Source organism: Benincasa hispida, chromosome 9 (assembly GCF_027475165.1).
Source record: "Benincasa hispida cultivar pf3 chromosome 9, pf3_genome.v1.1, whole genome shotgun sequence".
NCBI classification, from domain to species: domain Eukaryota; kingdom Viridiplantae; phylum Streptophyta; class Magnoliopsida; order Cucurbitales; family Cucurbitaceae; genus Benincasa; species Benincasa hispida.
In genome coordinates, this window is record NC_143486.1 from 96,137,216 (window position 1) to 96,204,068 (window position 66,853).

Below are 66,853 nucleotides of genomic sequence, written 5' to 3' on the forward strand. Positions count from 1 at the left end.
CGCCAAGTAAATACAGATTTACTAAACGACGGCTGGGCGAGCTAAGCGATCATGCAGGTGCAAGCTAAACGATTGTGCAGTGTTTACTAAATGATCGAATAGCTTTGTTAGACGATCGCTGGCCCAAGGTAAACGATCATGTAGAGTCTGTAGGCGACAGACCGAGCTAAACTATCGCATAGCTTTTGCTAGACGATCGCATAACTTTATCTAAACGATTGGGCATCGACCTATACGATAGGTCTCCACCATCTCCCACTTGCCCAGTCGTGTATACGATCTGTGTTTCCTTCGCTCGTCTGCCTCATACCAAGTTTGAACAGAGCCCACCCTCTGGATTCTCACATCGAGAATACCAAGGTTGCCTTGTTGGTGGTGTCAGACTCAATTCGACACTGTCGAGGTGTTCTGGAGGCCGTTCGTGGTACTTTGGAGGAGTCGTTCGTGTTGCGGAGGAGTTCGTGACTAAGGAGATCGTTGAGGACGAGCGCGAAGTGTTTGTGCTGTGTTGCGGTTGTGTAGATCGAGTGTTCGTGGTCGCTATTGTTCGAGCGGTCACGCAACGGAGTGTGGAGACGCTTCTGCCTATGTGCTTAGAGTTTTACTCTCTGTTCCTTTGTATTTTACATGTTGTAATTTCTGTATGAATTGCATAATTGTTTGTTTTGAAGTCGACTGTAAATATATGTTGATTCATGATTGTAATTTGAAATAGTCTTATTCTGCTGCTCATGAAAATCTCAATTTCGATTTCCTTCAGCACATAGACTGCAACAGTGACAGGATGGCCGACAATTTCCCTTTCATGTCCGTCATGTTTTCCTCCATACTGGATTCACGACTATCTAAACCCGATATATGGTTATCCAACCTTGATAGTGAGCTGTCAATGGTCCGCAGGTACGAATAAATAGACTTGTCGGGATTGGCTCCTTCTCTGCAGCGGGCAGCACACTCAGGACACTCCTCATCCACAGGTCGCTCTCTATGGGAATCCGCAAGTTAGGCATCAAGTTGGTTCAACTCGTCCTCATCGCGTACGTCCCTCATCACATCATGGAACGTATCATCACTAGGTGTGTATGTCCCTCCTTCCACCCTTCCATATTCAGCATCCTTGTACTTAGAATGCTCGTTCATCCCCTCCCTCCACCCTGACAACTTCATCATTGTCATCTCCACGATGATCATCATCGTCACTTTCACTTTCAGGACTACCCTCATCACTAGTCGATCTATTGCCACTTTTAGAACTATCATCATCCGCACTTAGATCAAATATAGGTCAGTCATCCACTGGGATATCCCTAAACTCCTTCTCAGTATCTGACATGACAGTACCCTCTTTAACCTTTATCTGCATTAACAACTTGGTAAACTGGTTAGTTTCAATTTAACAACTAGATAAACATATTATGCATAGAGTAAACGGATATTGCTAGACTCGAATATCTCTCTCTCGAGTACTTTGAAGGACACTGAGTGAGAGCATGACCATTGTAATATACGGGGCAAAGCCACCTTGCTCCTTCACTCCGCAATGTTCCTAGTTATCGATGAAGTTAGGATCTCGTACGTCTATAACTAAATAAAATTTAAAATATATTAAGAACAATAGTAATGTTAAATCAAACAACACGATTATTATGTTAAGCAAATTTACCTGGAACGCTTGTGGAAATCCACGTAAAGAGTACTTCACCACGTAATTTTTATTTCCTTTGACCCTCGTCTTGTATAGACTGCTCTTATCACTCAACGCATTCTTTAGGGCATCCAATGTCCTCTCCCAAAGAATGGTACCCCAATCAAGATTGTTGTAGTACTCTAAGTTTTGAACGTCCTTAAAACGTTTGAGGTCCACTGCATTTTTTTGTTTGTTTTTCCCCATCATTGCGACCTCAGTATAGTAAACTGTGATCTTCACAGCATCATCATCATTTTCAAACTCCAAGTCCTTGTATTTTTCTTCAAGTTGATAGAGATGTAAGGTGTCCTTTGTCACTCGATTACCAAAATACTTGATAGCAAGTTCATACGAGGACCACTGGTTCTGATCAACTTGTGTTGGGGATTGCCACTAACTAGTCATCAACAAAAAAATCACCCTTCGAAAAAGTGACAATCTTTCCACAAACAGAGAATGACATTGAGTCTGATCTCGTCCTCTTCACTCTCACAACAACATGTGATGGATAATTGGGCTGTTAAACACCATGTCAACGTCTATAAAGTGCCAAAAAACTGTTCTCTTGAACATGTCCAACTGCCTTAGCGTAAGCTTCTCTTTCACAATCTTGTTTGCATTAGTAATGTGGGTCAAGCTAGTTACTTGACCGGGAAATCGATCGGCTTCGAGTATTATGAAATGTGTTGCCATCTTAAATCACTCCTGCATGAAATAAAGATTCAATCAGTAAACTCCTTCAGGAAAAAAAAATTGTAAAATAACATTCTGTTTAAATCTCGCTGGATTTGCTCTCGCTAGACTCGCTCTTGCTAGTGTCGCTCTTTCCGATATCGCTCTCTCCGATGTCGCTCTCACTTATCTCACTCACATTCTCTCTTTTTACTCGTCTTCAACCACATAACACATCGAAAACTAGAAAAACAAACAAAAAAAATCATAGGTTCACTTATCTCGCTCACATTCGCTCTCTCCAGTGTCGCTCTACCGATTTCGCTCTCACTTATCTTGCTCCCAAACTCTTTTTACACGTCTTCAACCACATAACACATCAAAAACCAATAAAACAAACAAAAAAACCATATCAGTGTATTTTTAAACCCAGAACGACCCACAAAGTCCCATTACCAATCATAAGACATTTTCAAGCACATATTTACCGATCAGATTCGATTTTTCAGCAGCAGTAGAATCGTTTGCAAGTCGAAATGATGGATTCTAAAGAGTTTTTTAGTTTATGAGCGATATGAAGCCGTTAGCCTTGGAAATTTTGAATGAAGAGTATTTAGTTTTGGTGGGTCCTCAGTAAAAAGGTAAGAAGACGAAGAAGTAAGGGCAATTTACGTAATTTGGTATGGTGATGATGTTAGCAGAGGGTCAATTGACATTTTGGACCCAAAAATTAGGTCTTCCGTACAAATTTTCTTAGCAAGAGGTGGAACAAGGAATTTGAGAAATTGTAAGATGTAATCTGGGCAAGGGTTATCATTGAAATATAATAAACACCTCTTGCTATAGTAAAAACTATTTCAGAACCTCCAATTAACTACAGTCAATATTATTTCAAAACCCATATTTGTTACAGTGTTTACTATTTACTATAGTTTTTACTATTTTACATTATCATTTTTTTAGATTTTCTATTATAACCCAAACTAAAATAATTACACCCCAAACACAAACTATCATAACCCAACTATAATAACATAAGATTATAATAATTAACTCATTGCCCCAAACGCCTCCTAAATCTTTTGCAATAGCACACTTTTCAAATAATTCAATTAAATAATTTTTCTCGTCCTTCCCGATCAAGATTGACCACATTTTCATCTTTTTTTGAAATTGTTTTTAAGCTTAACTAATTTAAAATAATCAACCTTAAAACTTAATTAATTATCATTCTTTTAGATTTTTAAATTAATCATTTAGTTTTTTAGTTTTTTTTTTTTAAAAAAAAAAATCTAGACTACAAATCTAAATCTTGAAACCAAAGAATCAAATTCAATAAAACTCAAATGTAACATCACACTTACCGATCCATAACTAAAATTAGTGTGATTTCAATGAGATTCTATTGATAAATCAATTATATAATATTTCACGCAAACGCAATTGTGAACTAAGATCACTTTTACCAACATGTAATCATCCTCTGTTTCTTGATATGTGTTTTGGTTATAGCTTTGGAGGTGGGCCTACAATTCATTATGAATATAAAATACACTAAGGCCATGTTTACTAAACCGTAATGAAAATTGGTATAATGGTAATGGAATTCCATTGGTGGATCGATTATAATGAGCCTGAATCGTAAATATAATTGGATTGTTTTTATCAAGTTTACTTAGAATTACGAATTTTGTCACATTTACTGTTGCTATTATCGTTGCCTCTGAGGGCCAAACGGTAATAGTAACAGTAAGGACGTCGATAACAATAATGGTAATAGTAACGATACAACGTAATTTCCATATGCAATTGAACTGAGCACTCTTCACTTGTCAATCAGCTTGTATTTTTTTTTATTACAAATTTAGAAATGGGTCCCATATGTCATTTGGAACACAAGTAAACAACACTAATCAAATGCGACCCACTTTCCACATTACCATTGATTTATTATGTTTTCTATTAGGCACACGACCTAAAAAACAAACGTAGACGTAATCATTGAACCAACTAATAACTTAGAGTCTGTTTGGTAGAGAATCTAGAAACAAGAACTTAAAAACAATGAGTTCAATGAAAATAATGGTGTATTTCATGTTTTCATATATGTGTCAGGTAGACGATTCTTTGAATTATAATTTAAATAATTGTTTAAAATGTGTTTGATATTATATTTGTAAATCATAAAACTATTTGTAGTTATCACTAATGTTTAATTGACAATAAACTATTATTAATTTATTTATGAATATGATTTATGATATAAAAAATTTATGTAATTATTATTTTGTAGCATTATATAATTTACAATACATTGAATAATGCATCTCTTTTTTAAAAATGAATTTAATTTATAACATTAACATACTCTATTTCAAAATATTTTTATCTTTATTTAACATCATTATGCATTTTAAAGTTTAAAATTCAATATCCGAATATAATGAAAATATAAAAACGTTATTTGTAGAATTTACACTATTTGAATCAATCTAAAAACATAAAATATAATCTAGATTTTTTGTCAAACAAAACCTTAAGGGGGGTGTGTTTGGCTCACCAACATGAGTTGACTTGGTATAATATACCAACTTAATGTTTCGCCCACTAATTTTAAATGTTGGTAGAGTTGAGTTGGTATATTTTATCAACTCACCCGAACTTTCTATTTTTCCAATGTTTTCAATGGCTCAACCCATTGACCACTATCGACGACTATCGTTGTCACACTTCAGGCTCCAACAACCACCTCTAGTGATAACTATGCGTGACCAACTTTAGGTTATGACAACCACATTTGATGACAACTTTGGCAGCCAACTTCCGACCCCAACAACCACTTTCGGTGACTAACTCTAAGCCCCGACAACCTTTGCATGACCAATTTCGGCTCCCGCAATTACCTCTAATGACAAACTCCAACGACTACCTTCACACGACTAACTCCGATGACCAATTTTAGGCTCTAGCAAACCACCTCCGATAACAAACTCCAATAACCAACTTCAAAAACTGCCTTCTAGGCTCTGACAAGTACCTTCGACTACAAATTCCGATGAAAATCACTTTTGACGATCAACTTTGATGACCACCTTAAAGCAAGTAACTCCAACGACCAACTCGAGGCTTCAACAACCACTTTCAATGACAAATTTCGACAACCAACTCTAATACCATCTTCTGAAACCAACTTCAAGCTCCGACAACAAAGTCCGATAAAAATCATATTCAATGACCACCTTTATGTAACCAACTCTAGGCTCCAAAATCCACATCCGATGACAAAACTCCGACGATCAACTCCAATACCACCTTCATGCAACCAACTTCAGACTCCGACAACCACCTTCGATTATAAACATCAACAAAAATCAACTTCGACAACCACGTCGGTCTATTATAAGATTGATGACTGTTAAAGTATGTTGTAAATGAAGGAATTGAATTCCTGAAGAGGAAGCGTATGAACACATTTGTGTCTCAGTTTTCGTTTTACAAAACTTAAGAAAACAGAGGACAGAAACAAGGATAAACAAGTTAAGTCCTAAGCATGTATACTACTGAATTAATAGAGAGGAAAATGGATGACGATATGCATACCCTTGAAGAACCATTTTTTTCACTTCCTCTTCGATGAGTGTTCACAAACAAAAGGTGTGGGCTTTGCAAAATTTTGGAAAAGGGAGAGAGTTTGAGAGGAGAGGCATTTTTCTTAGGAGAAAAAAAATTACACAAGATTCTCTCACTTTTTTTTTCTAGTCTTTCTTCTATGATGGGATGACTGAAAAGAAAACTTTTGCGTGAATATATATATATATCTCCCCATTTCCACGTTAATTGAGAGAGTTAAGGGAAGGAAATTATAATCCCTCCCTTTACTTTGAAATTTTAATTTTAAAAAAAATTAAATAATAATTATATATATATAACTTATTATATGTAAATATAACTATATGTTATACCAAATAATACACATAACCTATAGTTTTTATATTGTATCAAATACAGTATAACCTATAGTTTTAATTCTCTCATTAATTTGTGGTATTTAATATAAATCACATTTATACTAAATTTAATTATATGAATACAATCTATATAATTAATATTTGAATCATATTCAAATATTTATTTTCTCTCAAATAAATTTTATATTATAATGTATCAAATACATTATATTAGTTATATCACATATAATTAATTCCCTCAATTATTAAACAATTCAAATTAATTCTCAATAATCCATATTGAGCTAAAAGGGGACCTTATGGACCTATAGATTGAAGCTCCAATGGTACTCGAATAATTGATTAAACTCTTTAATTAAATTACTCAACATATTAACTGCAAATCACTCCACCAAAAACCAACATATGCACTCTTCGCACTATAGATATATTTTTGTGTTCATTGATTAAGCTACATATGATAACTTTAGATGTTAGTTTATTGGTTTATGGGTTAATGCTACTAAATATTAAATAAAACATCTCATAGTTTATTAAATAAATAAAATGTTTGTATATTACAATTACAAACTACCAAACCCACGAGATTTAGGGCATCGACCCCAACAATAAATGCATGCAATCATATAATATAACAATTATATTTAATATGATGCATGGACATGCTTAATTAAATAATGCAACTATATAATATAACACTTATATTAAAATGATACATGATTTTATATATATTATATAGTGGAATTTTTATACTATGTGACATACATTATGCAATATAATAAATAAATCATACATTACATGTATAAAATAATAAAATAGCAACATTGGACCAAAACTTGGCAACCTAATTAATTAAATCAATATAACTTTTATATTAATTTAATCAATTAAATTACTAAGTTAATTCAAAAATACAAAAAAGTGCATCAAACTGTCGCAACCACGCTTGAACCCACGATTAGGAAGTTTTCTGCCTGCATGCGTCCCACTTGGAGCGTAACAACGCTCGACGATAGCGTCATTAAGTTGGATTTCACTTTGTCGCAGCATAGCGTTACACTCCACACAACGTTGCTATGCTCCACATCATTGTTGCAATGTTGCTGCCAAGTGTAGCTACGCTGAGCATTCTGCCTTACAACATAAGGCACAATGTCGCAACGTTGTGTGTTACGCTCCAAGGCAGATTGTTATCCTCTGCTTCGATCTCCAACCTGTTCTTGCTCCAATAGCCACCAAACTCTTCAATAACCCAAGCAAATAGATAGACACGAACTTAAAGACTTGATAGTGAAAAATAAATGCCCAAAATACCATGCCCTTACAACTTTAAACTCTTTAAAGTAGTAAATCTAATGCCAATTTTTTTAAACATCCAAGTGCAAACCGAAATATACATTCACAATGCAATACTGAAAACCCACCAAAATTCTGAACTCAAGTTAGAAAACAAAATTCAGAGACACTACCTGGCTCTTATACCAACTGAAGAAATTGAATTCCCAAAGCGGAAGCATATGAATGCATTTGTGTCTTAGTTTTTCGTTTTACATAACTTAAGAAAACAAAGGACGGAAGTAAGGATAAACAAATTAAATCCTAAACATACACACTACTGAATTGAAATAGAGAAAAAAGGATGACAATATACACCATTGAAGAATCCTTCTTCTCGCTTCCTCTCTGGTGAATGTTCACGAACAGATTTCCTATGCTTCCCACAAACTCAACAACACAACAAAATCTCAAACACCACAATGAGGATACCATCACAATGTTACCTTGTTATTCTCAAGGTGAGAATCAAGGAAAGTCTGGTGAGCTTCCTTTATTAATTTGATGAAGGAGAGATAGATTGTTCTTGAGAGAACTTGGTAAAGGAAGAAGATGAAGAGGTAGAGAGACTCTATAATAAATTCATAAAATGTGAAAAGTAATCTTCCAAAAACCAAACTCCTCTGCACATCATGAGAGATAGGAGGGATAACTCCCCACGTAGTGAAAATATCCCTAGGAGTTATTTAATTTGAATTTTGAAAAGTCAAATTTAATTTAATTATATTAACCAATTAGTATAACTAAAAGATAAATTATATCTTAAATAATATATAACCTATAGTTTATTATATCACATAATATAACATATAGTTTATATTTTCTCACATAATCTATAGTATTAGTATGAATTATCTTCATATTGATTTTAACTTAAAGGTTTTATATGGAGCATATTCATATAAATAATATGTGAATTACATTCAAATATTTATTTCTTTCATTTAAACTCTATATTATAATGTATTAGCATACATTATATCAATTGTATCACATGCAATTAATTTTTTATAATTAATTTGAACAATTCAAATTAATCCAAAATTAATTTGATTCTTATTAATCTTTAATTAGCTAACACGAGACCTTATGAACATACAGATTGAAGCTCTAATGATACGAGATCAATTAATTAAACTTTTTAATTAAATTAATCAACCTTCATTAGCTGTCGGTAACTTCACTAAAGACTGATAGCTATAGTACTTATATTTTTGTGTTCATTGGATATAACCAATCAATAGTGTGTTGACGACTCTTCACAAATTGCTCGTAAGTACAACTGGATCAAAATCACCGTTTTACTCATGTAGTTATATCCAACTTCTTAAATACCACTGATTCCTCTACTGAATAATTAGTCATAATTAGTCATAATCTAACTATAATTGAACCCCTCTCGAGTAGGCTGTGACGCCACAGTATTCAAGACCCAGAATCAACCAGAGCAATTTATTTACTTGCCCTAACATCTCATATTAATGCAACTAAATGTCAAATAAAATAACAACTCATTTTATTAAATAAATAATTTGTTTATGCAAATACATTACAAACTACAAGACCACGGGATTTAAGGCATCAACCCCAATAGTAAGGTTGTTAATTATATAATGATAACAATTTGTCTACGCTAAGTGCAATATTTATACGTAAAAATTTGTTAATAATATTTAGACGAAAAGTATGTATATAATTAGAAAGTATGTAACATATAAACAGAAAAACCATAAAATGAAGATTTTTTTCCCAAAATATTTTTTAGCCAGAATTAGTGAAAAATAGAGATTTGTTATCCTCTAGATTTGGAGACATTGAAAGTGAAACTGTTGAAGAAATGTGGTGACATTCCATTACATGCTATTCTGCTAAGATCTGAGGGAGATTCAACTAAAAAAATTCATGACAGAGTAAGAATGTAGAGTGACATCAGGAAGAAGAAAAAGAAGAAGATGATAATAAGATTTATGGAGAAAAATTAAGAATCAAAAGTTTTGATTTATCTTTGGTTTCTCATTTATTGATTTAACCATATTTTGCAATAAATGTAATATGTTAATTTTTGTTCATCACAAAAAAAAAAAAAAGAAAGACAGAGAGAAAAAAAAAGAAAGAAACAAAGAAACAAAGAAATTAAAGCTTTAAAAATTAGAAGAAAAAAAATTACAATTAATATTTTATTCAAACAAAGCTTGGCAAAATTATTGAATGTAAGAGTTTTAAAACAACATAATAATAATAATAAAAAAAAACATATTATTTAAGTCCCGTTTGGTAACCATTTTGTTTTTTGTTGTTATTTTTAGAACTAAACTTATGGACACTACCCCAGCTCCAAATTTCCTCCTTTGTTATTACTTTTTCACCAGGGGTTTAAAAAAGCAAGCCATATTTTGAAAACTAAAAAAATGTAGCTTTCAAAAAATTGTTTTTATTTTTTAAATTTGACCAAGAATTCAACAATTGTACTTAAAAATGATGCAAATCATAGTAAGAAATGTGGGTGTTATAGGCTTAATTTTCAAAAACAAAACAAAAAATAAAATGATTATCAAACGGAGCCTTAGATTTCAAAAATCTATCCTAGATACCCTAGACATATGAACCCAAACCTTTCAACCTAAATACATAAAATAAATATGAACTTCTGAGATTCTATCTCAATTCAACTCTCCAGACCTAACTACTTCTAGATTTATAAATCGACTAAAATGGACCCGAACATTTAGAGGGAGTTTGGCGCACAAGTTTGAAATTTTAAACCTGGGAATGTTAAACTTGGGAATTAGGTTGGGAGGTTTAAGTAGCCCGAGTTTAAGAAAATTGTATTTGGAGTGCATGTTTTGGAAGTCTAAGTTTAAGAAGGCCGTGTTTGGAGTGCAGTCTTAAGTAGCTAGAGAATGAAGTGCAGATTTATAAATGTTTTGTTTGTGAAATATTTTATTGTATTTAATCACTAGTTAGATTTTAGATTAGTTTAGATTTGTCATCTTAATTATTTTAATATAGTTAAGTTAAAAATAAACTAAAAAAATTTAGAAGAATATTTTTTAAAAAAATTTGAAATAGAGATTTTGACTAAAATTATAATTTTATTTAATCTATTGTTTTAATAATTTAATATTTTAATCTTACTAGATTTTGAAATAAAATTTCATAGATTTTTGTCACTTTAATTAATTTGAAAATGATCATTTTTTTTACTATAATACACGGACTTAAAATTGAAATAAACTAGTATTTTAATATTAAATTCAATGATTGGGAAACTATACATTTTTTCTTATCAAATTACATTTGTGGAATAAAAAATTATAAATTTTGAGTTTTAATTTTTATTTGGTCAGTAAGTTATTTTAAACATTTTAAATCCTTACGTTTAGAAAATGATTCTAAGTCTTCGAACTAATTAAATTGACCAACAAAAAAAATTTAAATATTATTAAATTAAGAGTTTTCAAACATATATAGTTCCACACATATAACCTAAATAAATATAACTATACAATTGCAGTCTATTGGCATGTTTGAAATGACCTAGAAAAAAAACATCTTTTAAAAATTCATTTTTAATTAAATACTTTTGATAAAAACTCATTAAAATAATAAAAAAAAACATACATGTATTGCAATTCTTTGTTTTTATATACAAATTTGTCTAATTTGTTATATATTAAGAGTATTTTTTATTATTTTTTTTCAAGGTTGGTTGGTGGCAATTGTTGGAGGTGCCAGTCGAAGGGTGGCTGGAATTTTGCCAAGGGTTGCTAGAGGTTGATTAATTGTGATTGGAGTTGGCTAATGTTGACTGGAAGTTGGCCGACGATGGGCGCCACCGGAAGTTGCTCGGTGGTGGTTGGAGTTGGCCAATGACAGTCACAGGAGGTGGCGACCAGAGTTGGTCCACGGCGGCTGTCGGTTGTCGGAGGTGGTGCCGAAGTTGGCCAATGACGTTCACCGGTGGTGGCTATTGGAGTTGACTGTGATGGTCATTGAAGGTGGTGTCCAGAGGTTGACCGACGTATTTTCTATATTAAATTAGAAGAAAGAAAGAGGGATAACCCATGGTTTGAATACTGTTAAAAAAATGATAGACTTCCTAAATCCATGTCCCACACAAGAGTTGGACTCAGGATGCTTAACCCATCTAATCCCAACCCTATCAACCAAACCGAAATTTTTCAAGGAAAAAAATAATAAAGAAAGGAAGAAATGCTCGTGCGTTGGAGTTGGGAATGGAGACGATGATACGGAAGCGATTGACACCAAACCTCCACTACACTGTCTCTTGATTACGCCATTTTTCCACCCATGGATCCCTACTCCGAGGAAAGACTCACCGAAGAGGTCCTCCATCTTCACACTCTCTGGCGCCGAGGCCCGCCGAGGAATCCTAAACCCATTCACAACCATTCATCCACCGTCGTCGCCGCTGCCGCCAATCGTAACCCCTCCAACAAGAGACCCACAGATCCAAAGAATCGAAACAACAAGAAGAAGAAACCACGCCTCGAGCCACGGCAGGACTCCGGCCCGGAGTGGCCCTGTCCAGAGCCGGTTCAAAACCAGCCCTCGACGTCATCTGGGTGGCCACCAATTGAGCCCGTTGCCACTCCGGCGGCCCATCCCGTGTCGTCCGAAGAGCGAGCAAATCTTGCTGCGTTGCAATTGCAGTACAAGGGTTCCGATGCTTGCCGGGGTTTTTTCGCTAGAAATGCCGATTCGGGGAGTGACGAAGAAGGGGAGGAGGAGGAAGCTAATGGGGAAATGATGGAGAGTGAAGAGTATAAGTTCTTTTTGAAGCTGTTTGTGGAGAATGACGAACTTAGGGGTTATTACGAGAAGAATTGTGAAAGTGGGTTGTTTTGTTGTTTGGTTTGTGGTGGAATGAGGAAAAGGAAATTTGGGAAAAAGTTTAAGAACTGTGTTGGGCTTGTTCAACATTCGATTTCGATATCGAGGACGAAGAAGAAACGGGCTCATAGGGCTTTTGGACAGGTTGTATGCAGGGTTTTTGGGTGGGATATTGATCGACTTCCGACGATTGTGTTGAAGGGCGAGCCTCTTAGTCGATCATTAGCCGATTCTGGAAACTTGAAGGTACTTTACTGGCCTGACCATGTATTTGAGAAGTTGAATTATTTTATAATGGGATTCAGTACAAAATTGCTTTCGATTATAACATAATTGTAGGTTCAGCCAGAGGAAAATCATGTGGCTAAAGAGCATGATTCTGGGGTTCAAAATGAAAATGTAGCTATTTCAATCGATGACATTAATAAGAAGAATGAAGTGGTTTATTTGGATGGGAAGAAACAAAAATTGGAGGAAGAAAGGACAGCTGAAGATCCTACTTCTAATTCTAAAGATTTGATTTCTGGCAAGGTTAGTTTTCATGTAATAATTGGATTAACTTGTATTTGATCTGTGTGGTTGCTTATGTGAAATACCCATTTTGATTGCTTTTCATTATAGAATGATGATGCCTGCAAAGTTAACGATGTCAAACTGCAAGCGGAAAATACAGATAATTCAGTTTTAGGAATGGAAGAAAGCAATGCAGAAATGGATAATTTGCCTGTAAGATGATCTTATAGCATTTACTCTTTTCAAATTTGCAAGGTCTTAAAGTTAGTCAATGGAGAAAACAATCTAATGCAGTTTTGAACTGTCATATTCGTGATGGTTTTCTTGAAGTGACATTTACTAATTTTATGTGATCCTTTCCCTAGTATATTTGCACAGACAGCATAGAATCTATGGTTCAGTTCAGGTGTTCTTTATGAGCGTGCAATTGATTTGTCTTGTGTTCATTAGAAAAAGAAAAACGTTGATTTTTTTTTTTTTTAATTTAAAGAAAGTGTTTTACGGCGTTGTGAAAACATGGATTATGGTTTCTTGGCAGCAGTAACGAACTTACTTGAACAGATCTGTTCCATAGTTTGTACATCTGTGTCCTTGAGTTCTAAGGTTTCTTTGGCAGCAGTAACTGAATGCCTTGTCCAAAATTTGTAGTTTCTGCTGATGGGTATTTAAGTCGAATGTGTTGCAGGTACCAGAGTCGATTTTGAAAGCATGTAAAGAATTTTGTGCAGCCTTCTTTACATCTATGAGCGACAATGATGTTAGTGAAAACAACTTAATCGACGGAGAGGGAGTTGAGGAACGCGAAGAGTTCAAATTCTTTTTAAAGTTGTTCACCGAAAATGAAAGCTTGAGAAGATATTACGAGAACAACTATGATGATGGAGAATTTTTCTGTTTAGCTTGTGGAGGGGCAGGAAAGAAAATGTTAAAGAGTTTTAAGACATGTGGCCGCCTTCTCCAGCATACAACTTCTCTAGGGAAGAACAAAATAGTGAAAAAACCGGTTCAGAAGCCTCACATCGCTAAAATGTTGAAAATGAAGATGGTGGCTCATAGGGCATGTAGTTTTGTTATATGCAAGGTTCTTGGTTGGGACATTGAAAAGCTTCCTGCAGTTGTATTAAAAGGCGAACCTCTTGGTCGTTCCTTAACGAAGACAGACGGGGCGAAGGTATGCTAGTTCATCCAATCAATCTCTTACTACACCGTAACTTCATGTTCATGTTATTTATTTCTATTAACAACTTCGTTGCTTCACTGAAGTTGCAGGATGAATCTGTTGGCAATTCAGTTGATAATACGAAGGAAGACGACTCTACAAAGATTAACAAAATGCAGGAAGAATCTGTTGGCAATGCAGTTGATAATATGGATGATATCGTCGAAGATGACTCGACAAAGGTTAACCAATTACAGGGTAAATCCGCTGGCAATGCAATGGGTAATATGAATGATTTAGATGGTGTCAAAGAAACTGATTCGATGAAGGTTGATAGCAATGGTGAAGCAACTGATTCTGTAAATTGAGGTGTTGATGGCAGTTAACCAAGTATAGAATATAGATAGGACTTTATCAGGCGGCAGGCTTAATGGTAAAATCTGCCTTCAACAAAGTTCTCAATTATTTTTCTTGTTATTTCTTTATCTCAGACTGTTAGATGAAGGTTTTGTGAGATTTTGACTGTTTATGAGATATGGGATAAGGCTTTTTCAAAAGAAAACCAGTTTACAATTTTTATGCTTCTTCCTTTCATTCTATCTTTTGCTTCTGATGCATAAATAATATGAAGTTTTAATTTTTTTTTTTAAGAAAAAAATATAAATCAAGTTAAATATCCTATATTGGTGAAATGTGAATTGATATTTCCTTTTATAGTGTAACCGAAAACAAAATATCACAATATAATATAAATAAAGTTAAAAATCTCTTTTAATCTAAAAGTAATAATTTTTTAGTCTTCGAATTTTGGTTTGTAATGATTTAATTCCTAAATTTTATTATATAATAATTTAATCTTGTTAAGATTTCATGAGAATTCTTGCATAAATAAATAGCGATTAAATTATTATAATTTTGAAAGCATAGGGATTAAATTATTACAAACAAACTTAAAGACTAAATTGTTATGAAATTGGAAATAAAATGAAATTATTACTTTATTTTTTAACCTATAAATAATAAGTGTTTTAACTCATCGATAAATCAAAAAATATGTATTCATTAATCTAACTAATTTTGAATTTGTTGTTTAATAGTTTTTTAAAATCTATTGAAATTGATATTTTAATGGACATTTTAAATTTACAATCAATTTAATTAAGAATATGCTACAAATTAAAATTTTCTTTTTTTAATTACATAATTTATCCATATATTTTATTATTATTTTTTATATCTAATTTTTTTTTTAAAAAAGCGTGATAAAATAAATCGTAATTGTATTAAATTTCACCCATTGAAAAGTAAAATCTTTTTCTAAAGATTTGATTGAAGTAGATATGATTCAGAAAAACAGAAAATCTTATTAAACATCAAATTTGTTATCTCGTAACAAATCTAAAGATTCAATTTAAAATAAATAATAATAAAATAATAGAAAATATACATTTTTGACCCTTACATTTTGGGTCTAGTTTCCTTTTAGATCATAGGTTTCAAAATGTTATAATTTTATCTTGACATTTGAGTTTTGCTTTAATTAGTCCTATATTTCAAAGATTACGCTTCTAACTTTGATTTTTTCAAAAATTACACTTCTAACCTTGAATTTTCACAAAATATCCACTTATCTTTAGAGTTAAGTTGTGTTAATAAATTAAAAATCACTAAAATAATTATAATTAATTAAGTTTTATTATTTTTATCACTTCTAAAATTAAATTTAAAATTTTACTTCATAATTAAATTTAATTAATGAATAGGAATTGATGTTAATGATTGAAAGTAAATATTTAATGAAAAATTGAGATAAAAAATGTAAAATCTTGAAACCGATAGGAATCAAATTGAAATAAAATAAATCCCAAAAGTAAAATTATAATCTTTTAAAAATTATGGACTAAAATGAAACAAACTCTTTTAAGGAAAAATAAATTACGATTCTGCTTCTGCACACACAACCCGTCCAACAATTACTGTAATGTCATCGATTTTCCCTCCGGTTTGCATCCGACCGGCGGCCCGAACCGCCACCGAAAACGGGCTAACAAAATTTTCATCGTACGAGTTATACATCGCCGCCATCGCCAATTGAGAGGCCAAACTCTCTGGCGTCGCCGTCTCTGCCACCGCCTCCAAAACCCTTTCTATCTCCTCCACGAACAAGTTGTCCATCAACCCGTCAGTTCCGACGACCACTATATCTCCGGCCATTACAGTAATAGACGGACATAATGCAACCCCCGGTTCATCCGAACCCGGTTCTCTCCCCAGCTGATTCGGACAGTTAAACTCTTGTTGTTGAACCGGCGATTTGTAAATGCACTCGTATCTCCTAAACACCATGAACCCACTGTCTCCGACGTACACCGACCGGAGCTCATCGCCGTCGAGCCGGACAATGCAGACCGTCGACGTCCCACGTGCGACGGTGGTCATGTGGAAGGCCGTGTGGAGCACTGTCTGGAGGAAGTCGCCGGCGGGTGCTTCAGTGGAGGCGTCGACGGCGACGGCGCAGTTGGAGATTAGCTCTCTGGCATACTCTCCAGCGTCGATGCCTTTCGTGACCCACCCGCCGACACCGTCGGCCACGCCGGCGGTCTGTTTATCGGCGGAGATAAAATGGGCGTCTTCTCCGAGGGGCTTTGAAGGGTTGTCTTTGGGAATGTAGAAAGAACCCATCTCCAATTTCAGTGTCGGCGCCGACGGAAGGTTGCTCATTGTGAAAGGAAATAAAAAAAATTGGAAAAGAAAAAAATAGAAGATTATGGAGGTGAAAGAGGAGGCGTTGGAGTTTATATATTAAAGGATTCCAAGTGGGAAATGGAGAAAATAGGGAAAAAATTGCTCAATATGATTCCAGAAAGTCTTCATTTGATTTATATATAATAATAATATCACTGAAGTATTTAGTTGGGCAGTTATTTTAGATCACACAATTCTTTACTATATTTGTAAATAGATTCATTATTTTTTGATTTTATTTTTCAATATAGGAATATCACTAGCTAGCTCATTCAATATTTAGCGTACAATTTTTAAAAGTTTAGTTTAGTTTAGTTTTTTGTTTTTGTTTTTGTTTTTTTTTTCTTTCTTCTTCTTCTTCTTTTTTAAATCACTTTCTTGATATATGGTTAATTTTAATAATACTCGGTAAGCTTTACATGTATTTTGTTAACAATGTTGAAAGACATTATGTATATACGTTAATCTCGAGATTAGAAGTTCGATCATCATTTTTTAAGTTCGATCATCATTTTTTTTATTTGAGTTATTGTCTATTAGAGGTGTACATGAGATGGATTGGATTGGGTTGAGAGAATTTTTTAGACCAACCAAAAAATTCGGATTAGTTGTGTTTGTTACCCCAATAACTACTTAAAATTCGGATTAACTTGGGATGGGTTGTCCGATTATTTATTTTTCTTTTCTTTTTTAATATATTTTTTTATTAACTTAAAATACTTAAATTTGTCACCAACACATATTAATAATTACAATTTCATCAAACTCAAATGTTAAATATTTATTACGAACTTCGAACAAACGTCATAAAGATGTATATGAATTACAATATTTATACGTTATTATATATATATATATATTTATTTATTTATTTATTTCCAATAACATTAGAAATTTCAGTTTGATATTGGATCAATCCGAATTTTTAAAAGTATAACCCGAATCTAGTCCTACTCGAAAGAAAACATAAAAAATTCACTCAATTCAACCAAAGATTAAAATAAACCTCACTCAAGTTTTATAATTTAGGTTAGATAGTTCAAATGGTTTGGATGATGAGTTATTTGAACACCCGTATTGACTATTCAATTATGATAATTCTTTCCCTCGATTATTATGTCAGGACCTTAGTTTTAAACTAGAGGTTTCAATATCTCTGTGAACGTTTTCTTTATTTCCTTTCTTTTTTACATTTAAACTTTTCAAATTCGATTTCCTCTCTTTTTTTGTTCCTTTGTAATTTCAATATCATACATCGAGGATTTTTTTTAAAAATTTTTTTTACCATATTTTAAATTTAGTACTAAATGCTAGTTTATTATTCATTTTTAGAAACATTTTGATGTATTAGAGTTTTCACTATAATTTTTAAAAATATAATAACATATTATATTTCTTTTCATGAAAATTATTATTATTATTTAACTAATTTCAATAATATTTCATTTTAGGGATTAAATTTAAGATTTATTAAAAATATTGGACCTAAAATTCAATTGAAAATATAGTATTAAAATTGAACAAAATTCAAAATATAGAGATGATAGTCTAACTTTTTTTTTAATTAAAATTAAGAGCAATCTATGGACTTTTATTGACTTTCTGCATATTAATTTTCTCCAATTTTCACTTATTTATTTTCTATAAATTAATTTTCTAAATTCTTTCAGACTTTGGGTTTTATTAGTGTTTTAGCACACGCAAATTCACGGTGAAAAAATTTATTGGAATTCTTTGTAAAGGAATAAATAAAACTTTTTGTGGCTCATCCTTTTAATTTTTAATAATTACAACTTTTTTATTTTTTAATACATGGTCGACAATTAATTTACTCTTTATAATTGATTAAAAAAGTTTAGACACGAGGTTACATAGTTTTTTTTTCAACGAAAGGAACATACACGTATAATAGATTGATCTATTGTGTTTTCAAAAATCATTTTAAATAAAATAATAATATACAAATTATTAAAAAAACGCAAAAAAATAACAAAGAAAATTTAAGACCTTAGATATACACATTCCCCATTGATTCTTTTTATTTTTTCAACAAATATTTAAACAATCTAATGATTATAAAACAATAAATAAAAATAATCAACAAATAAATAAAAAAAACATTAGTTATACAGTCATTTCACCATCACAATAGGTATGCAAACACTCTTTATTCAACTTCATCAAAATTGAGATATCACTTCATAATCTTAAGATTCAAGATATAGATGTGAGACATGTTTTTTTTGCTACTTGAATGGAACAACATCTTGAGATATTTTGAAAATTGAAGAGACGGGAAAGCATCGAAACAAAAAATAGATAGAAAGAAGCTTTAGGTGTCGTCGAAAAATGGTGATCAAGATGTTGAGGTTGATGCCCTAAATCTCGAAGGATCCTATAATTTGTAAACCTTGTATAAACAAATATTTCAGTGATTTATATATTTGATATTTTATTCACTCTGTCTATGAAATATATGATATTTTAGTTACATTAACCACAAACCAATAAACGAACATCCATGGTCATCGTTGTAACTCGTTGTAACTTAAACATGTATGTGGAGACATACAAGTAGATCGTGTTTTAAGTGATAACCTAAATGATCTATAGTATATGGATAAGGAGGGATACCTTATTCTGGTGACATTACGAGTATGGCCCGCTTTGTGGGTGTTATAAATGTTGTAAAGTGCTACAAATGATCTGATTCTGATCATCCATGTATTAGATATGTGAACGGGAATATTCTATACAAAGGAGTTTGTATAAGATCGGACCACAAAATGTTCAGTCTCGTTATATAACGTTGTTCATAATTGAGACTTTCATTTCCTAGGCCTTAATTCTGAGTGAGTTGTGAACTTCTGTCTATGAGGGCGGTCCTTTGATTTGCATGGGTGAGAGTGACCAGATCGCCGATTCAATAAGCCTACCATTTTGGGGATTCGTCTGATTTGGGAGCTGGGAACTCAGCTACACAAGATAGAATTCATTCCTTCATCGAAGTAGGGGTAAGTAGATAAATTGTTCCCTTAAGGGCTCGAGAGGGATTTAGTCATAGTGGGACTATGATCTATTGTTCATTAGAGGAATTAGTGGTACTTAAGGAATTAGATGTAACTACAAGGGCAAAACGGTAATTTGGCCTAGCTGTACTTACGAGCAATTTGTAAAGGGTTATCGTACTATTGATTAGTTATATTCAATGGACACAGAAATATATATCTATAGTGCGAAAATTGATTAGTTCTATAGTGCGAAAAGTGCATCTGTCGGACACAGAAATAACTATGGTTTATATATATTGTATATGATGCAATATTAAAACTATAGGTTGTAAATATAATATGATAAGTTAATTATCATATTTATTTATAATTTATTAATTATTTGATAATTATCCTTTTTCTCTCTAACCATCCTTAGTGGATAGTTATTTAGTTTTATGGAAAATGTGGGATAAATAAAAATGTGATTTGATTATTCCAGAGATCAATTTTTAACCGTCGAGTAAAAGAAAGTCTTCTACACGATTTCTTGAGAGGCCAAACGATCGAATAATATAGTCTATGCGATAGACTTGATCGTCTACACAACAACCTCGTTCCTTCTCAATTGTCTTCCTCCTCTAACTCAAAACTTTCCTCTAACCAAAATTAGCCAGAGCCCACCACTCATGGATTCTCATATTGAGAATACCAAGGTCACCAAGTGGTAGTGTCCTCCTTTTGGTTCGAGTTCGCGTTGTTGTTTGATGCTGTTCGAGGGAGTTTGTGACTTGTTTGACGCGTTCGTGAACGAGTATGGACAAGGGATTAACTTGAAGAACGGTTCTTCAAAGGTATAATCTCTAAACTTTGTTTTTATTTTAAAAGCATGCTGTAATTTAAGTTTTATGCATATTCTGTTCTTGTATGACTGTAAATTAATGCATTCAATCGAAATGGGATTTGGACGATCCACTTCCGCTCAAAGTCCTCTGTAAATAGAGTTCCTTCATAAGAAACTCATTTGTATAGTAGTTGTGACATTTCAAATTAGTTCGTCATTTAAACTCAACATTTTGTGGTAATTGCGAATTTTTTAAATTTCGGAGGATAAATTGAATTGTTGTAAGGGATGATTCGATTTAATTATTTGCTCAGAGAGGAATTTTGGAATTTAAATTTGATTAAAGGACAATTTGGGACTCATGTCTAATTGTATCAATTTTTAATTTAATTTAGAAAATTGAATTAAAATTTGAAATTTCGAGTTCTTTTTGTATTTTATGGAGAAGATAATTAAATTAAATCGAGTAATTGTGATAATTGGTTTAGAGTATTCTTCCCAAAAAGGATTTGAGATTCTAAATCCAAAAGGGATTTGGATATTTTTTTTAGAAGGTTGGAAGGGTTTAAGTTGCTTTTTCATTTATGGGTTGAAAGAAAAAAAGAGAGAGAGAAAAAAAAGAAGTGTTATTATTTTCTCTTTCTTTCTCTCTCTCTTTTCACGCACACGCCAGAGCTTCTTTCCCCCCTTTCGTTTTTCCTTCTTTCTGGTATGCGAGCCCTAGCTGTTTGAAGCCACCGCCACCAAGACTTCCAGCCGCCGTCGCGTCCCAGACCGCCACAGACCCTCGTGTCGAGCATCGATTAGCTTCGCCGCACGCCCTCGTCCGTGCCAAGCCCCAGCCATCCGTTCCTGTCGCCGCACCGTCGCTCACCACACCCAGCGTCGATCTCCGTCCTATCCGTCAACCTCCATCAGTGGTAAGTCGCATGACCCCGCCAGTCGCCGATCGGTGTTGTCACCACTGCCCTAATTCTTGCCAGAATCTTGAAAAATTTGGGTAAGATTTGTTTTCTTTGGATATTAGGGAGTTTAATTTACCCATTTGGGTTTTGGATTAAATTTTTAACCTCTTTTTGTTTGGAAATTTGATTTAAGATTTAGGAGTCTTAGGGTCGTCGTTCATCAAAGTAGAGACCACTCTTTTTGGCGGAAAAAGAAAGTTGAGGTTTGGGCTGATTCAAGTTGATCCAAGAGGTTTTTAAGAAGATTAATTGCGTGAACTTTTTGGTTACCAATTTGAAGTAAGTGGTACCGATGCCTTCATGCCAGGCAGCCTAGATTAGATTTATCAAGTTAATTAATGGACTTCATGATTTTGTCTTTGTGATACACTTGTTGCATGACATTATGGGTATTATGAGCATGTTTGAACTTCCATGTTATGTTATGATCTATGCGGTGGGATCAATATTGAAATTTTGTATGTGATGCATGATTAGACCAGCAGAGGCAATTTACTGTTTGTCTTTGCCTTGATGCATGTTTTTATTTCAGGTGACCGACGAGTCTAATTTCATGTCATGTCTTGACGGTGTGTCTAGACATGCGTGAGTTCAAGACTGCGTCTAAGTGTTAGAGATTTCTTTTTCAGTTAATATTTTATTTCAGTTTTTTAAATTTTATTTTCATGTTTAAGGGGTACCCCGAATCAGATGGTTTGAAATCTTGAGTTCAAGACTAGATTTTTTATTCACTCAAGCAGTCCAAAATCATATTATTTTCAATGTAAGCATTTATGCATGCATGCAGTAACGACCTCTTTTAGCTGTCTTAAGAAATCGGGTTGTTATAGTTGGTATTAAAGCCCATGTTTTGGGTTCTATAGACTGACTTACTATGTCAGTCCAGGTTGTTCCTTCGGCCAATAACGGATTCTTCATCATCGCCAGATATGACCGTTATGAAAAATATTTAGGATAATATGCACCAGAATATGTAGTGTTTATGATCGTGTTTGACATGTTTTATTGGTAAGGAGAGTTGTTAAAGGTTGGTTGTGAACAATTTTCAGGGAATGGTACGTTTTAGGGGAAGAGGCAGAGGCAGTCACAAGATTACCAGAAAGGGGTGCGATCTCGAAGGGCAGAATCCAACGGTTCAGGATCAAGATCCACATGATGAGGATCCACAAATTCAAAATTCACAAGTATAGGACCCGCTAGGATCCCTTGCCGCCTAGAGACCCCTCAGGGTCAGGGTAGCAGCGAACCCATACATGACGTCGAGCCCAACACACGGCTGTGCCCTCGCAAACACAACACCCCCAGTTGTCCCAACAGAGTTCACTGATTGGGCAACCATTATAGGGGAAGCAATCACATCAACTGTATTGAGTAAGGTAAAGGACATGTTGGATGAGCGAATGACCCAATTTTCCCAACAGTTACCACTGTCGCAAGTTTAGATACCGCAAGTTTAGACTTAGAACATAACTCTAAATGAGAGCATGTCGGACCTTTTAGTGGAGGCCAAACACTTGTGAGATTTCAGGAAGTACAACCCCAACATCTTCAACGGGTCACTAAAGGATCCTACCAATGCAGAGTTATGGATATTAACGATTGAAATAATTTTCCGTTATATGAAATGCTCAGAAGATCAGAAAGTGCAGTGTGCCGTCTTCATGCTCATTGACAAAGCACATATTTGGTGGCAGTCGGCAGAAAGGATGTTAGGTGCAAGGGGGGAAACATGGGAGCAGTTCAAAGAGCGCTTCGACGTGAAGTACTTCTCTGCCAACTTGAGGTACAATAAGCAAAAGGAGTTCTTGGAGCTGAGGCATGAGCACATGTCGGTGGAGGAGTATGACCAGGGGTTTGACACCCTGTATTGTTTTGCCCTAAAATTGGTTGCTATGGAGGCTATGAGAGCGGAGAGGTTCGTTCAAGGTCTAAAGGACAGTATACGAGGTATCATGCGAGCCTTCAAACCGACCACTCACACTGAAGCACTTCGTGATGGAATACACAAGCATGCAATGAAAGAAAATAGAATCAATAAGCACTCTAATTATATTTAATTTGAGTTCTAAAGCATGCTATTTCATCAACTCAAAAGAGAGTTTCAAGAAAAGCATACCTTTGACGATTTCTCACGATTCCAAGCTGCTCTTCACTCCAAATCAGCTCCAAATCGACAGTGAACCACCAAAAGATCTTCTCTACTATTCTAAGCCTTGAATTTGAGTGGTGGAACTCGAATTTGAGTGAATATGGTGAAGGATATTGAGGGTTTTTGTGAGGAAGAAGATGAAGAAGTAGAAACTCTTTTCAGCTCCAGAACCACTTACTTTGTTCTTCAAAATTGAGAGTTTTATAATTCTTCAGCATGCAAGCATTTCTTAACCATCAAATGGCCAACACCTACTTCTTAATTCAAGTGGGATTTGTGTATGCTTGTATGAAGAACACCTCCTACTCAAGGTGTTTTGTGTGCAAAACCCATGTAATCCAGTTTTTCCAATTCTACACTTCAATAATCAATTAATTCAAAAATTAATCAAAAATTGATTTTGTCAATCCATAATTAATCAAATATCAAAATTCAATTTCTTAAATTGAATTTAAAATTGGAAATTAATTTGAATTTTAATTAATTAAACATATTTATTTAATTAATTAATTTAATATCAAAATATCAAATTAATCACACATTTAAATTTAAACATGAATCTAATTCATGTAATTGATATTTAAATCAATATTTAAATATCATAAACTCTCCAATTTCGTAAAATATAATTTATACAAACCTTAATTTGAATTTGAACTTATCCAAATTCAAACCCTAAATTTAATTTAAATATTTCAAATCGATATCATTCCAAATTCACTCAATTTAATAATTCAAGATGTTCATGTTACGAGCTAGTAAAGGGGCCTTATGGATCTACAGATCATGAGCTCCAACGATTTAAGATTAATTGGCTAAAACTCTTTAGACTAAATTAATCAGTATTCATTCGTTAACTATCAAGTCACACCACTGTAGCTCAATAGTTGCATTCTTCTCACTGCAGATATATTTGTGTTCACATAATTTAACCATAACTAGTAAGTTGACCCTTCACGGGTTGTTCGTAATACCGACTAGGTCATTGTGTTGTTTGTCTTGTTCCTTAAGTTCCATCTGATACTCTAATGAATAATTGGTTTATGATCCAATCACTAAACCAGATCACTCTCAACCCAGTGAGAGGGTAGGGCCCCTTGTTTAAGACCAGGATTGAACAACCTTTATCCTATCCTTAAATCTTGTAGGCGTGAATTTCGTCTTGCACCCTATGTTCCCAGCTATCTACCCGTTCTTACTCATGAAATGGGAGGCTTATTAAGCTGATGCTGTTGAGCCAACCCTCACCTATATAGATCTAAGGATAATCTCGAATAAACAAGAGTTCATGGTTAGCTCAAGATTAAGATCGAGTTACCTAGCTCATCTGAATGAAATAGTCAGTCTTATACGGTAAACAACGTTATAAAGTAAGAGTGACTTATTTCTTAGTCCGATTTTATGCAAACTCATTGCATAGGACACTCCCACTCCTCATGTCAGTACATGAATGAATATGGATCACTTCATTTGTAGTATCTTTACAACAATTTAACAACTACAGAGTAGATCGCATCCAATAGTGTTACCAGAATAAGGTACCCAACCTTAATCATGTACTATAGACCGTTTTTGCTATTTACTCGAAATTGATCCATCTTATGTCTCTACATAAAGTTCAAGTATTCATATAATAGCCATGGATCTTAATTTATTAGATTTAGACTTTTACGTATGCAATTTATAGAATCAATAATAAGTTTATTGACTATAGAATATGTTTACTTTTACAAATTGCGAGTTTTAGGACATAAAACCCAATAATACTCCCACTTGGACTAAAATTCTAGTGGATCAATATATATAAATATATATAATGTTGAGTTTACACAGAGAGAACAAAAAAGTATAAATACGATAAACTAGGGCATTAGATACCCATAAATTCTCCCACTTGCCGTAGTGATAAATATCTCATAGACCTAGTCCTACTAGGTGACCCTCGAACACTTTAGCCGAGAGAGCCTTTGTAAATGGATCAACTAAGTTGTCTTGTAAGGCTATCTGCGTGACAATCATGTCTCCTCTATGTACAATCTTCCTGATGAGATGGTACTTCCGCTCGATGTGCTTTCCTTGTTTATGGTTTCGAGGTTCCTTTGAATTTGCAACTGCTCCACTATTGTCACAATAGATGGTGATAGGCAGGTGCATATTAGGAACTACTTCCAGGTTAGTCAGGAACTTTCTGAGCCATACGACTTTTGCTGCTTCACTTGCAGCTACATACTCAACTTCCATTGTGGAGTCAGCAATACAACTTTGCTTGATACTTCTCTACACAATAGCTCCTCCATTCAGAGTGAATACTGACCTTGAAGTTGATTTCCTAGAATCAATATTGGTTTAGAAGTCAGAATTAGTGCATCCAGTAAAGACAAGATCCTTATCACTATACACGAGCATAAAATCTCTTGTTCTCCGAAGATACTTGAGAATGTTCAACGCTAGTCCAATGATCATATCCAAGATTGAACGAAAATCTGCTGACTATTCCAACGGCATAGCATATATCAGGACAAGTACACAACATTGAATACATTAAACTCCCTACTGCTGATGCATATTGAATTCTTTTCATTTCCTAAACCTCTTGAGGTGTCTTAGGACTTTGTTCCTTAGACAGATGAATTTCATGTCTGAAAGACAATGTTCCTTTCTTGGAATTTTGCATTTTATATCTAGACAACATCTTGTCTAGATAAGATGCTTGAGATAATGCTAATGTCTTGTTCTTGCGATTCTGAACTATTTGGATCCCAAGAACATACTGTGCTTCTCCCAAATCTTTCATTTGGAATTGCACAGCCAACCATCTCTTAAAGTCAACTATAAATTCTACTTTATTCCCAATGAGTAGAATATCATCAACATACAAAACTAGATAGGCGACAGTTTTGTTAACGATTTTCTTGTAAACACAAGGTTCGTCAACATTTTGTTCAAAGTCATAAAATTTGATCACAGTGTCAAATCTCATATTTCAGAATCTAGATGCTTGTTTCAACCCATAAATGGACCGATTAAATTTGTAAACCTTTTTCTTTTGATCCTGTTCAATAAACCCTTATGGTTGAGACACATAAATACTCTATTCAAGATAGCCATTGAGAAAAGCTGTCTTGACATCCATTTGCCATATTTCATAATTGTAAAATGTAGCTATGGACAAGAGTATTCTAATTTACTTTATCATGGCAATCAGAGAGAATGCTTCTTCATAATCTACTCCCTCTCTTTGGGTAAACCCTCTTGCCACAAGTCTTGCTTTGTAGATCTGTACCTTACCAGCTTAGTTTCATTTTCTCTTGTAGATCTATTTGCAACCGATGGGTTTTACCCTTTCAGGTTGTCTACAAAATCCCAGACAGAATTGAAATACATAGATTCCATTTCAAGGTCCATGGTTTTAATCCATTGGTCTTTATCCACATCATTCATTGCTTGTTTGAAAGATAATGGATCGTCTAAGCCATCATCTAGTATGATGACTTGAGTTTCAATTAAACCCATGTACCGGTCAGGCTGTTACATAACCCTCCCACTACGACGAGATATTCTCAACTCTTGAGAATGATGTGAAATACCAACTTCATCAATAACTCTTGTTGATGGACCTGCTCTGTCAACAACTCTTATTGATGTGTTTGCCATTTCTCTGTACATTTCATCTATTACTAGCTTACTGCGAGGTTGATGATTCTTTATGTGGTCTTCCTTTAGGAAAGTTGCATTTGTCGATACAAATACCTTGTCTTCCTGAGGATCGTAAAAGAAACCACCTTTTATTTCTTTTGAGTAGCCTTTAAATAGGCATACTTTTGAATGACGTTTCAACTTTTTAGGATTTTGCACTAGGATCGTAAAAGAAACTACCTTTTGTTTCTTTTAGGTAGCCTAAAAATAGGCATACTTTTGAACGACGTTCCAACTTTTTAGGATTTTGCACCAACACATGTGCTGGATAACCCTAAATTCTGAAGTGACGTAAATTTCCTTTACATCCTCTCCAGAGCTCGTAAGGTGTTTCAGAAATACTTTTTGAGGGAACCATATTCAAAATATATGATGCAGTCTAAACTGCATAACCCCAAAAAGAACTTGGTAATTGAGCATAACTCATCATGAAACGAACCATGTCCAACAAAGTTTTATTTCTTTTTTCTGCCACACCAGCTGAGGTGTGTCAGGGTTTGTGAGTTGAGACTGGATTCTATGTTCTATCAAATAGTTCTGGAATTCTAAGTCCCTATACTCACCACCTCGATCTGATCGAAGCGTTTTAATCTTTTTACCTAATTGGTTTTCAACCTCAGCCTTAAATTCTTTGAACTTTTCAAATGTTTAAGACTTTTGGTGCATCAGGTAAATATGCCTATACCTGGAATAGTCATCAACGAAGCTGATGAAACATTCATACCCTCCTCTAGCTCTAACATTCATAGGACCACAAAGGTCTGAGTGTACGAGTTCTAAAGGTTCTTTGGCTCTAAGACATTTTCCTGAAAAAGATCTTTTAGTCATTTTACCCTCAAGGCAGGATTCACAAGGTGGTAATGAATTGTTTTCTAACATATTTAGATGACCGTTCTTAACCATTCTCTCAATCCTGTTGAAATTTATGTGACCCAGTCTCAAGTGCCAAAGATAGGCATTTGGAGAAACTTTCCTTTTCTTATGAGTCTTAGCAATTTTAAACATCTCTATGTTCAAAATAGCTCTAACCTCAGTCAGTTTTAACAAATACAAGTTATTTTCTAATTTTATAGAACAAATTTGTTTATTTCTTGTATTGATGAACACTTCATCATTTTCAAAAGAAACTTTATAATTTTGTTCTAGCAAACAAGAGATAGATATTGGATTCCTTTTCATAGAAGAAATGTAATAAGCATTTTTCATATAAATGTACTTATCTCCTATAAATAACTTCATATCTCCCACTGCTTTAGCTAAAACAACCTCCCCGGTCCCTACTTTAAAGATTGTTTCGCCTTCTGCCAACTGTCTCCAGGAACTTGTTTCCTGTGAGAAAGTACAAACATAATTAGTGGCACCTGAATCAATTATCCAGGTTTTATCGTTTTTCACTAAACATGCTTCGATAACAAGTAAATCATATTTATCTCGTTGTTCGAATTTTGCATTCTCATCCATATTATTCAAAATTTTAGATGAGTTAGGAGATAGAGGACAATCCTTTGTTAAAACTCTTTTGGTATTATCAACTGCTAGTAATTTGTTTTTTGATTCAATTTTATCGTTAATTAATTCTAAAGTGAGCATTCTAGAAGAATTCGACATCCTGGAAAAATTTAAACAAATTTTAATTAGCAAATTGCAACTAAATCCAAAATCTAGTTTTAGCAAAACAAGTAATAATGTACCCATAACCATCATTTATTTGCAACGATACTCACTATCTCCAGAAGAACTCTTATTCCTATAGTCGTTTAGTTACCGTTTTTAGTCAGAAATTACTAACACTTTAGTAATTCTGTAAGTGTAACCCTATGTTTTTCAGACGTCAGAGGTCGGGCCCAACTATGCTACCGAAATGGAGAGTCAAGGTTGGGAATGGACCTAAAAAATTCTATCCATTTCTAGAGTTTGAGTTGTTCCGAATCCTATGTTACAACCCTTCGTTGGGATAGCCGTCGTTAAACGACTAGCAAGGGTCGCCTAAAGCAAACCAACAGACGCAACATAGGAATCTCACGGTTTAAACTAATGGAAGAGACCGCAGGATATGTTGACACATATCCTTCACCCATTTACTATGAACTACTTCCCCCATTCACCTTGTTATTGACTCATACAAACACTTTCCAAATGAAGCAGTCGAGGTATAATCGACACGAAACGTTGTATGGATCTCACGACGTGAATTTTATGAGGACGTGAAAGTTGAAATCAAAATGTATCATATACTTGATTCTTATATTTGAACGACTTCCCCTTATTCACTGAAATCCAGATTTATGCAAACACTTTCCAAATAGAGCAGTCGAGTAATCGACACGAAGTATCGCTTAAATCTCGATTGTGAACTCTTAGGGACGTGAGAGCTAAAAATAATGTATAGTATATGTTATTAATCTCCCACTGACGTATTTTAATAACTTTATCATATATAAGTTATTAAACTCCCACTGAAATGTTCTATTAATTTGGGTAAAATTATACTTAGGTTCTTTTTCGGCTAATTTAAATAATCCCAAGTCTATGTGGTTTATCCAAGTATAACGCTTACAAATGGATTTTAAACATAAAATTTCTAGGTGATAAACCATTTTATTACCTCATAATGCTCACGTATGCTTATAAAACCGGTTAACAATGCTCAATTATTCGGCCATAATCCCTAAGTAGAAGGTGTTCCGTAGACCGTCAACTTAAGTACCTCCAGCCTTAGACAAGATTATCTATTGGTTGAGTTTGTAACCACATTTTACAAGATGTCAACCTATTTTAACTTATTTAAAACGGGTGATTAACTTACGTGAGCATGCAACTTATCTTTGTTATAGATTTTAATGTCTAATCCAATTTTATAACAACTTATAAAAAATAGACATGCTCTTACATCCACAACATGCATCAAAGGCATTCAAATTTAATATAACAATTAAATAACAAAAACCTTAAACATGCATTCTATACATTATAACAAATTATAACATATACGTAATGCGTGTAACATGCTTCCTATGGTGGGTTTTTAAATCTAAATGGCATACAATATGCACAAACATGTTTAAATTTAAATACAACATACATCACATGCACTTCGATCAGATCGAAGTGGTGAGTACATGGACTTAAAATTCCAGGACTATTTGATAGAACATGAAATTCCGTCACAACTCACAGCATAGGGCACACTTCAACAAAATGGTGTTGTATAAAGGAGAAATAGAACATTGTTGGACATGGTTCATTTTATGATGAGTTATGCTCAGATGCCACGTTGTTTTTGGGGTCACGAGTAGGGATTGCGATGTATATATTGAATATGGTTCCCTCGAAAAGTGTTTCTGAAACACCTTACCAATTATGGGGAGGACGTAGAGGTAGTTTACGTCACTTTAGAATTCGGGGAGGACTTAGAGATAGTTTACGTCACTTCAGGACTTGGGGAGGACGTAGAGGTAGTTTACATTACTTCAGAATTTGGGGATGCCCAACATATATGTTGGTGCAAAATCTAAAAAAGTTGGAACACGGTTCAAAGGTATACCTATTTGTAGGCTCTCCCAAAGAGACAAAAGTGAAGGAACTCTAAATAGAGAACCAGTGATCGGAAACAGATCGTTCTAAATCCCATTAAGAAATAACACAAACAATTACAGTCCAATGGAACAAATTATGCATAAACAATAAATTACAGCATGCTTCTTTAAATGAACAGACAAGGAATAGAGTATGCAAACCTTCGAAGAACCTTTCTTCAAGTGTCCCTTGATTATTCAGCAACTCGTTCAACAACATGAACTCGAACGAAACGATCAGAACTCGATCTCAGTGAGTGATTAGATGAACCTCGATCATAATAGAGTTCAACTCATTCCTCAAACCTCGAACGAAACATAACACCACTACAAGAATTACCTTACTATTCTCGGTGTGAGAATCCAAGAGGTGTGGGTTCTGTATGACTTTGGAAAGAGGAATATAGGAGGTAGATGATCGAGTAAGTGGGATATGGATGAAGTGACACACCCCGCCTCGAGCCCGTCTCCTGAGCATGAGGAGAGGCGTGAGGGACCGTAGATACCACCCTTTTGTGATACCTACTGCCCTCTGAACCTTTTTACTCTCAGTAAACTTTAAGTCAAGGAGATAAACAACAACTGATTGAGTAGGCCCATTTTATTACAACAATGTAATGTTTATACAACTCCAAGACTTAACTACAAAGTTTACAACAACAACTCTTAAACCCCGGAAGTGTAATTGTGGTTGTGGCAGACCTTGACCTAAGCAGCACCCTAGAACTCCCCACCTTTCGCTACCTGGGAAGAAAAACATGAAAGAAAAGAATGAGCTTCAAGAAGCTCAATGAGTGGTAAGAAACTTCTAGAGTCTACTTCAACTCATAATACAAGCATATCATAAATACAAGGTTAATACTCAAACCTCAGTGTTTGAATGAGTCTGATCTCTGGCTACACACATAGTAGATAGTTAATTGTTATTAATCATAAACACTTACTCTCTTGCGTTTCCCCTTGCTCCCTATGTGCACATAGCTCCCCACTCATGGGCTTCAGAAGCTAGGCCTGCGATCACTTGATTTATGCGTTGATCACGATTCCTACCTTCATTTTGGATTGTTCCCACGGGTGTAATGCGAACATCCAACTACGAGTAGGATCTGATCTCAACGTTATGATTTTTTTTTTTTTAATGAATGTCTAAAAGTAGCAATTGAAAATAAATACTGGCACCCTCAAATTTAAATGCAAGCAATGTCCTCATTGCTGATAGACTGAAATGATTCATGCGATGCTCTTAGGAAGTTTCGTAAAAGTCATTTTGAAAGAAAGCTGGTGGACCACTAACTTCTAGAAATATTTTATGAAGTGACTGCTCTGAAATTAAGTTGATTCTAGTACATGCGATGAGAAATAGAGGCATGCGTTTCATCATTGAAATCATAATTGGTACAGAAAAAAATGTGGTGACTAACTAAAGTAATCAATCATTCAATGATTGCGCTAACTAAAGAGGATGCGATGATAAAATTTTCAATGTTATAAATGAGATGCGCGAGTGCAAAATTTGGAATAGAAAAGTCAAAGAAAGATACAACCCCCAAATTTGCTCTGTTGTCTACATCATCTGTGATCGCATCCTTCTTTGCGGCAGGTTGATTCTTCGATTGTGATGGGTTGAATGAACTTGTTGCGTTTTTTTGTTATCGCGTAGCTCCACCGTAGTCGTTTACCACGATCGTTGCTAAAAAATCAAGAAGGTAAAAAATATGAAAGCCAGAGTTGATAAAAAAAATCTTTTTTTTTTCTTTTTTTTCCCCAAATAGTGGTGTTTGTATGAGAAAAGGTAGATTAAGTTCATGAAATAAAGATATAAAAAGGATACTTCAAAAAATTGCGTCCCTGATGAGTTTGTATCGCATACTATCGTAGGGACTGCTCATTTCTTCTTCAGTCAGGAATTCCTCAGGTCCACCGAGGTTTTCTCGCGATGCAAGTCTCCTCCATGATACATCTTGACTCTTTGCCCGTTGATCTTGAATGCGTTGGTCCCTTCTTCATTGGTTACCTCGACTGCACCATGTGGGAATACCTCTTTGATTATAAATGGTCCGGACCAACATGACTTTAATTTTTCGGGAAAAAATCGTAGCCGAGAGTTGTATAACAAGATCTTCTTTCCAACCTGGAGATTCTTCTCGCATAGTTGTTTGTCATGCCAACGTTTTGTGCGCCCCTTGTAGATCTTGGCATTTTCATATGCTTGAATTCTCCATTCGTCTAGCTTGATCAGCTGAAGTTTTCTTGCCTCCCCTGCTGTCTTTACATCAAAATTGAGCTTCTTCACTGGCAGTGCTTTGTGCTCAAATTCAAAAGGTAAGTGACATGTCTTCCCAAATACCAGCTCATATGGGGACATGCCTATAGGTGTTTTATAGGCGGTCCTGTATGCCCTCAAGGCATCATCTAGCTTCATGGCCCAATTTTTGCGTGAAGGATTTACCACCTTCTCTAGGATCAATTTGATTTCCCTATTGGACACCTCGACTTGGCCATTTGTCTGTGGATGGTATGCGGTGGCGACCTTATGGTGGATATTATACTTGAGCAACAATTTTTTGATGACACTATTAACAAAGTGGGAGTCTTCATCACTTATTATGGCACGTGGGGTGCCAAAACGAGTGATGATATTTTTTCGCAAGAATTTGGAGACTATCGCCGCATTGCTTGCGACGTGCGATACTGCTTCAACCCATTTAGAAACATAATCGACGGCTAACAGAATGTATTTGTGACCATTTGATGGTGGAAATGGTCTCATGAAGTCTATACCCCATACATCGAATAACTCTAATTCTAAGATAATATTCATTGGCATAGCATTCTTCCATAAAATGTTTCCCGTGCATTGGCACCTGTCATATCTCATAGAGTAGTCTCTTGCATCCTTGAATAAAGTCGACCAAAAATACCCACTTTGTAACACCTTTGCTGCTGTGCGTTGACCTCCAAAATATCCACCATATGGTGAATCATAGCATTGGGATAATATGCGCTGGTGAGCAGCCTCTGGTACATATAGACACAAGATCTGGTCTGACCCTCTCTTGTAAAGATTTGGCTCATCCCAATAATAGGATTTACATTCGTGCATGAGTCGTCTCTTTTAGTGGGCTGTGTAATTCTCCGGAAATTGTTCACAAACCAGATAATTGACCACATCTATGTACCATGGTAATTCTTCAATTATGAACAGCTGCTTATCTGGGAAGGTTGTGTTCACCTTCGACTGGTTGCAGTCGACTTCCGGATTTTCTAATCTTGATAGGTGGTTCGCAACCTGGTTCTCCATTCCCTTGCGATCAATGATTTTCATGTTGAATTCTTGAAGGAGGAGAACCTATCGAATTAACCTCGACTTTGCATCTTTCTTTATCAATTAATTATTTAATTTTCGAGTGGTCGGTGTGAACGATCACTTTGGATCCCAGCAAGTAAGCTCTAAATTTTTACAGCGCAAAGATCACTACAAGAAGTTCTTTTTCAGTGGTAGTGTAATTCGCTTGGGCAGGGTTCAAGGTTCTACTCGCATATGCGATAGGGTGCAACATTGCTTTTTTCTTTTGTGCTAGCACTGCCCTTATCACATAACTGCTAGCATCGCACATCAGCTTAAATGACTTTTTCCAGTCAGGTGTGATTAACATAGGTGCGGTTATCAATGCGTTCTTCTGTATTTTGAATGCGTTGAGGCATTCTTCATTAAAGTCAAACGTTCTTTCAACCTCCAAAAATGCACTCAATGGTTGAACAATCTTCGAAAAGTCCTTCACAAAACGATGATAAAATCCTACATTTCCCAGGAAACTCCTGACAGCCTTCACAATTGTTGAAGGTGGAAGCTTTTCAATGGCCTTAATCTTCGCCTTATCCACCTCCAGCCCTTCCTTGGAGATTTTGTGCCTGAGCACAATACCTTCATTCACCATGAAGTGGCACTTCTCCCAATTCAGCACAAGATTTGTCTCTTCACATCTCCTTAGTATCTTTTTCAAATTGTTTAGACAGACTTCATACGTTTTGCCCGTAAACCGAGAAATCGTCTATAAAAATTTCCTCTGAATCTTCAAGATACTCAGAGAAGATGGCCATTATGTACCTCTGGAACGTGCTCGGCGCATTGCATAATCCGAACGGCATGTGGCGAAAAGCAAACATTCTGTAGGGGCAAGTGAATGTGGTTTTCTCTTGGTCTTCAGGAGTAATCATTATTTGGTTGTAGCACGCATACCCTTCCAGAAAACAGAAGTAATCATTTTCTGCTAGGCGATCTAGCATCTGGTCAATAAAAGGCAGGGGGAAATAATCCTTCTTCGTCGCCGCATCAAGTTTGTGGTAGTCCATGCAGATCCGCCAACCAGTGACGGTCCTCATTGGTATTAATTCATTGTTTGCATTTGGGACTACCGTCATTCCTCCTTTTTGGGCACACATTGCACGGGACTGACCCATGTGCTATCGATGATTGGATAAATAATGTTTGCGTCCAACCATTTTATTATCTCCTTTTTCACAACCTCCTTCCTCGTAGGGTTTATTCTGCGTTGAGGTTCGATAGACCCTCTTTGGTTTTCTTCGAGACGTATCCTGTGCATGCAATATGCGGGGCTCATTCCTCTTATGTCTGCTAGCGTCTATCCTATTGCTTTTATATACTTCTTCAGGATGCTAAGCAACGCATTTTTTTGTTCTTCTTGAAGCACAGAGGAAATTATCATTGGCAAAGTTTCATTTTGCCTCAAGAAAACATACTTCAGATGGCTTGGCAAGGTTTTTAATTCCACGGTAGGTGGTTGTTCCAAGGATGGTTTTTGTGCTTTTCTCTTTTCATTCAACGTCAATTTTTCTTCTTGTGTATGTTCCCTATTGAAACCAGTGTGGTGAATAGCTTGATGTGAGAATTAATGTGTAATTGTAGAGAAAAGGGTGAAAAGTTAGAAGAAAAGTTTGAGTTTGAAAGCTTGACTCTTGGGTGAAGCTAGAAGAAATGGCTAAGTATAACCCATGCGTTGGAAGCAAGAAAAATGGCTAAGTATTTGTCAATGCATTGGCCTTGTGCTAAGCATTGGAGTTGAGCCAAGGGCGTTGGCCATGCTCATTTGAAAGGTTATTTGGGCATTGAAAGAAGCTAAGGTATGGCCAAGAGAAAATCTATGTGTGGGAAGGCATGTGGCAGCTTAAGTCTTGAGAGGTTAGCATGCATGTGGCAGCCTCAAGTGTGCGCGAGCATGGGCGCTGGGCGTTGAAGTTGCACGTGCTGGAAAATCGTGTAGCAATGAGCAGGCGCTGGATGATCGTATAGCAAATTAATAGCGCTGAAGGATGTGGTAGACGATCGTATGGCAATAAACAATGCGAAGAGTCGTGGTAAATGATAATGTTAAATGATGGGGGCGTTGGCACTACATGATCGACATCAACGCTAGACGATGATGCGGGGCGATGGCACTACGCGATGGATGTGGGCGCTAGATGATAGTCGAGACGCGTTAGACGATGGGTGTCAGCGCTACACGATGAGCATCAGTGAGATTTGCACGATGAACGAGATTTGTGCGATAGGTTGTGTGCTGCGCGATGGGCGAGAACGAGATCGTTGGATGACAAGCATCAGCGTGAGATCACTGAACAATGAGCTACACGATGGGGCGGTGAGCTAAACGATTGAACTTGTGTTGATTGGTATTAATCACCGATTAAAAGCACCAGCTGTCTTTAGCACCGAATTTAACTCCATGAAAGCTGAAGGTGTCATGCTATGCTTTAATGAGAAGCGGTGGAAAAACAGTGTAAAAAGGGGAGGCCGAACTTCAAATGATCAGTTTGATCATTTCCTCCATGCAAATTTAGAGTTCTTAGTGTCGTTGGAAAGCTCTGATAGTCTACTTTCAGAGGTTAGACTACCGGAAGAAGTCCTAATCGAAGGAGAAAAAGGACTAGAGGTTCTATTCTTGGGTGAATCCCAGCCATCATTACAAAATTGAGTCTCTAGGATAGACCACGAGAATTTAAGGTAAGCTTCTTGAGACAATTTTTAACAAGTTTATAGAAGAAAATTTCTTGAGATGAGCTCTAGAATTTGAGTTATTGTAAGTTGAATCTGGAATTTCATGAACAAGCAAGCAACTGCTTGAGTTTAGTAAGCTGACAGCTTGAAGGAAACGCTTGGACAGACCAAGGGCTGAACTTTTCCATGCATTGGACCTGCTGTGTAGGCCGAGGAGAGCTTGCAGTGGAGTCTTGGACGCATAAGCAATCTTGAGGACGACCATGTACAGCTATAAGAACACTTAAAGAAAAAAGTGTTAGCTACATAAGTGGTGTTGCATTTGTGAAGAGCGGTTGGAAGCTTTGCATGAGCTAAATCCCAAAGAAATTCCCAAGTGTTAAGACATACATCAAGGTACGTTGAGTGAAAGTCTTCAAAAGGGAAGGTTAAATTCAAAGCTTACTTAAGGGTTAGTCTCAAAAGGTAGACCTATGCTAGTAGCTAATATATGCTTTTGTGTTCACAGGATTGACACTAGTGATAGAAGCATATCGACCCTTGAGGAGTAGTTCTAAAAGTTTTGAGTGACTAAATATTTACAATGTTTTAAAGAAACTATATTTTAAAGAAAGATTATTCTCGTGTTAATTAGTTTTAGAAAGTAAATTCCAAGCAAACCATGAGTTATGTTTTAAACACATGCCATGTATGAAAGTTTATTGAAAAACTATTTATGTGTGTTTAATTACACAAAGTATGCGTTAGCATCTTTAACGCCATGTTTTCTATGCGTTATGCTTTACATGCTTTAATGAGAAAGTCATAGTATGACTAGTTTTACTTGAAACTCAATACCGAGGGACATTTGAGAAGGTATTCGAGCAGCTCGATATTGAGGGACATTTGAGAAGGTATCTGAGCAGAAGTACCTAAGGTATGATGATACTTAGTTATAACCCCGTGCACGTAGGTAGTGAAAGTCAGAGATCGAGCAAAGGGGTTCTCTCTTGACTATGCAGTTGATGTTGGGATTTAACCACAACAGGGTTATTCTCAACTAAGGAACAATTAATGTTTTATGATGAAAATAGCTTTATATGATTAATGCTTAGAAAATGTTTATATCTCAGTACAAGATTACTGTAGAGATTTATAATTTCAGTTTGAATCTCTTTATTGAACTTTTGCATGAGAATCAGTTTTCTTTTTTAAGTTACTCATTGGGCTAACAAGCTCACCTAGTTTTCAAACTTTTTTCTTTCCCCCAGGTAGCGGTCAAATTCTCAAAAGGTAGCTCTGCATTTTCTCTGCCACTCAAGGACAAAAGTTATTATAACCCGTCTGCTAGGTGCTTATTGTAAATATTGTATACATGTTATAGTTATTCATATAGGGACATAAGAGTTTTGGGTATCGGGACTTATGGAACTTGTATTGTAATCTCTGTAAATGTTTCGTGTTTAAACTTAATGTTTTTAGCCATAGAGTGCATGTTGGTATCAAATTATTTTTCGCTAGAGTTATTAAGCAGTAAGTGTCAGCAAAAGGGTTGATAATTGTTGCAGTCATATCCTTTCCTAGGCTCAAAGAGTAATCTGGGAGGGGGTGTGACATGACGTCTATCATAAAGACTAGATACTCGATTGTTTAGTAAGAAGAAGCCTATTGTATAGACTTTCCTAGGCTCAGGAGTAGTCTGGGAGGGGGTGTGACATGACATCTATTATATAGACTAGATACTCGATCGTTTAGTAAGAAGAAGCCTATTGTATAGACTTGTTACTCGATCATGTAGTAACGAGTAAGTATCATATAGTAAACTCGATATTCAATCCTTTAGTCTGTGAGATGATATCGTTTAGTAAAACACTTTTACTCGATAGTATTTTCTTTTGTGAAATGATACAATGAACCAACCACTTAATTTTTTGAAAAACCATTTTCCTTTTATCTCACAGTTACCATAATCGTGTGAAACCTCCCACTCAAATCGGTTATTAAAGAAAAAGAATAATTAATTATCATATAATTAATATGTTATAAATAAATATAATAACCAACTTATCATATTATATTTATAACCTATAATTTTAATATTTCATCATATGAAACATATAAACCATAGTTCTTTTTCTATTTTATGGTATTTAATATAAATCATATTTATATTAACTCCTCCAATTATAATGTATCAAATATATCATAGCAATTATATCATATATAATTGAATTTCCTCTTATTAATTTGAACACTTCAAACTAACCCAAAATCTTATTCTCAACTTGAACTATTGAGCTACCAACGGGACCTTATGGACCTATAGCTTGAAGTTCTAACAGCACGTGAATAACTAACTGAACTCTTTAATCAGGAGATCCACCATCCGTTAACTGTTGGTCACTCTATTAAAGACCGACGGTTGCACTCTTCGCACTACATATATATTTCCGGGTCCATATAACCAATCAACAATGTGATAACCCTTCACAAATCGCTCGTAAGTATAGCTGGGCCAATTCACCAATTTGCCCGTGTAGTTACATCTAACTCCTTAAGTACCACTGATTCTTCTAATGAACAATAAGTCATAGTCCTACTATGACTAAGTCCTCTCGAACCAGGAGAGGGTGTGGCCACTATGTTCAAGACCCGGAATCAGCCCTTAAAAGAGCAATTTATCTACTTATCCCTGCTTCGAGGAAGGAGTGAATTCCGTCTTGTGTAGTTGAGTTCCCAGCTCCCCAATCAGACGAATCCCCAAAAAGGTAGGCTTGTTGAGTTAGCAATCTGGCCACTCTCACCCATACAAATCAAAGGACCGCCCTCATAGGAAGGAGTTCCCAACTCACTCAGGATTAAAGTCATGTCACCTATGGTCATTCTAGTGTAATGTAAGTCTCAATTATCAACGACGTTATATAAAGAGACTAATCATTTCATGGTCCGATCTTATACAAACTCTTTGTATAGGATATCCCCACTTGCATGTCTCCACATGGATTATCAGGATCAAACATTTGTAACATCTACCAAGCGGGCTGTATACGTAGTGTCATCAGGATAAGGTATCCCTCATTTATCCATCTACTACAGACCATTTAGTTATTACTTAAGGCATGATCCACTTATATGTCTCCCATATATGCTTAAGTTACATGAAATAACCACTGATCTTAGTTTATTAGATTGAGTAAATGCTTATAAAATAACATTTATTTTATTAATAACAATATGTTTACAAACTACGAGACTACCAAGAGAATTAGGATACCAATCTCAACAAAAATGTGGTTTCTTTTATGATCCTTAGGAAGATAAAGTATTTGTGCCATCAAATGTAACATTCCTGGAGAAAGATTACATTAAAAATAATCAACCTCGCAGTAACCTAGTATTAAGTGAGATAACCAGAAAAACTATAGATAGATTAACAAGAGTTATTGATCGAATAGGTCCTTCAACAAGATTTGTTGATGATACTGATACTTTGATCGAATAGGTCCTTCAACAAGATTTGTTGATGATACTGATACTTCATATACTTCAGTAAGAGTTGAGAATGCCTCGACGTAGTGAGAGGATTGTGCAACAGCTTGATCGGTACATGGGTTTAATTGAAGCTCAGGTCGCCATATCTAATGATGGTTTAAAGGATCCATTGACTTTTAAACAAGCAATGGGTGATGTAGATAAAGACCAGTGGATAAAAACCATGGACCTCGAATTGGAGTCAATGTACTTCAGTTCAGTCTGTGATCTTGTAGATCGACCAGAAGAGGTAAAACCTACTGGTTACAAATGGATCTACCAGAGAAAACAAGACTAAGTTGGTAAGATACAGACCTACAAAGCTAGACTCGTGGCAAAAGGGTTTACCCAAAGAGAGGAGGTGGGCTATGAAGAAATCTTCTCTCCAGTTGCCCCGATAAAGTCTATTAGGATACTCTTGTCCATTGCCATTTTTTATGATTATGAAATCTGGAAAATGGATGTCAAGACAGCTTTTTTGAACGACTATCTTGAAGAGAGTATCTATATGTCTCAACCATAGTGGTTTATTATTGCACAGGATCAAGAGCAAAAGGTTTGCAAGCTTAATAGATCTATTTATAGGCGAAAACAAGCATCTTGATCCTGTAAAATGAGATTTGATACTACGATCAAATCTTATGGCTTTGAACAAAATGTTGATGAACCTTGTGTATACAAGAAGATTATCAACAAAACTGTAGCTTTTTTTTGTTCTATATGTTGATGATATTCTACTCATTGGGAATGAAGTAGAATTTTTTTGTTGACGTTAAGACATGGCTAACCATGCAATTTCAAATGAAGGATTTGGGAGAAGCACAATATGTTCTTGGGATCTGAATCGTTCGGAACCGTAAGAACAAAACAATCGCCTTGTCTCAGGCATCTTATATAAACAAGATGTTGTCTCGATATAAAATACAAGATTCCAAGAAAGGTATGTTGTCTTTCAGGCATGGAATTCATCTGTCTAAGGAATAATGTCCTAAGATACCTCAAGAGGTTGAGGTTATGAGATGAATTCTATATGCATTAGCAATAGGGAGTTTAATATATGCCATGTTGTGTACTCATTCCGACATATGCTATACATTGGAATTATCAGCAGATATCAGTTCAATCCTGTATGATCATTGGACTACCATTAAAAACATCCCCAAGTATCTTTGGAGAAGACTATATGCTCGTGTATGGTGCTAAGGATCTAATCCTTACTGGATATACTGATTCTGACTTTCAGACCAATATAGATTCTAAGAAATCTACTTCGGGGTCAGTATTCACTATGAACGAAGAAGCTATATTGTAGAGGAGTATCAAACAAAGTTATATTACTGACTCCACCATAGAAGTTGAGTATGTACACCGAAGAGATGTGATTGTCATGCAGATTACCTCTGAAGGCAACTTGGTTTATCCATTTACAAATGCCCTCTCGGCTAAAGTGTTCGAGGGTCACTTAGTGGGACTAGGATTGTGAAATAGATAGAACTAGGGCAAGTGGGAGAAGTACTGAGTATCTGATGTCCTAGTTAATTGTATTTATTCTTTCATTACTCAACATTATATATCATACACTGGAGTTTTAGTCTAAGTGGGAGTTTGTTGGGTTGTATGTTCTAAAACTCACAATTTGTAATGTTAAACATATTCTATTATCAATAATGATGTTATTGGCATTTATTCAATTTGACTTTTAATGAAATTTTGACCAATTCCGTTTAATTGCAAATTGTTAACTAGGTCAAAAAATACAATGGAAGTCAAATTGTTGACTTTTGACTTTTGAAAGTTTAAAAGTCAAATTTATTGACTTTGGACTTTGAGAGTCAAACTTTGTGGGTGGAAAAATCCAATATTTGTGGGTGGAAAATTCCAACTCTTGCATTGCATGGCTAAGTATCGTCTTCATTTGAAGAAACACGTCCCACTAAATCCCACTTTGAGTTAGTGGATTTTTTAGTGTCAAATTGTCATCAAACTCAAAGTTGCATGTTTTGCATGTAATTGTCTTTAAAAGGGAGTGTTTAATGAATTTTAAAAACTCTTGGACTTAGTGGAAATTGATGAGAATATGTGATAATCTCATCCCTTTTTTATCTCAAAGTTTTTAGCTTTTTTCCTCTCCAAATTATTCACTCACCGGATTCCACAATCCCGTTCTAAGGCTGGAGAATAGTCGGAAAGACTCTCGTGGTGGTCTACGAACGTTCGTGAGGAGATTGGAGCTAATTTGAAGAAGATTCAAAGTCTACCAAAGTTGTATTCCTTTTCCCTTTTATTTGTTTCTATTGTATTCTTATCTTTGTAATTAACCTAATTAGAGTACTTTAGATCCGTTTTTCTTCCGCTGTGCATATGTTCGTTCCATCAATTTTGGTGATTAAAGAGACTTGAAGAACAATACATCAAAACAACAAAATACATAGAAAGAAGCTTTAGGTGTTTTCGAAAAATGGTGATCAAGAAATCAAGAAACTCATTTGTATAATACTAGAAATGGAGAGTTACAAACTTTTTGAATTCTAAAACAATTAAAATTTCATACTATCAACCTCGTGGTTTGAGGTTCGATTCCCTCCCTCCATACTTTAATTACAATACCTCTTAAAAAAAATCATTTTGGAATTAAATCAAAAGTAAAAAAAAAATTAAGTAGGAGAAACTTTTTATATTCCAACTTTAGAATTTCTATTACATTTTAAACTCATAAGTAATAATTAATTAATTATATATTATATTAGGAGATTTTCAAAAATAGAAAAATAAGAGAAATTATTTATACAAAATAACAAAATTTAATTTTCTTTTATAGAGACTGATAAAAGTCTATCAGTATCTATTAGTGATAGAAATAAATAGAAATCTATCATTGTTACTATGTTATCGACACTAATCGAAATCTATCTGTATCTATTAATGTATTTTTTTTGTTATTTCTGTAAATAGTTTAACATTTGTTCTATCTGTCAAATTTTTTTTATTATATTTGTAGTTAATAATTTATTATTTATAATTAATCTTTAATAGATGAGAAACTATTTATATTCCAACATTTGAAATTCTATTGCATCAATAAAGAATTAATAATTATATATTGTGTATTATATCGATAGCAAATAGTTATCTCCATACTTTTTAATCCACTGTAGATATCGATTTACAAAGTGGGAAAATAATATCTAAAAAGGAGTTCAGTATTTTATACGTTTTTATTTACCACTTTCTATTTCTACTTAAAAGGTAAAAGTTAAAAACTTTCCTAATCGGAATCCAAATACTTGCTTAATCTTTTCCATCATATATATAATCAATCTTCATTATTCCCAATATCACAATGCTCTGTTCAATTCTTCTCTCCTTTTTCACAACGATTATCAAAAGAAAATTAGTCTCAACAATTTTCAGAACCCAAGAATCTCTTGATCAAAACTTATCAATGGCGGCCGCGGCGGCGGAGGTTCCGATTCTCAAAGCAGAGATCGGCTCCTTCTACATTCCCAAAGACAACCCTTCAAAACCCCTAGGAGAAGACGCCCACTTCGTATTTTCCGGCAAACAGGCCGCCGGCGTGGCGGACGGCGTCGGTGGCTGGGCTTCTAAGGGCATCGACGCCGGCGAGTACGCCAGAGACCTCATGAGAAACTGCATCGCTTCTATAGCAGGCACTGACGGCGTCGTGAAACCAAAATGCGTAATGAAGGAGGCCCATTCCCGGACCGCCGCCGCCGGGTCGTCGACGGCGTGCCTAATCTCCTTCGACGGCCAGTTTTTACGGGCGGCGAATCTCGGCGACAGTGGGTTCATGATTTTCAGAGGCGGGAAGCTGGTTTATCGGTCGTCGGCGCAACGGCGAGGGTTTAACTGTCCGTACCAGATGGGAACAGGGGAGCGATGCGATAAGCCATCGGCGGCGGCGTGGAGTGGGAAGATTCGGATGGTGGCCGGAGATATTATCGTCGTCGGAACGGATGGGTTATTGGACAATGTGTTTGAAAAAGAGATTGTGGAGCTACTGGCGTCGGCGATGGCGGAAACAGCGACGGATTTAGCGAGACTACTGGCGGAGCTGGCGTGGCTTAATTCATTCAGTGTGCTCAAAGACGGGCCGTTTGCGGTGGAGGCTCGGAAAGCTGGCCGGAGCCACCGTGGAGGGAAAATTGATGATATTACTGTCGTTGTTGCAAAAGTTACTGCGGCTTCTTTTTCTTCTCGATGAACATATATATATATAATCTTTTTGTTCGAAGAAATTGTATTTAAGGTCCAGTTTAGTAACTTTTATAATGGAAGGTAGATAACAAAGTCACAGTTAATGACATCTAAATTTGTATTAATTGATTGCTAATTACTCTATTGATTTTAATAGACAGCAACCTAAATCTTTTTGTAAACTTACTCATTTTAATAAAAATAAGATTGATCAGTTGAAAAATGAGTCATTAAATAGTTTTATCTAACCTTAATAATTTGTAATAATAAAGTATATAATTTCAATTAGAAATATTTACGGAGTAGGAACGGGAGAGCCATCCTTGTCCATATCTCCTATTTCAATCCCATCTCGACAAAATTACTTAGGAGGAATTTGTAGACATCATGTAAATATATTGGGACGGGAGTTGAGATTCTCTGTCCTTATTATTCTCCTCATTCCTTCTTCAATTTGTCCAATTGAAAATTTGCTGCAAAATGAATGAACGTCTCTAATTCTAAGGATAGCTTTTTTCAAAAGCTTATTGATTTTGTTATCGCAATATGTTTTATAATTCTCTTACGACATTTTGACTAAAATAATATCAAAATTTGAAATATGGACCCACATAATCCAAAGTCTCGTGATTTGGGCTGGATCAAATTTAACATATATTTGAAAAAGACCATTGGTTTGGGTCACAATGTCCTTTAACCCAACCAATGAATGCACTTGCCCAATCATATCTACATACCAAACAAAACATAATGGGACAACTGAGCCAATTTCTATATAGGTCAATAAGATGAGTAATTAGAGTAAGAAATCTTAAGAAATAAAAATAAGGACTGATTAGATAAATGATAAAATTTAAGGTCCATTTAGATCAATAGTAAAATAAATTTAAAATTGTGGAAACGGCAAATTTGAAAAAATAATTAAAAAAAAATACTAATATAAAAATGTCAAAAATACCCTAAATACAAAGAAAAACCTCCAACGTTAAAATATTGAAGTTGGAGAGTTTCTAACCAATTCAAAAAAAGATGAAGTACACTAACTAAACCAAATATCAAAGATCACGGTTAACAAAGCAGTCTGCCACACATCAATTCCAAAGCTACCTGATCTTATTGGTACACAAACCAAGCCATTAATTTAAATTACCAAAAAAATCTTCCCGAGAGCAAAATTCTTTTTAATCCCACAACAAACGAAATTAGGGACTTCAAGTTTTCTCGCCCAACATCGATACATGTTGGAAACGTGAATAAGAAAACCCATCGCTAATCAGCCAACCATCTACAAGAACAAATCTCTAAAACTCTCAAGATAATCCATTCCATTACTGAAAACCCAACAAATATACTAAAGAAACCTTTACATTGTCACAAGTAACTGACTCTAAATCTTGGATGGACTCTAACCTTCTAATATATACTCTTCTCTCGCACTCGTTTATACTTCTAAAGGACATCAAAATTGATAGCGTTGCAAGTGAATCCGAAACTAATCTTTTTGCAAACGGAAGCACGATTCCAACCAATCTCTATTATGGAAGAATGAAATCGACAATACCACATCGTCTTCACCGGTAGCGGAATCAAACCAATCCTACAATCTTTCTTTCATCCATGCACTGTAATTCCCTCTATATATTGTTTCCACCATTAAAGATAGGAAATAATTGTTGAAGAAAATCCTTGAATATCATTTAGAGAGTTGCATATTTTTTTTTTCATAAATGTATACAGATTTTTTTTTTAAAAAAAATAAATAATATTTTATTTAAAATATTTAAGCAAAATTGATAAAATCTTTGATATAAAAAATATATACCTACTTTTTAGAATTCCAAAACAAAAATGGAAGAATAATTGTTTAGCAACGTTTTTTAACTAATAACTTTGAAAATAATTAACCCTTTAAATTCTTTCGAATAATAATTAAGGTTATGAAAAAAAAAAAAAAACTAAAGAGAGAATAAGGGTAAGTGAAAGATTGAGGGTTGCTGAAATAATTAGTGGGGAAAAATTGATAAATAAAGAACTAATAATTCTCACTAGTGAGAGCAAGATATGTTTCTAATCTCTACCTCCAAGGATTTTGTCAACGAAAAATCTAAAACCATATGTACAACAGGGAAACACAAGATACATAAGACACTGAAGATATAGATGAAGTAATAAATGAAGTTATCTGATCGATAGATGAAGAGGAAATTTATGAGAAGCTGGAAAGATAAAAAAGGGAAAGCCTACAAAAATTGGTATGATGATCAATTTAAAGATATTTATATATTTTTCTCCATTGTCATACTACATAGTTACTCGTAGATTTTAACCTTTTAATAGAATGATATTGTAACATCCCAAATTTTCAGATAGTTTTAATTTATTATTTCGATGTATTTTGTGAACTTGAAGATTTAAAATTGAATTAACTTGATAGGTAATTCAATTTAAGTTACAGATAAAAGGATTTGAGGGACTTGGAGGTTTGAATTTATTTTGAATTTAATTTAATTAGGAATTTGAATTTAATTTGGAAGTAAAAAGGGAAGAGGAAGATGTATATATATATTAGGCTAAATTATAAAAAATGCCCATGAACTTTAAACTTTGTGTAAAAAATGCTCATGAAATTTCAAAAGTTTCAAAAAAATACCCTTAAACTTTAAAAAATAGTTTTAAAAATACCCTTACCGTTAGTTTTGGATGGAAACCGTTAAAGTTTTATTTAAAAATACCTTTGAACTTTCAAAAGTTTAAAAAATACTCTTAATTGAATATAAGTTCAAAAATTCTTCCACCATTAGTATTTGAACAAAAACTGTTAGTTCCTTGTGAGAAAAATAACTTTAAGAATTAAAACAAAAAGTTAAAAAAATGCTCCTACCATTAATATGGTGATCAATTTATTTGAAGTTCTCTTAAGTTTGAAAAGAACCAATTTTAAAATAAATTATATAGATATCCTATTTTTTTCATATTGATACTCCATATTTCTCTTAATTTTTGAATTCTTAGCTTACACCAATTTTCTTAACAATCAAAATAAAAACCAAAATTTTAAGTTAAAATACAAAATCCCACAAAATTTCACAAAACTCCAAAATCAAAATCTCCTCTTAAAGTATACCAAAACAACAAATAGTAAAATAAAAAAAGTATTTGGCTATTAAGACATACACACAACTACTACCGTACAATTTTATTAAAATATACCAGTTTTAAAATCATTTGGTACTTTATTTATTATCTTTCTTCTTATTATAGTTCATATACTTTAATTGAAGTGTGTAATTTTATTTATTGATTTATTTATTTTAAATAAACAAGTGTCAAATAGTTAACAAAAAGAGAAGAAGAGTGTATTGAAGAAGGAAGGAGAGAAAAAAATGGAAAATAGAGAGATAAGACTGTATCAATGGTTTTTGTTCATATAACATGTATTTTTTAATTTTTTAATTTAATTTTTTTTTTAAGTTTAAGGGTATTTTTGAAACTTTTGAAAATTCAGGGACATTTTTTAAACAAAACTTTAACGGTTTCCATCCAACAGTAACGACAAGGATATTTTTTTTAACTCATTTTGGAAGTTTAGGGGTATTTTTGAAAATTTTGAAACTTTAGAGGTATTTTTGACACAAACTATAAACTTCAGGGGCATTTTTTATAATTTAGCCTACATATTAAATTGAAATCCATTTAGGAAAAGCATCATATGTATGTATGTATGTATGTATATATATATAAATTTATGTATGTATGTATGTATGTATGTATGTATGTATAGTGTTTTATTAAAAAGAAATTAAGTGAACCTCATTTTGCATGCCATTTATCTTCACATCTTCTTCTTCATGTGTGAGTTAAACAACCAGAAACCCCTCTCCTAGCTACCGTTCAAGACGTATCGCTCACCTCGTTGGTGTTCATTCGATGTAGCCATCACTCGTTGCTCGTCCATCCGTCGTGCCACTGCAAAGTTCTGTCATCGATCAATCGTTTCAACGCATCTTCATTCGTCGATCGTGGTTCGAATGCCATTGGTCGCACGTGGAAAGGGTTTCGTTTGATTTGTTAATACCCATCACTTTTTGGTGTTAGACTGAAGGGTTGAGGCGTGATTGATTGCTGGCCAGCAGGTGCAGAGTTGATTTCGATAAGATTTTGTAAATGTGTGGGGGTTTTTCTTGAATGTCCATCAATTTTTTGTTCCGATTTAAAGACACCCATGAATTTCTTATGTTAGGAGTGTGTTTTAGCGAGCTTTTGGTAGTTATCCAGCAGAGTTAGAGATTTTCTAGTAATTATAAGTTATTGGGTGAGTTAATTGGAGATATTGAAACAAATTTGGTTATTTGGGATTACGTCCTAAAAGTTTAATTTGACTTTTGACCCATGTCTTAGGATTTAATTCAAAGGTTGTGAAGGTTGATTGAGGAGGTTGTTTGCTTGCTATTTGGGCTTGTAATTGAGAGATAAGTAATCTTACTACTAGAACCGCCTTTGAGCTAGGCGACTTAGACAATATGATTTAATAGATTTATCTAGGTGTTATTGAGAAGCATGATGTGGTTAGTACTATTTTATGAGTATGATGATTAAAGCATGTTACTAATATGATTAGGCGTGGGACCTTGAGACTGTTGGGTTTTATGTCCTAAAACTCGTGGTTTGTAAACATTAGAACTTATTCAGAGAATTCAATAAAGTTGTTGAATATATTGTTTTTTAGAAATCCAATAAACCTAAGTCCCTTGACTATTATATGAGTACTTAAACTTTATGTGGAGACATACAATTGGATCAGGTTCGAGTAAATAGTCAAAATGATCTATAATATATGAATAAGGTTGGATACCTTATTCTGGTAACATTATTGGATGCGGCTTACTCTGTAGTTGTTACAAAGATTTGTAAAGTGTTGCATATGAAGTGATCCTAATTCGTACATGTTGAGACATGAGAAGTGGGGGTGTCCTGTAAAAATGAGTTTTGTACAAGATCGGACCACGAAACCTGTCACTCTTACTTTATAACATTGTTTACTGTTTAAGACTGACTATTTCAAAGCAATGACCTAGGTAACTTAACCTTAATTTTGAGCTAACTATGAACTCTTGTTTGTTCGGGATTATCCTTTGATCTGCAAATGGTGAGAGTAGACCAATTGCCTCTGCTCAATAAGCTTACCATTTTGGGGATAAGACCGGATGAATAGCTGGGAACATAGGGTGCAAGAGGGAATTCACTCCTACCTGATTAGGGTTAGTAGAGAGATTGTTCCCTTCAAGTGCTGGTTCTGGGTCTTGAACAAGAGGCCTCACCCTCTCATTGGCCTAAGAGGGATTCGGTTTGTTGATTGGATCACAAATCAATTGTTCATTAGGGGATTAGTGGAACTTAAGGAACAAGAGGTAATTTCGGGAGTAAAACAGAGATCCGACCCAACCATTATTACGAGCAACCTGTGAAGAGTTAACTTACTAATCATGGTTATATCGAGTGGACATAATATATCTACAGTGAGAGAGTTCAACTATGAGTTTAGTGGAATCACCTATTAGTTAACGAATGGGAGTTAGATCGGTCTAATGAGTTTAGCCGATTAATCTCGGATCGTTGGAGCCTATGATCTGTAGCTCCACGAGGTCTCCCTACTAGCTCATAAATGGATAAGCTCTAGAATAGCGTGATAAGTTAATTTGAAGTGTTCAAATTAGAATTAAATGAATTTGGAGAAATAATATTTAAATATGATTTAAATATTTGAAGATGGAATTGTGTTAAAAATTAATTTAATATTTGATATTAAATTAATTAGAATTATTTAAATTATTTAAATTATTATTTATTAATTTTATTAAAGGAAATTAATTTATGAAATTATTTTTGAAAATTAATAATATTTTTCAGTTTTATTAAATAAAATTGAAAGAGAAAAGAAAAACACAAAATTGGAAAAATTGATTTTCCATTTGCTTCATGAACTACTCACCAACAACCCACTTTAACTCTTCATTAACTCCAAGCATGAGGTGTATCTCATGCAGAAAACTTCTTTGCATGAATGTTTACAATATATAGAAGATTTTGGAGTGTTTTGAAGAGAGTGCAACCGAACAAAATTTTGAGAAAAATTTGAGAGAAAAAGGGTGTTCTTCTACATGGTTGCTGCTGTGAGCTTCTCTAAATTCCCTTAATTCTAGCTTATTTTGAGTCTTACTACTGAATCTTGAACTCCAAGAGGATAGTAGGGAAGACTTGGGGTGGTCTACAACAAGATCCTGTGGAGATTTGCAGCTGAATCGAAGCTTAGAAGAAGTTCTTCAAAGGTATGTCATGAAACCCATTTTTTTTCCTGTTGAAGCATGTTTTCTTTTCTGCCAAAATTAATGATTTATAGTGCTTATGGATCCTTGTTTCTTCCGTTGCACATTGGTACCTTCCAACAGAGACATGTACTGAAGGTAGAAACTCAGTTGTACAGAATCCATAAGTTCAAGATCCACCAGCCTAGGACCCTTCTGCGTTGAGAGTGCAAAACCCACAAGTTCAAAACTTTCCTACACCAGAGGATCCCCTGCCGCCTAGTGACCCTTCTAGGTTAGGGTGGTAGAGAACTCAGACACGAAGTCGAACCTGGATATGATTGTGCTTTTGTAGACACGGATTCCCCCAACCGTTCTGATTGAGTATACTGATTTGACTGCGATGATATGAGAAGCGGTCATGACAGCGGTATTGAATAAGGAAGGACATGATGGACGAGTGAATGACCTAATTTGCTCAATCCTAGAAAACACCACCCTTGTGTGTTCAGACGCCATAAGTTCAAACCCAGAACCAGACATAGAACTGGAATATGTCAAACCTTTCGGTGGAGGCCAACCACTTACATGATTTCAAGAAATACAACTCCCGCACCTTTGATCGGTCACTGAAGAACCCTACCAATGCAGAGTTGTGGTTGTCAATAATTGAGACGATATTATGATACATGAAATGCTTAGAGGATCAGAAGGTGTAGTGCACTATCTTCATGCTCATTGATAAAGTGCAGATTTGGTGGCAGTCGACAAAAAGGATGATTGATATAGGTAATAAACTAGTAACGTGGGAACAGTTCAAGGAGCGCTTGTGCACAAAGTACTTCTATGCTAACCTGAGGTATAATAAGTAGAAGGAGTTTTCAGACTTGAAACAAGGGCACATGACCATTAAGAAGTATGACCAGGAATTTGACACGCTATCCTGTTTCACTCATGAATTAGTTGTTACAGAGGCTATAAGAGCATAAATATTCTTCCAAGGTTTGAAGGACGAGATATAGGGTTTTGTGCGAGCCTTCAAGCCGACCATTCATGTAGAGTTCCTTCATTTGGCCGTTAAGATGGACTTCCAGTTAAAGAGTGAGCGCTTAAAGTCATTTGGGGTGGGACCTTCCTTGAGTTAAAAGAAGAAGGCAGGCAAGAGAGCTCTAGAACTTCCATAAAAGAACCAAAATTTAGATCGACCTCCACGAAATTGAAGGCAACACACTTTTCAGCCTGTAACTATTAGAGATGTCAAGCCAACTTGTAGTTCTTGTTGGAGACGTCATTGGAGGTGTTACTTAGCCCGTAGTGGGCATGTTTCCATTGTAGTCAGGAAGGGCATACAACTGATAGATGCCCTAAAATAAATGCATATGATGAAAGGGGCGTACACGAGTTCGTAGGGTGGTTTTAATAATTCGAAGCAGGAATATGGTCGAGTGTAAATTACAACTAGGCAAGAAGAAAATAAGTTAGGCACAGTGGTGACAGGTATGCTCCCAATCTTAGGACACTATGCATTGGTATTGTTTGATTCAGGCTCATCCCGCTCATTTATATCACCAGTATTTATAAAACATGCTATGTTAGAATTAGAGCCTTTGCATTATGTCTCATTAGTTTCCATTCCATCTGGAGAAATTATATTAGCAGATAAAAAGATAAAAACATATCAAATTGTGTTAGCAAACCATACACTAGACATGTTTTTAATAGTCTTGGACATACGTGACTTTCACGCAATATTAGGCATGGATTGGTTGGCTGCTAACCATGCCAGTATAGATTGTTCATGCAAGGAGGTAATCTTTAACCTTCCTATGAAAGCTAGCTTTATGTTTAAAGGGGCCTGAATTGTGGTCTTGCCCAAAGTAATTTCAGTTTTGAAAGTCAACAAATTTCTTAACCAAGGTTGACACTAAAGAAACTGAGGTCACCTTGACTTCAGAGCCAGTTGTAAGAGATTATCCAAATATTTTTCCAAAGGATCTTCTGGGTTTGCCATCGTATCGAGAGAGAGACTTTACGATCGAGTTGGAGCCAGACACAACTTTTATCTTGAAAGCTCCTTATAGAATAACCCCAGCATAGTTGAAAGAGTTGCCCGAGTGTGTCACTATGGGGTACACCGATGCTATTTGTGAAAAAGAAAGATGGTTCATTCTGCCTTTGTATTGACTATAGAGAGTTGAATAAAGTAACCATCAAGAATACATACGCTCTTCTCAAGATTAATGACTTGTTCGATCAGTTGCAGGGAGCTACGATTTTCTTCAAGATTGACCATCGATTAGGTTACCATCAATTGAGGATAAAGGACAACGATATTCCTATTAGGGTCGATACCTTAAATCTCATGGACCTCGTAGTTTGTAAATTATTTATTCACAAATTATTTACTTAATAAAGTAAAGTATTAATTTATTTTGACATTTAATTTACATTAACTCAATCCAATAAACTAAGATCCAAGGTTATTTTATGTAACTTAAATATGTATGTAGTTCGGACCACGAAATGATTAGTCTCTCTTTATAACACTACTACTTGAAGAGACTTATATTTCACTAGGATGACCATAGGTAGCTTGACCTTAATCTTAAATGAGTTGTGAACTTCTATCTATGAGGGCAATCCTTTGATCTATATGGATGAGAGTGGCTAGATTCGCCGACTGAATAAAGCTACCATTTTGGGGATTTGTCTGAATAGGGAGCTGAAAACACAACTACACAAGATGAAATTCACTCTTTCCCATTTTCAAGGTAAGTAGAAGAATGTTTCCCTTAAGGACTAATTTCGAGTCTTGAACAATGAGGCACCTCACCCTCTCACTAGCTAGAGAAGGGTCTAGTTTATAGTTGGACTATAACTAATTGTTTATTAAAAGAATCAATGGTACTTAAGGAGTTAGATGTAACAATAGGGATTAAATTGTAATTTGACTCGACTGTAGTTACGGGCAATTTGTGAAAGGTCAACTTACTGTTGATTGGTTATATCTATAGATACAAAAATATATCTACAGTACGAAGAGTGCAGTTGTCGGTCATCAGTGGAGTGACGGGCAGTTAATGAATATTGATTAATCTAATTAAAGAGTTTAATTAATTAATTTCATATCATTAGAGATTCTAATCTGTAAGCCTATAAGGTCCTTTACTAGTTCACTAAGGATAAAACAAGGAATAATTGTTTTTGGAATAATTTGAATTGTTCAAATTATTTGAGGGAATTAATGGTGTTGGTTTTATTAATGTGATTAATATAAAGTATAATGTATTTTGCTACATTATAGTATCTAGTTAATTATAAATATGGTTTATAATTAAAACTACATAATATGTAAGAGATAAATATTGGTATAAGATTCAAATATTATTTATATGAATAAGATTTATATAAATACTATAGGTTAAAATTAATATAAATAAAATTCATATTAAAACTATATGTTATAAGAGAGAGTTGCATTTTAATATGATTAAGATGCATAATATATAGCTAATTAATTAAAGATTGGTTAATTAACTATATCATCATCATCATTATTATTATTATATTTTACATAATATTAATTTAATAACTCCCCATTATAGGGGAGTTATTTTTTGGTCTTCACGTGGAGGGATTTATATAACTCTTTCCTCATCATTTCTTTATCTGTATTTTAAATACAGAATTGAAAAAGAAGAACAACAAACATGTTTTTCAAGAAGGCTCTCTCCAAAAAATATTCTCTCATCTTCTCTACATTCAATTTCCCTCTCTCAAAACTCTAAAGAAGTCTCACAACTTAATTCCTTACCAAAGAATAGCAAGGTAACTTTATGGTGGTGTCAAGAGGATTGTTATTACAATGTTCTTGTTTGTTGAAAAAGTTTCAGTGTTCGTGCTATATTGAATTCGAGGTAGAGAGGATTTACGTGAAGAAGAAACTTCTACAAGGGTGTATAATTTCTATTCCTCTTCCTCTCAAATTTGAAAGCATGCTTATAGGATTAATTTTGATGTTTATCCTACCACAACTCTGTTTATATTTCTATGTTATTTTCATGGTTTCAAATTGAATTACGTTTGTACGACGTCCACACGTTCCACAAAGAAATTCCATTCTTTCAATTCCTAAGATAGTATTTCGTTCTAGATATGGACATTATGAGTTCATCTTAATGTCATTTAGTTTGACTAATGCTCCTACAGTATTTATGGATCCTATGAGTAGAGTGTTCAAGGAGTTTCTTGACACCTTTATGATAGTTTTCATTGATGATATCCTAGTTTATTCCAAAACGAATGCAGAACATGAGGAGCATTTATGAAAAATTTTGGAGACTTTGAGGTCAAATAATTTGTATGCCAAATTCTCCAACAAGTGTGAATTTTGGCTATGCCAAGTGTCCTTTTTGGGACATGTGGTGTCGAAGAAGGGAGTATCCGTTGACCCTACCAAGATTGAGGCAGTTACGAGTTGGCTTTGTCCCACCACGGTCAGTAAGGTGCACAGTTTTCTGGGTTTTGCAGATTATTACCCCCAGTTTGTCAAAGACTTTTCTTGCATAGCCACTCCTTTGACTTAGTTGATCAGGAACGAAGCTTCCTTTATTTAGAGTAAGACTTCTAAGGATAGTTTTCAGGATCTTAAACGAAAGTTGGTTTCTGCACTAGTTCTTACAGTGCCAGATGGATTTGAAAGTTTCGTTATTTACAGTGATGCCTCCAAGAAAGGATTGAGGTGCGTGCTAATGCAACGTGGTAAGTGAAGGAACTCGTTTAAAAAGAGATCTATGAGCGGAAGCGGATCGTCTAAATCCTATTTTGATTGAAAACATAAATTTGCAGTAAACACAAACAAATTACGCATTTTAACAAAATATCTGCATGCTTTTGAACAAGAAAAAGAGTTCAAAGATTATACCTTTGAAGAATACTTCTTCGCATAAATCCCTCGAACTATCATGAACCTCGAACAAACAGCAAACTTAAAGACCCTCTTCAAGAAAACTCAAACCAGATGGTTGAAGACACTACCACTTGGAGTCCTCGGTATTCACAGGGTGAAAACCCAAGAGTGGTGGGCTCGACTATTTTGGTTAGGAGGGAGTTTGAGAGTTTGGAGGAAGAAGACGATTGAGGAAGAAGCACTATCGTATAGTTTTTGCTTCAATCGTTTAGTGAATTTGTCTATCGTATAGTCATGTATTTTTCGTATAGACTAGTTATGGAAAAATAAAATCACATTTTATTTATTCCATTAGACATAAAAAAAATGCTTAACCACCCATTAAGGTGGTTTGAGAGAAAAAAGGGGATTATTATTCAAAATAATAAATAATATAAATAAATATGATAACCAATTTATCATATTTTATTTATAACTTATATTTTTAATATTGCATCATATACAACATAAACCATAGTTCTTTTTCTCTATTTTATGGCATTTAATATAAATCATATTTATATTAAATTAACAACTATTTGAATCGTATTCAAATATCTATTTCTCCAATTAAACTATAATGTATCAAATACATTATATCAATTATATCAAATATAATTTAATTAATTTAATTATATCATATATAATTAAATTCCCTCTTATTAATTTGAACAATTCAAATTAACCCAAAAATTGATTCTCAACTAAATTCTTTTGAGCTACCAAGGAGACCTTATGAACTTGTAGCTTGAAGCTCCAACGATACGTAAATAATTAATTAAACTCTTAATTACATTATCCACCATCCATTAATTGTCGGATGCTCCACTAAAGACCGAAAGTTCCACTCTTCGCACTACATATATATTTCTATGTCCATTAGATATAATCAATCAATAGTACGATGACCCTTCACAAATTGCTCGTAAGTACAGCTGAACCAAATTACCGTTTTGCCCTTGTAGTTACATCTAACTCCTTAAGTACCACTGATCCCTCTAGTGAATAATAGATCATAGTCCTACTATGAGTAAACCTCTCTCGGGCCAAGAGAGGGTGTGGCGCCACATTGTTCAAGACCTGGAATCAGCCCTTAAGGGAGCAATTTATCTACTTGCCTTTGTTACGGGGAAGGAGTGAATTTCATCTTGTATAGCTGAGTTCCCAGCTCCCCAATCAGAAGAATCCCTAAAATGATAGGCTTGTTGAGTCGGCGATCTGGCCACTCTCACCCATACAAATCAAAAGACCACTCTCAAAGGCAGAAGCTCACAACTCACTTGGGATTAAGGTCATGTTACCTATGGTCATCTTAGTGAAATGAAAGTGTATTATTATGAACGACCAACGATACGTAAATAATTAATTGAACTCTTAATTACATTATCCACCATCCATTAATTGTCGGATGCTCCACTAAAGACCGAAAGTTCCACTCTTCGCACTACATATATATTTCTATGTCCATTAGATATAATCAATCAATAGTACGATGACCCTTCACAAATTGCTCGTAAGTACAGCTGGACCAAATTACCGTTTTGCTCTTGTAGTTACATCTAAATTCTTAAGTACCACTGATCCCTCTAGTGAATAATAGATCATAGTCCTACTATGAGTAAACCCCTCTCGGGCCAAGAGAGGGTGTGGCGCCACATTGTTCAAGACCCGGAATCAGCCCTTAAGGGAGCAATTTATCTACTTGCCTTTGCTACGGGGAAGGAGTGAATTTCATCTTGTGTAGCTAAGTTCCTAGCTCCCCAATCAGACGAATCCCTAAAATGGTAGGCTTGTTGAGTCGGCGATCTGGCCACTCTCACCCATACAAATCAAAAGACCACTCTCAAAGGCAGAAGCTCACAACTCACTCGGGATTAAGGTCATGTTACCTATGGTCATCCTAGTGAAATGAAAGTCATTATTATGAACGACGTTATATAATGAGACTAAACATTTCATGGTCCGATCTTATACAAACTCCTTTATATAGAATATCCCCGCTCACATGTCTAATATATGAATGATCAGGATCTGATCATTTATAGCACTTTACAACATTTTTAACACCTACAAAGTGGGCCATACTCATAATGTCACCAAGATAAGGTACCTAACCTTATCCATATACTATAGACCATTTAGGTTATCACTTAAACATGATCCACTTGTATGTCTCCACATACATGTTTAAGTTACAATAATAACTTTGGATGTTAGTTTATTGGTTTGTGGTTAATGCAACTAAAATATCACATATTTCATAGACAAAATGAATAAAATATCAAATATTATTAATCACATACAAGTTTGTTCATATAAGGTTTACAAATTATAGGACCCTATGAGATTTAGGGCATTAACCTCACAATCTCTCACTTGTCCTAAAGTTAGTGGGGTGTACAAGATAATAAAATACAAGTACACAAAACAATAAACTAAGGCATAACATGCACAGTACAAGAGTAAGATGGTTGCTTATGCCTCTCATTAGTTTAAAAATCATGAACGAAACTACTCTATACATGATTTGGAGTTATCAACGATGATTTTCACTTTAAAGAATTAGCGAGAATCCTCCACTAATTAATAAAGTAACAAGCATTAAGATTAAGGGGGGCGCTAAGCCGAGGAATTGATTTCCATCGTCTAATCAACTATTCGATAGAGATTTATCTAGATTAGAAAGTAATGCTTATCAGATGTTCCCAATTTGACTTCACAAACGTACTTAACCTTTGCTTGTTGATTAACTACCCAACGATTACAAATTAGGGCTAATCAAAGCAATCGTTCACACTAACATAGCTAATTGTCAGATTATCCCATGTAAGATAGATTGAAGAACGAATTTAAGATGAAATCTCATAAAATTCAGAACAATCTCAACAGAATTACAACCCAAGTCTCAAGAATGAAGAATGGATGGAGATAAACTAGAAAACCCAAGCTAAGTACTGATAGAGTAAACATGCAAAATACAGAAGCTAACAGAATCATTAAACACTCTAATCACATTAATTTGAGTAACAAGCATGCAAGCTCATAGTTTTTCATACAATAGGGTTTCAGCTTACTACCTTTGTAGATTTCCTCCAATTCCTTGCAAGCTCCACAAAAATTGACCTTCAATTTCTTCAGTAGACCACCAAAAGTATCTTCTCTACTATTCTCAGCGTTGGATTGAGTGGTGGAACTCCAAATTGAGAGAGAATTTTTAGTAGTTTGGAGAAGGTTTGAAAGAAAATTTTCGAACAAAATTTTCTTTTTCAAAATTCAATTGCATGTCAATCAAACCGATCAAATTGAAGTATATATTCAACTTAACCATGCAAGCACTCATTCAATCAGCCCTTTGACACTTCAAGCACTATATGAGTGGGCTAGGTGTTAATTTAGGGGAAAATCTACTATGAAAATAAATTTAGGATAAATCCACTAACCTAACTAATTTCTAATTTTATTTATATTTAAATTAACTTTAAATTAAATATAATTAAAACTCAATTTCTGGAAATTGAATTTCTCTTAAAATTGAAATTAACTTAGTTAATTAATTAAATAATAATTTAATATTAAATATTAAATTAATAAAACACCTAATTCAAACATGAATTTTATTCATGTAATCAATATTTAAATCATTATTTAAATATATAAAACTCTCCAAATACGTTTAATTTCAATAAATTTAAACGTTAATTATATCAAATATAATTATCTAAACCCTAAATTGAATTTGAAAATTTCAAATTCACTCAATATTTTAACCCAAGGTTTAATCTTTTATGGGCTAGTAGAGGGACCTTATGGACCTATCACGAGCTCCAATGGTTTGAGATTAATTGGCTAAACTCTTTAAACTGAATTAATCAATATTCGTTAACTACCGAGACATACCACTATAGCTCAATAGTTGCACTCTCCTCACTACAGATATATTTTTGTCTACTTGATTTAACTATAATCAATAAGTCAATCTTTCACAGGTCATTCGTATTTGCAGCTAGGTCAAAATTACCGTTTTATCCCTGTAAATACATCTTGTTCCTTAAGTCTCCACTGATCCTCTATTGAACAATTGGTTTATTGTCCAACTAATAAACCATATCCCTCTCTATCATGAAAGGGCGGGGCTCCTTAATTCAAGATCAAGAATTAGTACTTAAGGGAAAAACTTATCTGCTAACCTAAGATGAGTAGGAGTGAATTCCATCTTACAAGATTATGTCCCCAGCTATCTATCTGGTTTTATCCCCAAAATGGGAGCTTTTTGAGCGGTGATATTAAACCACTCTCACCTATACAGATCAAAGAATAATCCCAAATAAACAGAAGTTCATAGTTAGCTTAGGATTAAGATCGAGTTACCTTTGGCCATCAATTTGATATAATAAGTTTTAACAGTAAATAGTTTTTGTAAAGAAATGTCATTATTTCGTGGTTTGGTCTTATGAAAACATCTCTTACGTAGGATGTACCCATTCGCATGTCTCCACATGAATGATTTTTGGATCACAACATTTGTATCAATATACCAAATGGGCCGCATCCATAGTGTCCCCAAGATAAGGTACCTAATCTCATCCATATACTTATAGACCTTTTTGGCTATATACTAAAACTTGATCCTCTTTTATGTCTACATAAAGTTACTATAGCCATGGGTTTGTTTATTGAATTTTATAATAGGACGCAATTTCAATAACACTTTTATTGAATGAAGTCTCAATAATACTTTTATTGTAAAATAGTATATGTTTAAAAATTATGAACTACGAGTTTTAAGACATTCCCAACAAGTACTTACCTTTTAGCCACAAATCATGCTCTAAAACCAATAATCAAGCTCTATGATGCTAAAAATAGTAAGAAATTACAATATTCTATTGAAGGGAGGAGGAAAACGAGCCAAAAATGGCAAAACTACGTGATAACCTACATTTCGGACATAAAATATTATATATAGCAGGCGTCACAACGTTGCAACGCTCTGATTGAGGGTAGAATTGTAATTCTTCAGTCTTCTTTCTCTTTTTGTGCAATTTAGCTCCCAACTTGGCCGTTTATTGTCTTTTCATCCCGAATGCTTCATTTGGCTTCATATACACTCGAGACCTATAAAATCATCAATTAAACACATTAAATAGTCTAATGATCCCGAATTAAGGAGAGAGAGGTAGCACATTTTCAGTGCTATCATCCATCCGAAGCACACTCTCAACTTTTGCAAGGTCCTAAGCACGATTGTTGTTCTCCTTCGGAGACCCATAGCCCATGCTTGACGTTGATGTGCGCTTCTTCTACCAATTCAGGTATGTCATTAGAAGATTTGGATAGAGAACTTTCTAACATCTCTGGTGAGTTTGAGCAGAATCCTCATTTAGTCAACAGGAATTCTCGAGTTTCCTGTAGGATAGCTTCCATTCCGAATCAGAAGCTAGAGTTGAGTTTAAGAGTCTGAGTGACCTTGTTGCTTAGATCACTAAATCACTTGGGAGACTTGAGGAGTCTTTGTTGCAATCTTATGAGACTACCAAGGTAAGCAGTGAAGACGATCATCCCGTTGAGCAGGTGGTTCCTCAGAACACCTGTTAAGGTAAGACTTTGGTTTTTGTAATGCGTGAACTTGCTGATAATTCTTCTCATTGTGTGCAAGATTCTATTGAGTCTCACTTGGATACTCGAGCCCCGATGATTCTGGAGGTAGATTATGTTCCTCAACTTGCAAATTCCATGTAGACACTTGAGAACAGTTCAGAGCTCCTCCTCGTTCATACCACTGAGGTTGAGTTTGTGGAGGAATTCTACCCTTTCAGTAATGAAAAAGATGTCTATCCTATGCCTTGTTAGAAACAAGTTAGTAAAGTTAAGTGTGAACCCGTATTTCATTTCGAGGAGTCTTAGGTAAAAGAGTTAGAGGCTTCCAAGCCTCGATCTGTTCTTTCTTCTGACATTTCTTACATTTTCTAATATTGCTCATCTTTTCTGAATGAGTCAGTATCAGTCGAGTCAGAGTTTGTTGAGTCTTTTCTTTATTTCGACTCGTTAGGTTTATTTGAGTCTTTTGATTCTTGATTTTTATCTTTTTTGACTAATATGAAAAATACCAAATTCGATTTGTCTGGTTCTCTTCAAAAGATGAAGATCCTTATAGCCTTATCGAGCTTTATCGACTCATCTAAGAAGGGACCAGAGAAATACGAGAATTTCTTTGTGTTGGGTTTTATGTCCTAAAACTCATGGATTGTAAACAAAACTTATTCCGAAAATTCAATAAAGTTGTTATTGATTATATGAATTGCTTATTTAGTTTTAGAAATACATCCAATAAACTAAAAGATCCTGACTATTATATGAGTACTTGAACTTTAGGTGGAAACATAAAAGTGGATCAGGTTCGAGTAAATAGTCAAAATGGTCTATAGTATATGAATAAGGTAGGGTGCCTTATTCTGGTAACACTATCAGATGCAACCCACTCTGTAGTTGTTACAAGGAGTTGTAAAGTACTACAGACGAAGAGATCCTGATTCGTACATGTAATGATACGAGGAACAGGGGTGTCCTGTGCAAAGAGTTTGCGCAAGATCGGACCACGAAATAAGTCACACTTATTTTATAACGTTGTTTACTGTTTAAGATTGACTATTTCACAACGATGACCTAGGTAACTTAACCTAAATCCTGAGCTAACTATGAACTCCTGTTTATTTGGAATTATCTTTAGATTTGCATGGGTGAGGGTTGGCTCAACAGCATCTGCTGAATAAGCCTCCCATTTTAGGGGTAAGACTGGGTAGATAGCTGGAGACATAGGGTGCAAGATGAAATTCACTCCTACCTGCTTTCAGGGATAGTAGAGAGGTTGTTCCCTTAAGTGCTGACTCCGGGTCTTGAACAAGGGGCCCACCCTCTCATTGGCCTGAGAGAGATTCAGTTTGATAATTCGATCACAAACCAATTGTTCATTAGAGGATCAGTGGGACTTAAGGAACAAGAGGTAATCTTAAGGGTAAAACAACCTTTTGACCCAGCTGTTATTACGAACAATCTGTGAAAGGTTAACTTACCAATCATGGTTGTATCGAGTGGACACAATATATCTACAGTGAGGGAAGTGCAACTCTGGGCTTTAATGAAGTGACCCAGTAGTTAACAAATGAGGGTTAATTTGGTGTAAAGAGTTTAGCTGATTATCTCGGATCATTGGAGCCCATGATCTGTAGGTCACCCCCCATTAGCTCACAAATGGATTAGCCTTATAGTAGGTTATAAGTTGATTTGAAATGTTCAAATTAGAATTAAGTGTATTAGTAATTATATGTGATATAATTACACGTTTAATTTTGGAATTAAACGAAATTGGAGAATCAATTAGTATTTAAATATGATTTAAATATTGAATTCATGAATGGGGATTCATAGTAGTGGAATTGGTGATTAATTAATTTAATATTTGTTATTAAATTAATTAGAATTAATTAAATTGTTTAATTAATTATTAATTATTAATTTTATTAGAAAATTAATTTTGAATTAATTTTTGTAAAATTAATATAATTTCAGTTTTAAATGTAAAATTAAAACTGAAATTAATTTATAATTTTGAAATTTCTTTCAAAATTAGAAAAATAAAGAAAAATTGGAAAAATCCCAAAATGAGATTTTCCCACTTCTTCTTGAAGTAGGTTAGTCACCAAACCACTCACTTTCCTACTCAAATTTGAAGCTGGAGCTGGAATGTTTTCAGACATTTAAGTGTTTGCTTGAATGACTTGTATATATCACTCAGTTTGGAGTGAAAATCGGGCATGCAATTAATTAAAAATTGTTGAGAAATCTTGAGGTTGAAGAAGGTTTTCAACCATGGTGATCTAGTGACCTTTTCTCCATTTCCCCCTAATTTAAGCTTATTTTGAGTCCCACGATTCAATCTAAGGCACCAAGAGAATAGTAGGGAAGATCTTGTGGTGGTTTACATCAAAGGAAGAGAGAATCGCAGATAAAATTCTTGATTCAAATAGATCTTCAAAGGTTAGTATGAAACCCTCTTTTTAATTTATGAGCATGTTGAATTTGAAGCCAAAATTAATGAATTAAAATGTTTAATAATCTTGTTTTCTTCCGTTGCATGCTTCCTAATTCTAACAATTGGTATCAGAGCATCATTTAAGCATTCAATTTGGTTTAATTTTGGCTTGGTGGGTGTTTTTCATAAGATATATGAAAATGGTAAACTGATATGGTTTTCTATGTTTTGGCATTAAAATCATCTTTAATTATATAGTAATTCTTGTAATTGGCTCTTGGTTGATGAGCCTTATGTGATTAAGTGTCTATAATTCGCTTGGAGTCATTAGAGTTGAAATTTGGTTATAATTGAAAAAAGAAGTGAAGAAGGTTGAGCTGCTGCAAATTCCAGTGGAGCTTCTGCTCAGGCAGCGTTGCAACGCTGCTCACCCAAGCCCAGCATGCATGCTTCATCCCAAATCGACGATCCAACTGAACCAGTCCAGCCGGTTCGGGTCAAAGAGGTCCAGTTCGATCAAATTCTGTTGGGAATGGTGTCCTAAATCTCCTTGTAATCTCGTAGTTTGTAAATCTGTATAAACATATTATTGTTAATAAAATAAGTGTTATTTTATAAGCATATACTCAATCCAATAAACTAAGATCCAAAGTTATTTTATGTAATTTAAACAAATATGTAGAGACATACAAGTGGATCTTGTTTAAATAATAACCTAAATTGTCTATAGTAGATGGATAAGGTTGGGTACCTTATCCTTGTGATACTACGGATATGGCCCGCTTTGTAGGTGTTACAAGTGTTGTAAAGTGCTACAAATGATCTGATCCTAATCATTCATGTGGAGACATGCAAAAGGGGGTATCATATACAAAGAGTTTGTATAAGACCAGACCACGAAAAGATTAGTCTCTTTATATAGCGTTCTTAATAATAGAGACTTACATTTCACTAGGATGATCATAGGTGACATGACCTGAATCCTGAGTAGTTGTGAACTCTTTCTCATGAAGGCGGTCCTTTGATTTGTATAGGTGAGAGTGGCCAGATTGCCAACTCAACAAGTCTACTATTTTGGAGATTTTTCTGATTGGGGAGCTAGGAACATAGCTACACAAGACGAAATTCACTCATTTCCCGATGCAAGGACAAGTAGATAAATTGCTCCCTTAAGGGCTGATTCCGGGTCTTGAACATAGTTGCCACACCCTTTCCTGGCCCGAGAGGGACTTGATCATAGTGGAACTATGACTTATTGTTCATTAGAGGAATCAGTGGTACTTAAGGAGTTAGATGTAACTACAGGGGAAAATGGTATTTTGGCCCAGCTGTACTTACGAGCAATTTGTGAAGGGTCATCGCGCTGTTGATTAGTTATATCCAATGGACACAGAAATTTATCTGTAGTGTGAAGAGTGCAGCTGTCAGTCTTTAGTGAAGTGATTAGCAGTTAACGGATGTAGGTAATTTAATTAAAGAGTTCAATTAATTATCTGAGTACCGTTGAAGCTTCAATCTACAGGTCCATAAAGTCCCCTCTGTAGCTCAACGTGGATTTAATCTTTGGATTAATTTGAAATGTTCAAATTAATTGAAGGAATTAATTATGATATAATTAATTAAATTGATTATACATGTGATATAATTAATATAATGTATTTGATACATTATAATTTAAGGTAATATGAGATGAGTTTGAATATGATTCAAATACCAATTATATGAATGAGATTTGTGTAATTAAATATAAATATGATTTATATTGAGAGGAATTAAATATTTGGATATGATCCAAATATCATTTATGTGGATGAGATTCATATGAGTGGATTTAATATAAATGTGATTTATATTAAATGCCATGTATAGTCGAGAGAGAATAAAATCTATAGTTTATGTTATATTTGATGCAATATAAAACTATAGGCTATATTTTATATTTGATATAACATATAGTGTATATATATAATAAAGTAGTTATTATATATATACCATGTTATTAATTTATTTGAAATTAATAAAAAAGGAAGGAGTTATAATTCCCTCCCCACATTCTCTCAAGAATACTAATGTGGGATTCAAGAAGTTGAAAGTATCATCTTCTTCCTGAATTCTCTAGGAGAAGAGTTTTCTGCAAGAGAAAGGTACTCTGAAGAAACGTCCCTCTCTTCCTCTCCATATTTTTCCCACTTCCAAGGATTCAAGCAAAGCCTACAACTCTTGCTTGAATCCTTTAATCCCAAAGAGAATACAGAAGGTTCTCGAGTGGTGGTATCCTTGCGTGAAGAAGGAGACTCGCGAGGAAGGAGTTCCGTTCTTGGCTTGTACAAGAGATTTCTTGAAAAAATAATTCTTCAAAGATAAGAGTTTCTAAAACCCTTTGTATTTGTTTTTAAGCATGTTGTAATTTTAAATAAATGCATATCTGCTTGTTGCTTTACTGTAAAAATTTATATTCAATAAAAATGGCGTTTGGACGATCTTTGCTTCTGCTCAAAGGATCTTTTTCGAAAATTTCCTTCAAATTCAACTCAATTCAACCCCTTTTTGAAGGTTTGGAGGTCTGATTTGAGCGGTTCAGGTCCAGTTCGGGGCGGTTTGAATGGTTCAAAAGCATTTTGGAGCCTTTTTTTGCTTATTTTTGTAATAGTTAGTCCTTTGTTTGCTTGAAAATGTCAAAA

The 66,853-nt window shown here is 34.6% G+C and overlaps 1 protein-coding gene, 1 long non-coding RNA gene and 2 pseudogenes across 13 annotated transcripts; 3 read left to right on the forward strand and 1 right to left on the reverse strand.

Moving 5' to 3' along the window:
* The first annotated feature begins 11,778 nt into the window (after positions 1-11,778).
* LOC120086655 (uncharacterized) lies at positions 11,779-14,759 on the forward strand. Of its 10 annotated transcripts, none has more exons than XM_090317972.1 (5): positions 11,796-12,762; positions 12,856-13,047; positions 13,138-13,242; positions 13,715-14,200; positions 14,299-14,759. In XM_090317972.1, exons 1-5 carry the CDS (start codon positions 11,974-11,976, stop codon positions 14,554-14,556), a joined length of 1,830 nt encoding a protein of 609 aa, XP_090174098.1. In that variant the 5' UTR covers positions 11,796-11,973; the 3' UTR covers positions 14,557-14,759. The 10 variants fall into 10 exon arrangements, with proteins under 10 accessions (XP_038899322.1, XP_090174098.1, XP_038899321.1 ...); XM_039043393.2 differs by having other exon boundaries at positions 11,808-12,762; positions 14,293-14,759; XM_039043389.2 differs by having other exon boundaries at positions 11,818-12,762; positions 13,700-14,200; positions 14,293-14,759.
* Positions 14,760-16,123: 1,364 nt separating this feature from the next.
* On the reverse strand, positions 16,124-16,963 carry LOC120084981 (putative protein phosphatase 2C 55 pseudogene; annotated as a pseudogene).
* A 4,344-nt stretch (positions 16,964-21,307) lies between these two features.
* LOC120085089 (uncharacterized) lies at positions 21,308-38,620 on the forward strand. Of its 3 annotated transcripts, none has more exons than XR_005483808.2 (3): positions 21,375-21,767; positions 21,866-22,011; positions 22,782-24,275. It is a non-coding gene; the product is annotated as an uncharacterized LOC120085089 (long non-coding RNA). The 3 variants fall into 3 exon arrangements; XR_016532539.1 differs by lacking the exon at positions 22,782-24,275 and adding an exon at positions 38,419-38,620 and having other exon boundaries at positions 21,384-21,767; XR_016532538.1 differs by lacking the exon at positions 22,782-24,275 and having other exon boundaries at positions 21,308-21,767; positions 21,866-22,186.
* Positions 38,621-44,022: 5,402 nt separating this feature from the next.
* On the forward strand, positions 44,023-45,012 carry LOC120084982 (putative protein phosphatase 2C 55 pseudogene; annotated as a pseudogene).
* Positions 45,013-66,853: the final 21,841 nt, after the last annotated feature.

What these genes read in the sequence shown, in the direction of transcription:
- LOC120086655 (XM_039043389.2), top strand. Translation starts at nt 11,974, where the DNA reads ATGGATCCCTACTCCGAGGAAAGACTCACCGAAGAGGTCCTCCATCTT. An exon ending in CCGATTCTGGAAACTTGAAG is followed by an intron (nt 12,763 to 12,855) that starts GTACTTTACTGG and finishes ACATAATTGTAG; the next exon opens with GTTCAGCCAGAGGAAAATCA. An exon ending in AAGATTTGATTTCTGGCAAG is followed by an intron (nt 13,048 to 13,137) that starts GTTAGTTTTCAT and finishes TTTTCATTATAG; the next exon opens with AATGATGATGCCTGCAAAGT.